Consider the following 72,089-nt stretch of genomic DNA (forward strand, 5'->3'; position numbering starts at 1 on the left):
GACGCAGAAAATAGAGATGACATTGGCCCTTCCTGTAGAGGGCGTCAGTGTTCTTAGCCCAGTTTAGTTTATTGTCAGTGTAAACTCCAAGATATTTGTAGTTTTCCACAGTGTCCACATTGACCCCCTGATAAACACAGGGGTCACCGGTGCCTTGTTCCTCCTACGATGCTGAAATGAACAGTTACTGCTGTTGTCGCTAAAATGGATAAGTGGTCTGCAGCAGAGAATAATTTTAAGGGTAATGAAATGTTAATATCACTTTCACAAGTTAAACAGGGCTTCAGAATTTTCAGATCCATGACAAAACCATATTAATCTTGCTAAAGAAAAAGATCATGGGTTACAAGTTTCTTTTTTTTTGTGTGTAATTTCCTTCATTAAAGTGTGATCTAATGCAGGGCGCATCAAGTGCCATACCCTTGGGCAAATGTAAAAAAAAATGGTTGCATGTCCGAGTAATAGGACATAGCTGCCAGTGTACCATAGCTCATAGAAATTCTCACACCTCACTCATTACTCTTGAAACTTATTTTTTTTGCCCCTATCCCATATCCCACTGACCATTTAAGAGACTAATATGTCAAAAACTAGCAAAATGTGATGAATAATTTTACATTTGATTTGCAGATAGCTCTGTCTTAATGAGAATAAATTGCTCCTTTAAAATTTTCCTTTGAATATTTACGTTAAACATTTTAATTACTGATGTTTTATTCACATTTTGTGTGGTCAGTAGTTTTTTTTTGTTTAATACAAGTTTAATACAACAGATTATATAGAGGCAGCTTGTGTGCACCACCCTGTTACCACTTTGTCACATGATTGAATAACATGCTTGTTGCTTTGTGGTATAATACAATAATTCACTTTTATTTGAAACTTTGATGTGAATTGGTAATTTCAAGTCAAACTCATATTTCAATATTTTGCATCTAAAGTACAAAAAAAGATTAAATTGCAAAATGTCTATTAATGGTTTTCAAAAACAAATGCAAACTGGTAGAAAAACATTAGATTTTGGAAATGTATTTAATGTGTTACTACTCAAATGGTGTACATGGTCTGGTGGTACAAAAATGGTTCACGTCTTAATAGAAAGGATAATATTACTAATGGCTGAGGTAGGAAATATGTTTTTCTGAGGATTAACATGTCTTTAAAGTTGCAGATTAAAAAAGTTTGTATTTATTAAAAACATTGGAAATTGCAATGTGGAAATGGCACCTGTTTCATAAAATGTCAAATGGTGCATTTGGTTTCTGTGGGAGCATTACTGAACATTGATTTGCGTCATTTCATGGAAACTGTATCCTAATCTTTTATTACTATACCCCCTTGTCTGTAGCTATTTCATCTTGAAAAGATTATATTTCATATCCTCATCCACCATAAGAAATTCAGTATACATCATATTCCCAAGAAGACTCTTGTTTCATTTGTATTGCTAGGCTTAAATGAACACTGTATGTAGGAAGTCAGCGCTGGGGATTTTCCAGAGCACTAACAATGCTTACTTGTAAAGAAAATGCTGTTAACAATGGTGCAGAAAACACAACCTGCAGCATTTTTTAAAGAAAAGAAGCACAATAGAGATGTTGGGGGAGGGCCCATTGTATGAAGTGGATGGAGAACCATTGAGAAAAAGGAACCATGAGAAAGCAGCTGAGGTGACCATGTTGTCACTCAATGCGAGTGTTACTTCACAAGATAATGCTATCGATCAACAGAGGTGAGTAGCGTAGCCTGAACTCATACTTGTGTAAAACCATTAAAACAACGACTCAAGTAGCCAAGCTAAATAAAAAGCTTAAACAAAAAATTTAATTTTAAGTAAATAGGGTAAAGAGTTTTACTTTAGAGTCAAAAACATTATGCTCAATGTCTTCTTATGTAAGAAGCGTGAGAAAATTAGTCCCTTCTTATGCTGAGAAGGATGGATGTGATAATGAACATGTGAATAAAAAACATGTATTCTGAAAGAACAGTAATGTCAGTAATTATTAGAAGTGTCTACATTACCTCAAAAAGGTTTATGCTTATGCTTAATGCTTGACATCAAAGAATAGACTAACATCTAAGAAGAACACTAAAGCTTTATTTTAAATTATTAAGGTGCAGCAGGAGCATGGGTTAAAATAAAATGGGTAGATGTTCAGTCATGGCTTGACTTTTGTTGATGACTTGATGTGAAATATGTTTATTGTCTGATGTATATTGTTTTCCATAGGGAAATGGAAATGTAATACATTTTAGAGCAATAACCGAATGATTTGCATCTTATTTTTAGTAACATGAAACAAACAAACAGCAAATCCAATACTGTGAAAAAATGTTTGGACAGTGAAATCAGAATTATTTGTTTTGTAAGCTTTGAAGCTTGCTGTAAATATATAGTGAAGAAAACATCAAACTTGGAGAAACAATGCAAACTAACATAGTATGTAACATGGCATAGTATGGATATTTTCAAGGTATTGGTGCTGTGGTTGCTCAGCGGTTAGAGCTCCAGGCTATTAATGACAGGGTTGTGTGTTCGATACCCGGGCTTGGCAAGCTGCCACTGCCACTTGACCCTCTCTGCTCCCTGGGTGCCGCACATGCTCACTGTCCACTGTGTGTGTTTCCCTGGTGGGTATGTGTGTGTTCACTGTACAGGTGGGATAAATGCGGAACCCAAATTCCATCTGTGCCTGTTACAAATGGTCAATGTGAATGTTTAATGTTTTTAAAGTAAACTTTGACTTACTGCCTCACTTGCTCTGTCTAACTCTCTACCCACAGAAAGGACTACGTGGCCAGCACCATATCCTATGGCAATAATTCCATTGACACCTGCACTAATATTGACTACCTTATGAAGCTGCACTACCTACCTGTCATGTATGGAACAATTTTTGTAGTTGGTATACTGGGTAATGTGACATCGTTACTCGTTTATCTGATAAAGGTGCGCCCCTGGAAAAGTAGCAGCATCATCCTGGTCAACCTGGCCACCACTGACCTCTTGTATATGCTTAGCATGCCATTTTTAATCTACTATTATTCGCAAGGTGACTCCTGGACATTGAGTGACTTCATGTGCCGCTTTGTGCGCTTTGGCTTCCACTTCAATCTCTATGGCAGCATTCTCTTCCTCACCTGTCTGGCTGTATTCCGCTATGTTGGCATAGTGCACCCACTACAAGCTGCCAGGATTCAGCAAAAGCGATGGGGTTTACTTGCATGTGTTCTGACCTGGACTTTGGCAGCTGCACTACTGGCACCCATCTTCAATATGATCTTTACTGTAAAGGAGAACAACATAACCCACTGCCTAGACTTGGCCAGCAACGAGCCATCACAAGTATGGTGGTATAGCTGGATGCTGACAGCACTAGGCTTCTTGCTACCCTTATTAACGGTATGTTTATGCTACATGCGCATAGCAAAAGAGTTAGCAAGGGGTCCACACACTCAAAGTAGGAGTCGTAGTCGGGCGAGGAAGCTCATTGCACTAATTATGATCTGTTTTGTGTTTTGTTTTTTTCCCTTCCATGTACTGCGCATGCTAAGAATATACACAAGACTCACTCCTGATTCTTCCTGCATAATAGAAAGATGGGTGCATGCTGTTTATGTGGCCTCAAGGCCAGTGGCAGCACTCAATATAGTCTTTAACTTGGGTCTGTACACACTTGCTGGTGATCGCTTTAAGCAGGCATTTTTAAGTCTATTTTTTAACAGATTTCAAGGAAGATGTTCAATAATGCAATGAGTGTTCCACATCCCTGCAGCTTTTGTTCCAAGCTTTTAATCCATATCCAAATTGTATGGACAATCAAATCTCATCTTTTCTATTCAAGGATCAAAATGATCTTTTATATTTTGTCCTACTTTTTTTTTTATTTTTTAGAAAATGTGGATAAAGGTGATCCAGATATCACAGGATAAGGATTTTAAGAAGGGGGATACTTATATTCGCCATCTGCACACTTGCAGTAATTACAGTTATAAACAAACAAATCTTTTTTTTTTATTATACTGTAAAAACAGTTTGTCTGGTCTGCCTTAAAATGTTAGGTTCATTGAACTTCTAATACTAAGGTAACAGAACAATGTGTATTTTCCATTCTATTATTTGAAAATCAATTTATTCAAATCTTTAACACAACTTTTTATAAATGTGTTTCAAATATGTTTTGAGGTTAGAATTCAGGGTGCCTCATATTCACAACAGCTATGAACACAACAGAGATGATATAGTTTCGGCATCTGCTTCACTTTAACTGACAATATCCCCATAAGCAGTAAACCTACTTCAAAACTGTTTCTAATTAGTGAATGCTTACAGATATTTGGTAACAATCCCATCCTGCAGAATGCGTTCTAGGATTGTGAAGAAGCCATTGAGATTAAGGTTGAAATGTTATGTTAAATGTTATACTCCTCAGTTGAGCTATGTTGCTAGCCTTATCCTTTTACAAGTTGCATCCATATTTAGTTTTGTTGAAAATAAAATGAAATCAGAAAGCTGATCCTATGGACTTACTGTAATGCTATGGCATTACACGCAAAGCTGTGTGTTTTTTTATGACAGTATTTCGTATGTTACACTTTCAGGAACAACATGACAGTAACTAATGAATAGACTGATTTAAAGAGAATGTTGTGCAACATTATTATTATTATTATTATAATATAATATATATATAATGGTGTTATTCCATGGCTAACTTTGTTGTGTAGGTCTTGAAAATTGCACGGTGTCAGACTTTTCTGCTCAAAAAGGCATATTGATAGACTTGACTGATTAGCACTATGCCATTCTGAAATCTTATTGTTGTGTCTGTACTGAGAGACTGAGTAATCACATGGGAGAGGGAGCTAAGGATAGGAAACAGAAAACGGAAAGTTTAGTTTATTGGCCCAATCACATTGTTTAACACCAACCCGTGTTAGTCCTGCATAATGCATTCGGCAAAACAAAGTCAGCGCAAGAGTTTGTTTCCTAACCACCGGCCCTTGGAACATGCTAGTCTGCGGCCCATTGGTTATTTATTTTACTGACACAGGGCTGGCCCAATCATATTATGAAACACCTCCTCCCTGTGTGTGCCAGTGTGCAGTGCAATGTAGGATGAATGCAACGTTATCCGCTAGGATTTTGAGATGGAGAGAAAATTCAAAGGAACAAGAGTCTTGTTGACGACCAAAAGTTTGTGATCAGTCAAGAATACCTGACCAGTTTACTTGACATGAATTTCATGCGTTGCTGGTCTGTTAGGAGTGTCAGAAAGGACTGTTCATAGACGTATGACAGACTACAATCTCTCCGTTAGGGCACACTACAGTACTCTCTCGGATGAAGAGCTGGACACACTGGTGTCTGATGTTACGTCCAGAATGCCACACTCTGGCTATAGGATGGTGAAGGGCGTCTTGGCGGCTGAAGGGCACAGAGTACAGTATGACCATGTTAGAGCATTGCCTCTTTACGTTGACACACTCAGAGTCCTGTCCAGGATGACGAAGATGGGTTGCGTTGTCCGAAGAAGATATTTAGATCCAGGTCCAAGGTCAATGACGCACATTGATACGTATCATAAACTAATTAGCTATGTGTCATTTTATGTTCCTAAAGCTATTAAACTACGTGAAGGTGTTATCTGGTGGACAAATTTGGCTTCCCTTCTAGGTATGTTCCAATAATCTTTAAAAATGTGCACATAATGACTGTTAATTACATTGTCATTTTGTTCCAATAAATGTTGAGCATATTGTAATAATGTTTTACATTTTTAATAAAATCTGCTTGAAGTATTAAACATACTTAAATGTTTTCATCATTGTTTCAGCCAACCCCATGATCTTACCATTGCTAGTGCTTTGCTTAGTAGCAACAGAAATATGTAGTATTAAGTTTTAATAATTGTGCTATTATAAATTCTGCAACATTCTAGAGTGAGGGGGAAATCAGGGAGTTGAGAATGTCCAAATAGCACGCCTCATGTTCACAGTCTGTGCAACGGGGAGGAGCAGTTTCATTTCTGGAAAAAGTGTCAATAACCAGCGGTGCGTCCAATTACAATAAATATGTATCAGACATTCTTATATTCTCTTTAATCCTGGGAGGATGTTGTGTGTTGGGTTTATGTCCAACATACTTTGATGATTTTCCTGCTCTTGCAACAATTAACCATTTTAATTGATTAACAAATTACATGTGTTTACAAGACCATTTTGTATAGTAAATAGAAGCTGCTGTCTTGTGATAAAGTCTGAGGTGCAGTACTTTTACTTTTTAGTATTGAGGGATTATGGAGAGATATGTGGACTGCAGTGACCAGTGTGTACTACAATGTCCTCCACTATCTTAAGGAAGACAACTATCTTGACACAGACCAAACTCATCTTTTTGTTGCTATTACACCTTTGTACCAAGAATTCGAGATGACCTGGTTTTGTTAGGACAATCATCCCTTAAGAACAGCTGTGGGCAATAGGACACGTTTATCAGCCAGTTATGTAACAGCCCGCAAACAAATTAGTAGGGTATTTGTGGACAGTTTAAAAGCTGTTTATTCAAATTGTATCTAATGATTTTTAAATGAGCAAACTTTTCATCCAGAGCCATGGATATGCCATGGATATGCCATGTTACCCATCACATATCCTTTTTTACTTTAATCTATTTTGAGGTTTTGGTCAACGTGTTTCAACGTGTTGTCAATTCTGTGTCCAATATTTTGTTAAATGAAAATGTGTATATGGTTTCAAAAAGAAGCCAGCACCCTGATATCTCAGTATTCTTGATGGTTCATAATATGTAATAAGATCTCGCAGGTACTCAGAAGCGAGGCCATGTAGGGCTTTGTATGTTGTAGAAGAGAATTTCTAGAATTACTCTTAGTGCACCGCATGTTGTTTACGGTTTATTGTTATCAATAAACTCTCTCGCCTTGGTCCATCCCCTGCGAGTGTTCTCCCGTCATTGTCAGACCGAGTGGATCATGACAGCGTGTACTAGCTTTTCTGCATCCTGTAGAGATAGAGAATTTCTTAGTTTGGCAATGTTCCTAAGATGCATAAAGGCTGTCCTACTAATATTAGCTATATATTGCTCAAATAATAAGATTTTTAGCTGCTAGACCAGAAATAATGGAAGTATTAGCCAAGTGTAGCATTTTGTCTGATAGTCTTTTGGACCTAAAAGGAGAACCTCGGTTTTGTATCCTTTACACATGCCTCAATTTTCTTTAATCTAAATTTATCGTCAGGTTTGGCTGATATATAGAGCTGTGTGTCATCTGCATAACAAAGAAGTATCTTGTCACTCCTTCGCCAACAGCAATATCTCCTAATATGGAAAACACCAAACACTTAACAAAACAAAACAGAAAAAAACTGTCTTAATCGATATACAACAGGAATATTAATTTACATTCCAGTGGCTTTGGTGATTCTTCTGCTCAAACAAACAGATTGAACCTGATGATTACTAGGAAAACAAAAAGGAAAATATGTTTTCTCTTCAGATTCAGCTGTATGTAAATCCAAATGCGTTGAGCATTATTTGGTCTACGCCAATGAATGAAACAGAAATAACTGTCCATGGTTGGTATCAATTCAATTGGTATTCAATTTGTTAAACAGCAATGTCAAACTAGAAATCTCCACAGTGTAAGTGTGCACAATTTATACTGGTATATACAGTCAAGTCAAGTTCCATCTGAAGAGGAGCTATGTATGCTATGAACTCCTTTACCACTCTGACTTGCAGTTTTCAAGAGCTTCCACCATCATCAATTTCTTACCAGGACTAAAACAAATCACTTTACTTCAGATGTAATTTAGGAGTTGGGTTTTGACTGTATCAAACAGGGAACAGAAACATCTGTTGAGAATAGTAAGACTAGGTTTTTAAAAAATGACATCAAACAAATATACCTCTATGTATGTTGCATTTTCATAAATGTATGCCGTCCTACACCCCAACCCAGCTTGCTTGCAGAACTTAAAATATGTGGTTCTGAAGAACTTTTGATGCACTTACCTCTTTGGGATTCATCCTTCGTTTCCTCCACCACAAACGTGGCTCCACTGCACTTCACAGCCACAAACGCGAGTGAGGCAGCGCTGTGATTGGTTAAACGCTGCTTTCGACTGCTCTGAAAAGTTTATTTTTCCTGGGAAACCCGGATGTTTCAGCTCAGCCTTCACTGTTAGCTGCTCTTTTTTTTTATAGCCTACATTTTGTATTATTTGTATCACCTGTATGCAAATCTTGGCAGGGTAGTTGTCTGTATTCATTTACTTTTTTCACCATTAAGTTAACATTTACATTAATTATATTAAACAAACATGAACATTTGTAAATTGCGGAGTGAAATGATTTGTATAAACACTTTGAATTTAAACACAAAGGTGGAAATATTGCTTTTGGAAATAATATCAGATTTATATATATTTATATATTTATTTATATATTTATACAATTAATAATAGTAACCTGAGCCAGGCTTGGCTTAAAAAGCCTGGCTTACTGAGTTAGCTTGCTTTGTGGAATAGCTCCCAAGATTCTTCTTCTGTTTGCCCCACCTGGTAAACATCTAACTGAAAGAAACCAAGGTAGCCCTCTTCTTTGTCCTAACAAAGGATAGCCAGCTCTTGATCGACCTAGCTCTTAAGAACCTTTAGAATTTCAGCTTGACATCTAATCAGTGTTTCCACAAAGATACTTTCTTCAAATCACACTTGCAATGGGTGGTCACAACCTGAATGAAAATAAAGCAAACATTTCCTTTACTTGTAACTGTGAACAACTTTTCCTGGACCAGAAACCAGAAGGGGAAGCATTCCCAGAAGCAAAACCTGGACAGCATGTCAAGAATCTTCATTTCTCAAGTAGAGAAATTCCTGAATTAGCTGAGGACGACAACCACTGGATATTTGGGGGAAAAAAACATCACGTGAGACTGGACTTTAACATCTGGGCTTAGTTTAGATAACGAATCCTTAAAGTTTTATGCATTTTAATGTAATTTTCTTTCTGAAAGAACCTGTAACTGTTGTTGGACCCTGCAAACTCTTTATTCATCATCATTTTGACTACTTTGAAAGGTGAAGGTAATTCTAAAGAAAAATATTTTGTATAATAAAAAGTTGATAGAAATGCAATTTTCTTGTGAGAAAAAATGTTAGGACTTTTATTAAACTTTTATGTTGACAGCCATTTATGTACAATGCCATGTTTATTCAAATGTGTCATTTTCGATCGTTGCATGTTTTGATTTGGGTCACCTGAGAGCTGGGGTATAAAGGGAGCAAACGCTATCATCTCGGTGCCGAGAATTATACTTGCTATGCCAAGCTGTATGGTTGGCTTCATGTTCACGTGAGTCATAGTCGTCTATGGTGTTTCTCTCGAGGACTTTCGATGAGAGTCTGTTCACGTTCAGGAGTAAATTGCTTCTTGGTTCGCAGGTTGGTTGCCTTGAGGATTTGGCGGCCAATCCCGTTGTTCTAAGTCACGTAAGTTTAGTTGCGCCTGACGAGCGCGGTGTTACGTTTGTTTTGTTCTTCCCTATCTCGCCTGGCTCCCTGGCTACCAACCAGCCTCAGGTGGCTTTCATGTTTTGCCCATGTTAGTTTGTCACGTTTGTTTTGTTAATTCATTTTTCCTTGTTATTGCTGCGTTCTTATTTCCCCTTTTTGGTTTAATAAAGTCTTGCATCACACCGTCCCTGCGAGTGTTCACCCGTCATTGTCTGATCTAGCCAGTCATGACACACCGCATAAGCTTATAATTAGAACATGGTTAGAGAATTTGAGAAGCCTGTTTTATTTCAAACTCTCATTTAGTTCTATTGGCTTGACTGTGGAAACGAGGTTCAATGAGCTCTCTAAAGAAGGGGGATTTAAAAAATCTCTCTGGAGCATTAAATTGGGTCTTGTGACACAATTGTATTTGTACGTGAGGCAAATACTATGTACAAATAAAACTTGAATACTACAATAACATACTACCTGGTAGATTGAGAGGGAGAGAAAGTGCAGCAACTTAAATCTTCTATTTGCATGCAATCTCTCTTTCCAAACACTTGAACAACCACATTAGTTTATAGTTATAAAGCTAAGCACATCAGCAGCTTTAACTCATGTGTTCTTAAACAGTCAGCTTCACTCTTTGTTTTAGCCAAGAGACTAACTGCCCTTATTAACATGTAGTGCCGCCATGTTTAAACATTCAAAATCCACGCTTTTTTCCTTCTTTGTTCACGGAACAAAGTAAATCTCCGCCACTTATCGCATTATCGAGTGAGAAAGCGCACGCAAACTCTATCGCCCAAACTTTGCAAAAAGACCAAAAAGGACAAAAAGGGAATGCAAAAAGTTCACGAGATATTCAAAGTCATATTAGAATAGTTTTTAACATGAGCAAGTAGGTTTCATTTGATATATGAAACTAGGAACCATAATTGATAAAGTTTAACATTTATACATGTAGAAATATTCTGTAGCTCACTAATCGCAGCACCTAATGTTTGTTATATTTATTGATAAATACCATAGTTTTTGTTTAGTGGATTTATTAGAGTAGTGTTGTAATAGTTAGTATAGTAGTTAGTGTTCCCTGTACAGTGCACTGTATAATAACAATAATAATAAGAATAACTAATAATACCAGAACAACACATAAAAAAAGAAAGTCCAATCTGATATTATCTTATTAATTTTATTACATCAGTGTTACAAATGTAGTTTTTCCTTTTCCTGTAAAGTTACCATTTTGGAGATATGGTTTTGCTCCAGCAGTATATATAATGCACTTGAAATAAAGGAATACATAATTTTTTGAGGAATGCCACAAAAGAACCACCTTTATTTCCATAAAGAACCTTTTTTTTAAAAGATGTGGTGAGTAAAGTAAACTAACACCTGGTTAGTAATAATGACTCACTCTGGTCGACATTCAACGATGTTCATTTGAATTCAGATTACAGAGTTGATTGTGGGAGATTGGAGAATTCCATTGAAAATGTGAAATTCCAGAGTTTAGGGCAAAACCAAAGCACTGTCTAAAGTACATTGTATTTAAGCATTGTTACATCCTATTGAAAAACTTGTTTGGTCTCTTTTTATGATAGATCTACTGTGGCAAGAGCTACCTGTAGGTTCTGTGATGACATTTTATGATCATTGGAAACTTCTTTACACAGCTTGTGGTTTTAAGTACCTTGGGTTTTAGGAAAAGTGAGATCAATCGCAGGTTAGGTGCAGCAGCTGCAGTAATGTGGTGGTAAAGAGAGCTAATTTTAGCAGTCAATCTGTCCCCTCATGGATGGTCATGATAGAGTGGGTAACACTTATCCGAGGGAGGCTCAGAGTAGAGCCACTGCTCAACTGCATTAAGATGAGCCAGCAGAGTTGGTTCTGACATCTTATAAGGATGTCCCTGGTCACCTGCCGTTGGAGGTGTATCTGGTATGATCAACTGAGAGGAGACCCAAGAGAAGGTACTGGACCCCTAGTGGGATTATCTCCCGGTTAGCCTTTAAGTGCTTGGGGATCCCCCTGCTGGCCATTTAAGAGCGGAGGACCCATTTTAGATCTGCTGTAAACCTTGGATTAGCATAAGCATATAAGTCAGCATTTACACTGTACTTTATAACTCACTGAGCCGATGCATGGACCTCCAAATTGCATCTTATGGCTATATATTATACATTTATCATTTTAAATAAAAAAGGAAGAGAAAAGGCAAAGTCTCTCTCTTTCTCTGTCATGTTTGAAGTGTTTTAATATTTGCTAGAAATTGAGCATGTGTGTCTACAGGAGCATGAAAGGACTTACTATGGACAAGCCCACAAGAGATACATTTTATTTTCCTTACATTATATTAGTCATTATTCATTTTAATAGTCAGAAAAGTCAGATTCTAACTAAGGGGTTTATACAATCTTACATTCATTTAAATACTGTCAAATGGTAAATCATCAACAGAAACAATAATTTTTTTTTTTTTTTTTTTTTTTACAGAAATAGTGTGTCTATGTTCGTTTGGGTTAGTGGTGTTCTTGCTATCAAACAAAGGCTCTTGGAAAAATCAAGAGCCATAGTTGCTTATTAGGAGGGATGTGCTGGTTTCCATAACAAAATAAAATAAATAAAATAAAAAGAAAATGCATTGAAAGGACCCTACCCCAATCATTTAACCCACCAATGAATTTATTCTACTGTTCTGTTTAGCTGGCCAAAATGAGCAAAGCAGTCCTTTTTTGCAGTTCCCAAGATGCCTAGAAAGTTTAGAAAAAACCTACCTCTGATGTAGAAAGTTACTGACATTTACTTAAACAGTTCATTAATCCTTTCACACCGCAATAGGTAGAAACATTACATTAGTGTACACCACAGTTAATACGTTTGAAGTATGTTTAAAATGTGGAGAAAAACTTTGGATATGAATGTGCTGTTGAACACAAAAAGAGGTTTTTCAGTGTAGAAATCAAAGAAACTTATTTTTCACACTGTTCTGTAAAAGTGTTTCATCCCTAGTGAAAGAGGATATGAGATTAATTATGCCAGACTTTATTATACTACAGTGCACTAAAGTGTACTTTAGCCACACTAATGATCAGTGCACTTGAGTTCTAAAACATAAATAGACTATTTGTGTCCTCCGTACTCCTAACAGTATGTTGGCCACTCTCTGGATAAGAGTGTCAGCTAAATGCTGTAAATGTAAGTGTGCTTTTAAACAGACACTAAATATTAAATAAATGTGTATACCAAAACTACCTATTAGGTCCTCTGGCCTCCTTGGGAGTTTTTAGTGGTTCTAGGTTTAGAAGTGGGAGTTTTAGAAGATGCTAATTTTGAGTACTTAATTATCACTTACTACAGCTACAGTAATACTCTCTTGGATGGGAACAGCTTTGAGTATGCGGTGCTTGTCAGTCTACTTCCAGGTCCATGAGCTTGACGCGAGAGCGTGGAGTGTGTGTAGTGTTTCTGCAGCAGCACTGAGCACATACAAGGCCCAGAATGAGGGAGATGAGACCCACAGAGAGGGATGCACATGTCCCATACAGCAAAGGTAACTTCATCGAATCCCAGACTTCAAAAAAAGAACAAATTTAAATGAATACCATGTCTTCAAATTTGAAGATGAACTTTACACTACATAAAGTATAATTGCAAATGTCAGCTACCATACCATGTGGAAAGCTTGGGCTCGATTCATAGCCTGGGTGACTATGCTGCACTACACCAACAAGACTCCTAACAGTACGTTGGCCACTCTCTGGATAAGAGTGTCAGCTAAATGCTGTAAATGTAAGTGTGCTTTTAAAATAACTGGGGTGCATAATAGAAAGCTCTAAATAATTTTCAATAGTTTTGTGGTCAAGTATTTGTTAATAAAAAAATAAAACACTAGTCGCAAGCAGTTGCCTTCTCTACAAACTTTAAACCTATAAATAAAACTATAATGGAGTAAGAAAAACAATTTGTGAAATTGACAGGATCTAGAGAAGCTCATGTACTGAACCTAAGCTAAACTAAACTATAGAACCTATGATGTCAACAATTAAGAGAAACGAGTACTACTCACATGCAAACTTGACATTAATAAAAATCTTCTTGGATATGATGTCTGGCTCCTTGCTCCAGACCCCTGATGTGCTTGATCGTATCCAAGGTGTGGCAGTGCAGTAGTACTCTCCTGCATCACTGTCCTGGATCCCGTGAATATTGAGGGCAAATTTTTGGGGTCTCAGTCGCTCCAGACTGCAGTCACTGGAGTCATTACGAGGGCTCTTTCTCACCATGCCCCAGCGATCCATACTTGCCAACACAATGAGACTGCCTGATCCCCATAATCGATTCTGATACCAATGGATCTCATATGCTATATCATCTAGATGAGGAGAGAGATAAAAATTATTTTTAATGAAAACATGCACCATATAAATAACCAGTAAAGTATGATGTTTATGTTGGTTTCATATGAACACAAAGAACAAGTTTTTACATTTGATTTTGTGCAAACTTGTGTGCTTACTAGCAGAATAATGCAGTTATCACATTTGCTTAATGAATAAGATAATTTGGGCATGTATGGAGAGGAGATATGTAATGAGGTCTCGAGGTTCATTTTGAGTTGTTTTGTTCAAACACGTTTTGTAAATGTTGAATGTTCTATATTTTAATATTTTTTTAGGGACAGTGCTTAATTGCTTAAAGTTGTCAGACAAACATCGAATATTGAATCTGTAATCAATGTATTAATTCAATTTCAGCATACTGTAACAATTGTTTTATTTGACCCCAGGAAAAGAATAATGTCCCTAAATCCTCACATTTAAACAGCTGTATTTTAAAGATACAACCGTATTACAACTGTTGTTGTAATACAGATGTAGTGCTAATGCAGCCCAACATACATCATTGATCATAGCCATAACTAGAACTGGTGATTGCATGTTTCAGTGATAAGCTTGTTGATAAATAATCTGAGCAGTTAAAAAAATCTGTGGATGTTGTTGATAAAAACTTTTTAAACAACTTTAAGATTAAAAAAGAGGTTGCTACCGTGATTGTATAGATTGGTACTTATTTCCTGCCTTTGAGTGTGCAAGAAATCATTTATGCAATCTTCAGATTCCCCATTGACACACCAAAGTGAGTGTGTTGCCTTGTGGCTCACAGATTGTGATCACAGATTATTCATCATCCATTACACCACACTTTAGAAAGGACATATAAGATTTAGCTTACGTGTTTTTGTCAAATACTACCATCAGTACTAAATATGCAATGTGTTGACAACAGAGCAGTAACCCAGTAACCAGTGTTAGGAGAAAGAAGAAGGATGAGTACAACCCCAAGAGTATCATCCCAACCGTGAATCATACTAGCATACAGGGTGAAAACAGGATGGTGCCAACATCCTACTTCCTTCAGTAAGGGCATTCAAGAGGAATTGTGGCTGGGTAGCCAGGGCAACTAAGAAGTTACTCCGAAAGAAGCATTTCAAGGCCCTGGAGTTGCCTAGTCAGTCTCCAGACCTGAACCCAAAAGGAAATCTTTGGAGGGAGCTGAAACTCAATGGAGGAAGCTGAAACTCAATGTTGCCCAGCGACAGCCCCGAAACCTGGGAGATCTGGAGAAGATTTGTACGGAGGAGTGGGCCAAAATCCTTGCTGCAGTGTGTACAAACTTGGTCAAGAACTACAGGAAATGGCTTTCAAGGTAGCGCTGGATAGTTAGGCTGCATAAAAAACATCTCTCCCAGTCAGGTCAGTTAAAATCAGAGGTTTGTTTAATTCTAAAGTCAAATATGGTAGGGGAAAACAAAGAAAGTCAGAGGGAATCGGTACCACGAAGAGATACAGAAGAAGGATCAGGGGGGTGTATGTAAAAAAAACTAAGCTGGAGAGCCTGGGTTGGATGCTATCAAACGCTATCTACAGTGCAGGCAGTATGCTCCTAGATTCAGCAGCATTTAACAAAACTGGCAATCTAGAGAGGGCATCGGCATTAAGGGCGTTGGGGATCTCTCTGAGCCTCCATCCTGAGGGTCACCCATACCTATAAATGATGGCATAAAATAAGGTTTATAGCGATTGCTAATGAGGATCAGCTGTGGCAGCGGGAGAGGAGGGAGACGGATGTTTTGAAAAGGGGGGATGTATGGAGATGGTGGCGAGCTAGAGCTGGGGGTAAAGCTGCATTGTGGCAGTTCGTTGTGGGCCAATGCTAGATCATGGTTACCAGCAGGGTTGGGAAGGTTGAAACTGCTCTGAGTCTAAGCGAAATATAGTTAAAACCATTAGAACCATTCGCTTTGGAAGAACGGTCCAATGCAGGCAAAGATGAGTGCAGTGGTGTTATTCGCACCAGACACTGTGTGTGTATTGATATTAGGATGTGCAGAGTGAGGTTGATGTGAAGTGGTTGTAGGGGTAGAGCATTTCACGTGTTGCAGTGAGATAGGTCCTGAACTACCAGCCAGAGTAAATGATATCGCCCCCTTTACTTGTTTTAAAGAATTATAGTCAATATGGAAGTGACCCTGCTGAACATTTATGCCCCTTCAGGTGTCAGGTCCGCGTCGCCGTGCCCGCCCCGGGGGCGGTCCCAAGCCACGGCCCGCAGGCTCTCCTGGGGACTTTTGCTTTGACGTTCAAGTTCATGTCATGTTTCACAGAATCTTAAGTTGATATTCATGTCCATGTCTCATGTCACGGTTTGGTTATTGTCACGTGTGTTTAATCTATGTTCTTTGTTCTGTTTATACGTTTCACCTGAGGCTGTGGTATTTAAGGGGCTAGCGCTAGCTACCTATTGCAGAGAATTAAAGACGCTAAGCCAACCAAGTTCAAGGTTCGAGATCCCTCGAGGACGTAAGAGAGGCTTCCTCGATCTGCTAGATCACGTTAATAGTACAGTTCATGGGTGTGCCTCTGTATCAGGTCTATTCCATGTTTCACCTTCTGGGTTCTGCAGCTGAGCTCTCAGCTCCCTCTTCTACATCTCGTAATTTCCCTAGCACCTGACGAGCGCAGCCTTAGTTTTCCCGTATTTCCCCAGGCTCTGCCTGTTGGTTTCAGTTATCGTTCCGCATCCCTTTCATGCCCTCACCGCTAGCCTAGCTCCCAGAGTCCCACCAGCCTTAGGTGTGTGTTTTGTTTTGCCCACGTTGAGTTGTCACGGTTGTGTTTGGTTGTTCCTTTGTCCCTGTAATATTGCTGCGTTTTCTTGTGTTTACCCGTTTTATTTGTTAATAAAACACTCTCGCATCGAGCTATCCCCTGCGAGTGTTCACCCTCATTGTCTGACCTAGCCCGTCATGACAGAATTCTCGGCCGAATACCTTCCAATACCATGGAAGCCAGGCTGTTCGCGCCCAAGGACAGCAGCACCACACCCAGCAGAGTGTGTCTGAGACCGTTAGTCGCGTGGTGCAGCAACAGGTGGACCAACGGCAGCAAGTCGCCCAACTAGTGGGCGACATTCAGGGGCTCACAAAGCGGTTCCAAGCTTCAGTGAAGTCCGCTAGCGCTCCCTGCCACGTCACGTTATCCCCTAGTCCGTATCCGGTGGGCAGACCGGATACATATTCTGGCAATCCTGAGCCTAGCGAGGGGTTCTTGTTTCATTGCTTGGTTTATTTAAGTAGCCACGCAGCCGGCACTGACCAGGCGAAAATCGCCTTTCTTGTATCCCGTCTCGCTGGCGAAGCTCGGGATTGGGCCACTGCCTCCTGGGAGGAGCTTAGCGTGAAGCCCTTCTCGGAGTACCTTAAGCAATTTAAGGCGGTGTTTCAGCATCCCCGAGAGTGGGGTCACACAGGGCGACCTGCTGCTGCGGCTGGAGCAGGGCATCAGGTCGGCAGCCCACAATGGTCCCGGCTCCAGTCAAGGCGGCGCCCGTGGTCCCGGCTCAAATCACAACGGCCCCACCCGCCTCTGTTTAAGCAAGTGGTGCCGGTGCCTGCTGCCTAAAGTCCAGCAAGTCCCTGCGACGACTACGGCGCCCTCTGCGTCGGTCCCTGCGACGACTACGGTGCCCTCCGCGTCCGTACCCACGACGACTACGGTGCCCTCCGCGTCGCTTCCAGAGCCTGCGGCCCCTAGGGTTGACTCATGCCATGGACTCCTAGACTCTTGGTTGTTTAAGTTGTTTTGGTCCTGGTTTCTTGTTTTCAAGGTCACGTTCATGTTCCCGTTTTCACCCCAGTCATGTTCTGTTTTTCATGAACATGGAACCGGCGGAGGTGAGTGGACCCCCCATTCACCCGATATGGAGAAAGCTACATCCTTTAAGAAGACAGTATACTTATTATTCAGCTAGGCATAATGTATACTCAAGAACTGATTATTTTATAATGTTCGATTCTGACTTACACAAAATGAAGGATTATTCAATGGATCATGGATAGATCAGATCATGCAGGATTATACATGACAATACAGTTGAATTGTAGTTGCACTTGTGACAGTTGCAACCATTCATGTAAGAATAAACATTCTATAAAAGAAACACTCACATTAAAAGATTAATCATTTTGATATATACATACACACACATTCACACGTACATGTATATAAATTATATGAATATAACTAGAATAGCATTTTTTTGAGGGAACTACAACAGTTCTTAAAATGTGGCAAGTACTTAATAAGGGGTGTGCTAGGTGGTTGCTATGGTATTGTAGGTTGTTGGTATGGTCTTAAAGGTGGTTTCTGTGGAGTTGCCAGGTGGTTGCTGTGGTGTCCCAGGTGGTTGCTTACGGGTTGCTAGGTGGTTGCTTAGGTCTGTCAAGTGGTTGCTATGGGGTTGCTAGGTGGTTGTTATGGGGTTGCTATGGTGTCCCAAGTGCCAACTTAGTTTTAGTGATATGTTACTTGAAGTTCTACCTTAAAATTCAGTGTAAGTGTAAACTCAGTACTACCTTAAAATAAGTTCCATCTTAAAATTCAGTGTAAGTGTAAACTCAGTACTACCTTAAAATAAGTTCCACCAAGTCAGTGCTACTTAAGCGCAATTTTACCTTAAGCTCAGTTCTACCTTAAAGAATTCACAGTGTGTGCTGCTGAGCATTAGGCTGTGAACGTGTGAGACATTGAGCTCTGTGTGTGAGTCTGTGTGTGTGTAAGAATGTGACATTATGCTGTCAATTAGAAAAGGAAAAACAATATACAGTGCTTTTCAAGTGTGTTAAACTGTAATGTAAACCTTTTAGAAATTACCATATTTTTAAAATGTACCTATAATCTATCTACATATTTTTTCCACTATACCATGAAACAGCAGTTATAGTTATATAGTTTTTTTTGGTATCCTGATTACAGAATTCTGCTTGAAAAAATCAGTAGTATTAAAGCAGTAAAGAACAATAACAGGGGTCTTCTGATGTCTTTGAAAACAAGTGACCTGGTGAAAAGATTACCTTTACTGGTTTTCTGATGCCCCATTTATAAAACTTGTGTGTTTACATAAAACAAGCAATGGTGTGTTAGTATTGTTTTTGTCATTCTTAGCATTAAAGCTACCATTGATATAACATGACATGATAAACTGGCATACTGTACATACTTTTACCTATAAGCATGCTGTGTGAAGGCTGGCTATATGTGATGTGTTTGGGAATGATACATTCTATATTAATGCTGGATGGAATGCTTTAATTGTGAGACATTAAAACTGAATTAAGTGCCTTAAATCCATGTTATTCCAATTAATGGACTAAGAACAGTAAGCTATACGGTAGGACAAATACAAGACCTCTAAACCCCTCTTTTGTGAGATGGCAAGGAAGACGATACCATTGTGGCTAATGAGCTGAGCAGAGAAGTACCAGATCAATGAAAGTATTTACAAAACAGCTCAGTCATTGTTAACAAGATATGAGATATGACAAGAGATATGTTTACTTTTAACACATTCAACAGAAATTCGAATGAGAAACCTTTTTCTCACAAGTTAACACTCCTGAATGCCAAGACACAGTAAACTAATATTTCAGAACATTTTTTGTCAACTTAACAACATTTAGTCTGATAAGATGTAAAAACGATGAAGTGACCATTACTCTGCAAAATAAGTCCTTGGCCCTCACTTGAAGACTTTTCTCTTTAGTTCATGTCAATTGTTGTAAATTCTACATAGTAGAGCTAAAGTAAAACACATCCATTACAATCTAAAAATGTGCATTTTAACAACCACAAACAACTGTGAACTGTTTGAGCACAAAATGAGGTTTTTGTTTTCGCAAACTTATATATGCACTGTATATATTGGTTAATTGGGTTGTGTACAGTATAAATATGGTCATTAGTGTGATGACTTGTCTTGACTTGGCAATTTGTGTTTGGCAAGTGAGGACTGTATTCGTGTGTAATAATACACCAGAAGGAAATTCTACGATGGTTATGTTTATGATTAGGATAAGTTTAGCCAACATTTCCAATTCCACTTAGGTGTACAAGGTTAAATTTAGCTTTAGGCTGAGGTGCAGCTCTCCCCCCTTTAGTCGTTATAGCGCCGTTCAAGCCCTGTTTAAACCCCTGTTTAGCCCAGGCTCTGCCTGCAGGATTTCTTTCGGGTCCCCTTTTGTTTTTCTCCCCGGCGCTAGCCGTTGTGTTTACATTTGTACCCCATAGCTGCTGCATCTTTTGCCTCGTTTCGCTTTGCGTTTCTCTGCGAGTGTTCATCCCTCAGTGTCTGGCCTAGCACGCCATGACATAATAGAACATATATGCAGTTATTGTTTTTAATGTAGCCTCTAGCTATCACACATTCTTACAATTCCTAAATTCTTGCTATATTAGACTAATAATAATCTTGCTGATACTTTTGTTAGGTTAAGGTCTTGCTGAAGGTCATGTTACTAACATTACTACTTATTTTGTCAGCAACAGCAGTGTATTTTGCTTCTAAAGGATCCTTCAAACTCAGAAAAAAAGGTTTTATTAAAATACACCAATGAAGCTTGCAATACTCATTACAGTGTTAAAAGCATTTTAAATTGGTAATTGGTAGCATTCACTTCTTTAAACCTTTAAAAGGCTCTTCACACATACATCTCTTTTTGACATGCCTTTACAGCTCAGAGTTACATAAACAAAAGAAAATAAATAACACTTGCAACAAAGTTGCAGTTTTTTTAACTATACTATAGGGACAGAAGTATTGGCACACCTGCTCATTCAGTGCTTTTTCCTAAATAAAGGGTTTTAAACCAGTGCTTTGCTGTTGTGTTTCAAAAGAGTCACCAAGTGTGTTCATGACTCCAAAGCCATAGTAGAACATGAGTTATCATGTTAACTGTGACTCTTCTTATGCAGTACATGTTTTCTGGTATTAATCAACGGTCTCCGTTCTAATGCCCACCTTGACCCTGACACATTTAGCATGTGTCACTATGTTGGTTTTACTTGGCACTTGTGGTATATTTAGCAATTCAATTCAATTAACACTCTGATGTCCAATGATAGAACAATTATTCTCATTTCACCTGCTTTGAAAAAAGTCATATTTTTCAACAGACTAGAGTTCAAAAGTATAAAAGTGTAAAAAAACACAAGTTAGAATGTTATAATCATGCAGCATCAGCCTGCACAGCACGCACACGTGAGCTCCTCCATTTGTCTGCATTACACTTGACCTGCAGCGCATTTGCACCAGCCTATAGCCTATGTAATCCATTCTGATTAGACTACAGTTTGCCTGATAGACTATTATAGGCCTTTATTTTTTAAAGAATATCCAATGTCCTGGTTTATTTTGTATGTAAATTATGTCATTGTTGTTGGCCTATTGCAGTTTAATGATTGCGCAATGCATAGCCTTAATGCTGTTTTTTTTGTGTGTTTTTGCACTTGGGCTATACACTTGATATAACAATTTAATTTAACTTTTTAAAAATTGATTAATAATTACATTTTAAAATAACAATTTAAAAGTTAATTTGTGCAGAAAGTATTTTATATTCTTAATCCATGTTAAATTATATTAGAGTAGAGGAAAGTCATTTAAACATCCTTCTTGTGGTCTATTTTGTCGTTCATCATTTCATCATTTGCAGTTCCATTCTTAATAAACAGTTTTCCTAAATAATAGCCCTATGCGTTTTCCGTGTTGCACTGTTCATTAACATAATTCTGAATAGATTTCAGCCATTGAAACAGTTGTTGTAGTTAAAAAGGTCAGTTTTAACGGTCTACTCACTAAAAAATGTTTGGTTTGGTTTAAATCAGTAATGACAGTTTAGATCGGGATGGACTTTTTGGGTCCGATCTAAGCTCTACAACAGGCCCTTAATGGAAAGGTAGTTCCCAATAAAGAACGGACTGGCCAGCTGGCATACCAGGCATTTTCCCGGTGGGCCGACGTGGTAAAACTAGTAAAACAGCGGACCAATTGACACTGGGCTGACCCAATCACATTGTTAAACACCAACCCCTTTCTCATTGGTCCTGCGTAATATATTCAGGGGGAGAGTTTCTTTCCTAACCACCGGCCCTTGAAACATGTGGTCTGTGGCTCATTGGTTTAATTTCTTTACTGACACAGGGCTGACCCAATCATATCATGAAACACCCAAACTGCACTCTTTTGCACTAAACAAAGTGTTAAAAAGTTTACCACCAATAGAAGTGTTTATTAATGTAGTAAGCAAATTATAGAATTGTGTGGTTTGCGATGCAGACATGGATTTCTCTAGAGAATATGCTGCATCTAAAAAAACCTTGCCCATGGGCATTTAAAGTGTGGAAGTATTTTGGTCAGAAACACAAGTGTGGTGCTCTGTAAGCTTTGCAAAATGTAAATGGCTTATCACATTTCAACTGCTATGTATGAGCACTTCAAGCGCAAGTATCCTGGAGCGCATGGTCAACACAGCAGCATGAATAAATAATGTAGTCCAAAACAACCATTTTAGGTCTAGTATTTAAGTAAAAATATTGATATTCCATTTCAGGTAAAGGGTTGCTATGACAGACATCCCACCCTGCAAAACCTATTTCAAGGAGATAGCACAACTTATTGTATTGGTTAGACAAGACACTTATATTCACCATTTGTGTTGGACACAGTTGGAATCTGGCCTCCTCATTTAACCTGTGCACAGTTACAGTAGGCAGCCATCTTTGCAAAGAGGGATAAGGGCCTTGCTCATGGGCCCAACAGTGCCATCTTACTAATTTCAGGTTGAACCCACAACCCTGTCATCAATAGCCTGGTCCTCTAACTGATGAGCCACCACTGTTGCCAAGTTGTGTTGTGTTAAGTTATGTAAACTGTTTTTGTTTGATTGGTTTACTGCAAACAGACAAATGTTTGTTTTACGTCATTTAGCTATAATAATCTATTGGTTGATTTCTTTTTTATTGCAACTCTAGATAATATACCAGAAATTTGGCCCTGGGGTGCTATGATGGTTCAGGTGATTGTAACAGTCTTGTCTGTGTGTGGGAGAAGGAGAGAGTAAATGGGCCCTTGGTATGAGCACCCACACTGTTCCTGCACAAGGTTGCAAAACATTGTTGCACAATTGGAGCACCCAACACTATCTGAACCCATATTCCCACACATTCACATTTCAAGGCATGAGAGTGGTCCTCGATATGGTTCAGGGACTTTCTGGACACAACAATTTTGAGACAATTTTTTCACATCGCACAAGCTGGGACAGGACATGCTAAAGCGGAAGCTGACTATGGGGGGAACAGTATGCAAAAACAGGTCTGAGCTCCCTCCCTAGCTGATGAAAAGAGGACAGGCCTGTCCAGTCATTAAAGATTGTGTATCACATGGCTGACATGACTCTGGTACTGTATGTACCAAAGAAAGGAAAAAATGTGCTGCACAGGGACGGGAGAAACTGAGGCCAGGAACACCAAAAGGCCAAAATGATCCTGCACCATAATGCCACAAAAGGAGGGGTGGACAACCTCAATAAGCTGGCGACTGCTAACAGCTGCAAAAGTAAGACCTTAGGATAGCCTCTGGTGATTTTTGTGATATGTTGGATATCTCCACATCTCTTCATCATTTGGATGTCATTGAGCCCAGAGTGAAATAAGGGAAAGTTGCAGAAGAGGCATCTCTTTCTTGAGGAATTGGGTAAAACGTTGCTGAGACAAATTGAAAGAAGAAAACCCCAGTCTCTGCAGCTATTATGAGGAGGATTCAGGAGGAAGATAATGGTTTCAAATGAAATTCAAATAAATTATACACTATAGTTTTGGAAAAACATGCTTCAGATGTATATTTGTTGATTATTTTTCAGTTATTTCTGTTTTATGAGGCATGTCCTTATTTTGTTACATTTTAATAATAATAAAAAAACGAGTGTCATTTTTATTTATAAATGTGATTTTACAAAGGTAAATAGGACATCTACCAGTTGCAATAAATCATGGAGCATATATATCAAGCACTTTTGTCATATGCCTTCGTCACCCTCTCTGAAGCAGAAAAAACATTGGTGGAAAGGCCATGTTTGGGCTGCTGGAGTCTATGTGACCCATTGTGTAAGACTCACAGCTTAAATTTGTGCTCTGAACATAATGTTCTCAACCCGGCATGAAGGTCAATAAAGTAGTGATAAGATGTAGTGAAATTAAGCAAAGGAGAAAGCAAGATGTTCTGTTTTGTTAACAGACACTCTTGTGTGTGCATCTGCCTATGTATGTATGTATACATCATTGTGTAATCTCATCAGAATGTGTATTAAAACACTTGTTTTTAATTTTTTTGTTTAGAAGTTTACTAACAAAATCTATTTCTGACATTGCTTCCCATATTAGTGATGCCAAACACAGACATAATTAGGAGACATAATTAGGAGAACTGAGGACTGGCATTTCAGCTTATTTGGCTAGCATAAACAGATCATTAATTTAAATGTTCTTTTGTGTGTTATGAAAGATTAATGAGCATTAGCATTTGCTGAAAATATTGTGTTTTGTGTTTGATCAGCTACAAATGCTGTGTTTACTACTTCTCAATAAAACAGGAATGAATCATTTCGCCAAGGGTGCCCAAAATTGCATAAGACTGTATATATACTTTAAACATTGAGATCTTTTTAACACTTCTAAGCATTTTAACACTTCTAAATCTTCTTTATATATTACAATTAGTTATCCAAAATGCAGATTACATACAATCTTGTGCCCAACAAGGCAAGATACACAGTAAAACCGTTCATTGTTTTCTCCCCCTTATAATTAATAATTTGAATAGAAACAAATGTGAACCCTTACCAATGTTGGGAGATGTTCCTGATACACTCAATATACACTCCATTTTAATGGTTTCCCAGGGGTAAACACTACTGGTGTCTGAACTGATGGATATCTTAAATGATGGCCCTGCAGATAATCCGGACATGAAATAAAGGTTAAAGATAATTCCTTTTGTTTAAATATTGAGCATTCTAACATAGACTATCTGCACTACGTGCTGCATGGTTTATCCTAATATGCCAGCAATTTCCCACAGGGTTTTATAGAAAAATTTCTGAGTGAAAAAATCCACCTAGGTCAAGCCTAAAAGCTGACACACCTAAAGCCAACTGTGAATCAGTTTTTGACCAAATACTACAGTATTACAATATTACAGTAATACAATATTTCAGACAATATTTCTTTAGTTTACAATATTTGCTGAGCTAATGAAGTAGAACAGCTAAAAAGGTATAGGACAGAAATGTTTTTTAACCTCGTCATACATCATATGATATTGTCATACATATATATATATATAACAGCAACACGTTTCAGTAAAGTTGCAGAATGTCAAAATGCCCAGTCAGCAACTGTCAATTACAGAATACGGTTATACTTTAATTCAGGTACCTACATGAATAACTGCTTTTAAATAATTTAGTATTTATAATAACTAATCTAACCCTGCATCCAACATGGTGGTCCCAAGGATGTACATATGTGCTCTTACTTGTGTGTTCAAAGGCAAGCTGAACTTTATTTGAGTCTCGTTTCACCACCTCTGACCAGTCATTCCCATCCTGTCTGGTCCACACACCAACTTCACATGAGTAGAAACCTCGATCAGCCAACTGCACACCTTGAATCCGGAATCGGAACTCATCTCTACCAGTCTTCAGCAGACTTAGACTATCCTGTTGACTGGATTCCTGCCAATCTTCTAACTTGATAATAAGGTCAGGGCTGAGGGAAGCAAGTTTGCGGCTAGGTGCCTCTATGCCTTCCTGGAAAAAAATGAGGACAGAAAGGGCTATGCTTGCCTGGAAGATCTTGGATCTGGCTTGGCAGGTCATTTCAAAGGTGGAGCCACAAGAAGTCGCTGGTCGTGTAGTGCGGGCTACCACACTAATGCTGGGGCCTGTGGGGGGGTGGGCGGGGGGGTTAATTGTAATGACTTACAGGGAATGAGGGGTACAGTTAGGAAAATTAAGGCTATAAATAGATTTTAAATTGCTCTATGGAAACATTTTCTTAAGTTATGTGGCCTAGTGATGTTTATTCTTGGAAAAATGTTTTTACATGGAGTATAAATATTTAAAGATCACCTAAAGTATTTCAGTAACATTTCCACCATTTGAAAATGCCAACCTTTTACACTGTGATATTTTATATTTTATAATGAAATGGTCCAGTTTTACTTTAATTAAAGTATTAAAGTTTGTTGAGGACATTTGATATAAAATGATTTAGAACAAAGCTTAAAGGCATTATCTCTTTAAGAGATGGCAGTAGAGGTCCTGCAAAGCATCACAAACACTTTGCAGATATCATTCCTAAGTAATGTAAATGATGTTTTGTTTTAGAACATACTAAATTAAACACCACTGTACCAAACACCAAAAACTAGACATGTAAATTATAAAAATATGAACTAAATCCACATGGATTAGCATAATAGAGAAATTCAACACACATATGTAGAAGGAAACAAATGTGTTAAAATGTATTAAATGGAGATATTTTAGAACAGTATCATGCACTTAAACATAATTTTCTTTCAGAGGACAACAAACATATAATTAAATATTGCTGTAAATTACCAATCAGATCAAACCTGGAATGATGGCAGTAATTTGTCTGAACAGTTATCTGCTGATAGCAATTTGATTCCAATATTATTGTATATCCCATTTAATTGTCTTGGTATTACCAACTGTAAACAGTAGTAAAAATCAAGACTCACCTTTGGAAGGCAAGACAACCTTTAGTGCATGAGTTTGATGTTCTGATGACTTTATCCAGCTGCCATGACGAGTGAGTGCCCAAGTTGCGACACTGCAGGCATAGTCACCTGCATCTATATTTGTTGTGCGGAGTAGGCGAAGCTTAAAGATGGCTGGCTCCATTCGGGTCACTGTGACAAGACCTGCCTCAATGCGGCTCCTATATTTCTCACTGGGAACAAGAGCCCCGTTTTCATTCAGTGAGGCAATAATACTGGTGGCCATCTGGTCATTAGTAGGATAAGATGCAGAGTAGAACCAGGAGATACTCAGTCGTTCACACAGAAAGAGAGAGATATTGGTCACTTGACACACAAGCTCTGTGGGATCACCCAGGTACTGTGCTACAACCGGAGAATCAAGAGTCACAGTGAATGCCGGCTCTAAAAGAGGACAAACAGAAAGACATATGTAAGTTAACACTGTATATGGATAAATACACAATTTTAACCACCTTGTGCATTTCCCACTTAAACATTTTGTAGGTTGATAGTTCTGACTGTAGCCCATCTGCTGCTGCACAATTTATCACCCGGCTCTCTTTCTGTGATTCTGCTTTCACTCTCACCCTTGTAGAGTCTGCAAAATTCCATTTGGGTGCTTGATTTGTGGTTGATTTCTCCACTGTAGCAGGGTCTGGCGGTGGTAAAACATATGCATGTGTGTTCCCATGTACTTTTAGTGAAAAACAAAAAAAAAAAGTAGCTACAAACAGTAACACAAAAGCATTTATAGTACCCAGAGGAGCTGCTGCAAGCCGCCATCTTATATTTTCTGCATAAATGTAAAGGCTTTTTAGCAGTGTCATTAAACACTGAGTTGGATCACAAAAAAGAGTTGGATACCTACTTGCACTACTCACTCAAATGCATCACTCATTAAAGAACATAAGGGGCTCAAGCAGAGTGTGCAAGTATGTTCTTTAGAGATGTAAACATATTTTCAGTTTATGTATAAATAAAAAAATAAAACACTAAAAAAAAAAATAAAAGAAAAAAATAAAAGAATCAAGCGGAACTTTGACAACCCGACTGGAACTTCTTGAAGGCATGTGCGGGAGACGATGAGACGCAGAGAGAGAGAGAGATAAACAAAGGAAATAAGTAAGTGCTACACTAGTTCTTGCCATGATGAGAAGCTATTGCTCAGAGCCCAGCAAAGTTGCAGTTCACAAAGACACTGTGCAGGACTAATGCACCTACTAAGTCTGGAGAGGCTTATAAATAAAGCTTTACAAATTACTTTTAAATCTTGCATAGGACATAGTTTTGGCTTGATTATATTTGCAGGCAAAATGATATGGACCTAGTAGATCTGTCTAGACTGTTGTTTTAGGTAAATATACTTTATGTCTACATCTGAACTTGCTGTGTTTGTGTAGTGTATTTTTTGTAACATGATTATGTTTAAAGACATGTATGGGATGATATTTCTTTGACTGTAAATTCACAGAATTTTTGTTTAAACGTTTATGTCCTGAAAAAGGTTGAGTGTGAAAACAGTCTGAAACAGTTTTTCATGATTATTCCTCCCAATTAAAAATTACATAAACAATTTAATAATGTGGCCTTTTCTAAACTACATACTGAAAGTTTTTGTTTATTATAGGCTACATACTGTTGTCTAATTGTCTAATTATAGATTATATTGTAATAAATAACAATATGAAATGTAAGTGATTATAAATAAGATAATGAGAGACTTCTGAATGAGTATTAAATTCCCTTAAAAGTAATCAGATTCATCAGAATTACAAATAACACTTTTTTGTGCTGTGTCATTTGTCATGTTAAAAGTATTTTAAGACAGGACAGAAGCAACAAATTACGGTTTCGTTTTATGTCTTAAGAATTGTAACTTAAACTAAGCTTAGCATGTTGCTAACAGCTTACAGTTGAAGGCAGTAGTTCACAAACATTTTCATGACAAGACCCACCTGCAGGGGAGCCATGTGGGAAGGTGGGAGTTAGGACAATTGTAAGGGCCTGTGACTAACAGGTGCCCTAAAAATGTATTATTATTTTTTTCCATATTAAACCATTCTAAACTATTTAACGAATATTTTATATTGATAAATATTTGAAACATATTCTATTATTTTTCTGTGCACTCTACACAGTGACAAATACATGCACCTTTATCTTTAAGTGCACTGCAAGTTGGAAGTGAAGTTCGTAAAAGAAACATTTGGTTACAAGAAACACAAGGAAAGAAAATAAAGACAGGAGAGAGAAAGAAATTGTGGCTGTGAATGGAAGTGGAAGTAACCTGTAAGCTTTATATATTAGATAGCTTTTAAATATTAGATATTTAATATTTTCACAAAATTCTGTGTTAACATTTCAGTCCTCCTTTAGCCAACATTTAATCAATGCAGGCAATGTTTTAGCAGCTATTCATACTAAATGAGCTGTCCCTGTCTTTGCCCTGTACTAAAGCAGCTTCAGGCTCTGCAACTCTGTCAAAAAGGATAAAAGGATAAAGGTGCACGTATTCGTCACTGTACAGTGTGGACTGTACAGCGAAATGTGTCCTCCGCATTTCTATCTATATATATATATTTCTGTCTATACACATCACAGCCCCACTCCCTACAGCCCTCTCATACTAAAGAATGAGAAAATAGCCAACTGGTTATCAAGTTGTCAAGATTGCGCTATGATTTTTTGCTGCTGTTTCACCGATGTGTTACTGAAAATAACCAGTCACTGCAGACAGAGGGCATTATTTTTGACTCAAGTTCAGCTGCTGGGATTCATGGTGTAGCAAAAGTGTTTCACACAGACACGTTTCAAGCACAATCTCGTCAGGTTAGTCAGCATTCGACTTCACAATTCACTCCTCACACATGTGACAGTGCTTGCCGCACAGTGCTAACAAGAGTGCTTGGAAAGTATAGCGAACCGGTTTCCTTCATTAGTTGCATTTGGTGTGATCTAGAGCTCCATAGAAAATTTTGGTGTGATTTTAAGAAGGTGGTTGCAGTACATGAACCCAAGATTATTAGTGAATTGAAGGCCATTGTCAAAGAGTAATGAACTCAGAAGATTCCTCAGGAATGCTGCCTGACAGGGGCACTGTCAAGGGTTTTACTCTAACAATTCTGCCAAAAAACTCAGTTAATGTTTTCTAGAGCCCCTGTCAGTCAGTGGAATTCTTTTGTTGCTGACCTTTCCTTAATTCTTGAGAAAAACAGAGTTCCGTGAGAAGATTTGTTTATCTTCATCACAGAAAACAACTGCTACCACAAAACTGGGTTGCTTCTACTTCAAGAAATGAATGAACTGTCTGTGATTTAAACCTTATACCTTATGAACAGTAAAGTGTGCAAAAAGTGATATATTCTCAGCGCTTCTGAATTGGATTGTGCCACAAGCCTGATGTGGCTTACGGACCTTGTGCATGACACATGGGAACTAGACCATTTGTGATTTCTGCCCCTTTGCTTGCAATTAGTGTGTGGACCTTTGCATGTTTTTGTGTGAGCCCTTTGTATAATATGCTATCTGTAAATAAACTGTAAATATACAGTTGAAATTGTGCACATTGTGTAGTGAGTAGTAAGGGGTTGCCATTTCTGTTTAAATTTACTCTTTTCTCCTGTTTTTCACAAAACAAAATGAAACAAAATACACAAAGATCTACATCATCAATGTAGACTTATGTGAGGCTTATTTGCCCCTGAGGACCTCATCTATCGATGTTTGAAAAGTTGCTGTGGCACTGTGTGTTATGAACGGAATTGTAGGAAAATGGCAATGTTGTTCTGAATGCTGTCAGCTTCTTGAAGACTGTCTAAGTGGCACCTGCCAGTATCCTTTGCACATTACTTGTGTAGATAGCATTTTTTTTCCCAAGATAGGATAGCCTTTCTCAATCATTCTATAAGTTTGACCAATAATGCCATCTCCACTGCCCTCCACACAACCCTCACACATCTTGAGAACCTGTCCTGGAGCAACAACTCAGCATTACTGGCCAGAAATGCTCATCAGCACCTCTACTTCCTCCGCAAGCTGAGAAGAGCCTGAGCCCCAACTCCCTTCATGTGCACCTTTTACAACAGTGCCATCGAGAGCATCCTGACCAGCTGCATCATGAAAGACCCTCCAGTGCATAGTGAGAGCAGCTGAGAAGATCATCAGCACTTCTTTCCTCTCTCTGCATGACCTACACAGCACCGCCTCACTTGAAAAGCCCTCTGCATGGCGGGGGACCCTTCCCACCCGCTACACAGCTTCTTTAGCCTGCTGCCATCAGGGAGGAGACTGTGGAATCTCCAGGCGAGAACCAGCAAACTGAGGGACAGCTCGGCCCACCAGGCAGTAAGGATGCTCAAACCTTAAAATTACTTTGTGTTTGCATGTAGAGTGTCCTCTATTGACCTTGATCATTTTAAAGGAACGTTCTACTCACCTTTTGGAATAATTAGCACTTGTAAAGGGTTTGATGTTTTCTCTGCAGCCAGGTACCAGTTTCCCTTGCTGTGTTGCACCATGGCCCTCACCCTGCATGAGTAGAATCCTATATCAGATGGATCAACTTGATGGATCTCCAGAATGAAAACGCCTTCTCCAACCTGGCTCATGATCAAAGCAGTTGCGTTTTTCGTCACTACTCCACCTTGACCAAGATGTGCAAGAACCTGTGTGGCATTAAATAGCCAAGTCACCTCAAGACTAAGGACAGCATGATCACTGACAGAAACCAAGCAGGTAAGGTTCAGAGTGTCTCCTGTGGTGAGAATGTTGCTGCCCAGAACCTGCAGAGTGAGGTATTCAGCTGAAATTGAACATGGGAAAATGTGTTAGCATTGCTGAAACATCAAAAGTATAAAGAAAACGGAAACGGAGAATTACATTTTACATCAAACTTATGATATCTCACTGACAGTGACTATTTATATATTTTAAACATATATATATATATATATTATAAACCTTAAAATAACAGCTTCAAAATCGTGCTGAAACTCCACTGACTTGTAATGGGGAGAGTAGAGCTGCTATCGTTGTTACTCTGGGTTCAACATGCCAGAAACTGCAGTATGTTATTTTTGCAAATTGGGCAGGATATCACTCGCAGGAACTGCGTAATGCTACGAGTCACATTCGTTTAAAATCCTGTAACAACTCTATCGCATCAGTCCAGATGTTCTATATAATTTTTAGATGATGGTTCTGTATCTCTTAGCTTGTAAAATGTGTGTAAAAGCATGTCCTTTAGAAGGCACCTTTTGTTGAACCCACCCAATTTTTAGGTGAACAAAAATTCACAATTTATATTTGGTTGCAAATACCTTTCTTGCAATCAGTAAATGCAATGACCTGCAAACTAATCAGTGAAGTTTTTTGGTGCTTTCCCAGGAGGTGAAATGCATGTTTAAGTCAAAGCCATTACACTACATCCACTGTGTTTGTTATATAACCTTGTATAATTTGGATCTTTTTCCACAGTAGTAGTAGTTATTATTATTATTATTATTATTATTATTATGCAAATTCTAAACTTGCTTCCATTTTCTGCTACTGATGAATTATTTGCATCTTGTGTTATAGCCTCTATATTTCTGCTCTTAAATTATTCTTGGAATGGTGGAATGTACCTTTATCCCTGCCCCGTGGAAGTTGATGCTGAGATCAATGACTTGTTTTGGGATTTTTATTCACAACACTTTTTTCCCTTGGCCAACCTATTTGATGTTTAGTTGTTAGTATACCACTGTTTTTTTTTCAGGACATTCTAAATTGCTGTACTGAATGTGTCAATGTGTGAGCAATGGCTCTGATTAATGTTTCCCACTTTCTCAGCTTCAAAATGACTTGCTTTTCACTCATGTTTTTCCCAAAAACGCCTTCATGGATGGAACCCAGGGCTTAAACCAACATAATTGATGAATCAATCAATATAACAGGGTACACATAGGCAACAAAAAGTAAGGTCAAAAGTGTGCTCAAAAATGTGCCACATTCTAATTTGTTTAACATATCTAGATGTAAATATCAAAATAATAAAACTGAAATTGAAATATATTTTCTCATTATTATTATTATTATTATTATTATTATTATCTCAAACCCAACTGTCTTCTGAAGCAAAAACAAAAGAGACAATGTCACTCCAGTACTTTCGGTCAAGACTTTTAAGTTTTAATTAAATTCCTTAGCTTTGCTGACAGCAGACATTGTAAACTGGAATATCTCTTTTAACGTAAATTTAAATAGCCAGTCCTGTAAGAAAGGTCATGGACACATGGTAAACAGTGAGCAAAAGTAAGAAAAAGGCAGAAAAGTGACATTGTTCTCAGAAGCTGAAGATATTAGAACGCACACTCTAGTTACATTAACTATAATTCATAACTGAAATAATATACATTGTTGATGATGTATTCATCACTTAAAGGTCATTTGTTTCATACTTGCACTTATTTTATACTTGCATTCTCACTAAATGCATTTTCCTACTTTGGATTTCTTGTATTTTGCACATTTATGTTATTCAGCATGTTATTCTCTTTAGTACTTCTGATTTCTGGGTTCCAAATAAAAAGATGGAAACAGACGTATATGACAATGTATAATATATATTAATGTAAAATAAGCTGTATTTTATGTTTGTTTTTTTCTTTTTCTGCTTTGTTTGTTTTGCAACTACTAGAACTCTAGGCTTTTTCAAGTTATTATTATTGTTAAAATTCTGTTATTACTAATTATTCAGTATTCAAATGGTATTTCCAATGCATAACTATTTAGGAACACACACAGACACACACACACACACTTTCTGCAATTCATCCTCACCTGTTGGAACAACAACTACTGGACCCATGACCTCTGCCTTTTCCTGTATCCTGTTCCAGATACCCTGTTCTCTGGTCCACTGTCTGCCAGTGCACACATACATCCCCTGATCTGCAGGTATTGCGCCAGAGAGCACTAGGCTGTATAAGCCCCCGGTGTCCAAATGCAGATGCATGCCGCCTTCCGCATAGCGCTGAGTGAAATTCCCACCAACAGTAACTCCCATATCAGGGCCAAATGTAAAAAGATCCTCTTCTTTTGACATCTCATTTTTAATAGACCAGGTCACAGATACATAAATTCCTTCAATAAAGTCATGGGAGACTTTGCACAGCAAACTGATGGGTCTTCCCTCGAGGACCAAGGAGACAGGAGCTTCAGGGGTCAAGACCAGTGTATCCTGAATCACTGCAAACAAACAATAAAGAGGAAAAGAGCTCAGGACATTTTTGGCCCAGGTGTGGAACAGTACTGATAAATTTATAACAATAGACAAAAATACATGTATGAACATGCCGACACACACTTTTAGTGGAAGAAATATTTTTGTACACAAAGTAGATACTACTGAAAGTGCTAGTGCAATAAAAATCAGGATCACATAATAAATGCACACATTAAATAAACATTTATTTTTAAACTATCCACTTTATTTAACTAAGGAAGCATAAGCATGTAATATAATAATATAAAGAGTTTTAGTATGGTATTCTTCATACTTGGACAGTACCTAATGTAAAGGTTGAATAGCGTATGGTATAACATTTTTAGGCTAAAAATATGTCATCGGCACAATGATGTTCAATAGATGTTTTTTAAAGAAGCATTTTGTTAATGAGATGTACAGTGCCATGCATCAGTTAATCTTATACTTTTTTACTATACCACAGAAACAGAAATTTTGATCAGAGGATCAAAATTTCTGTTTCTGTGGTATAGTAAAAAAGTATAAGATTAACTTATTTCCAAAAATATAAAGTTTAAGAGAAAACATTAATTTCAACAATTTAAGCATAAGTAGTATATTATTGTTTTGTATAACTTGTGGAAACAAACAAACAATCAAATGTTTGGGCACAAAGAGCTTTGAACTTCCAGATAACTTTTACCAAGGTCTCTAATTAGACCTTAATTAGACCCTTGTTACAGCTATGGCATATTCACAGTCCAACCTTGCCTCCTAAGTAGCTACCGAATTAAATAAAACAACTGAAGCAGGAAAAGGCATTAAGAAGATAAGCAAAGTATTTTAGGTCAAATATTACTCTTTACTTGAAGTCAAGTTAAGATCTGGAAGACCAAGACAACTTAAAAAAAACTGATCATAGGCTTGTCAGAAAGGCAAATCAAAATCCCTGTTTGACTGACCTTTAGGAAGATTTAGCAGACTCTGGAGTGATGGTCTGCTGTACACAAATAAGAAGAAAACCTTTCCTTATCACATAATTTAGCATCAAATGTTTTTAAAGGAACATCGGAACAAGCCTCTGTGTCCTGATGAAGTTATATACTTTATACTTTTTTGCTTTTTCAATAATGATGTGACAACCTGTAAATGTGAAAATTGTTTGAAGCTTTTCAGACTCGCCTTTCCTAAGGGAAGGATTATCTAAGGCACCACTCAAAGAACAACTGATTGTATTTATTGTGGCAATTTATGGCAAGTCTGTTTTAAAATGTATTTTAATATTTATTTTATATTTATATTTACAAATTGCATTATCATTATGGCCATAAGGTTTGTGAATAATTTAAAGGAACGTGTAAGGGGGTGCTTACGTTTTATTTTCTATCAGTTATGCAAAAAACTATGAATTAAATAATAAAAAGAACATATTTGCATTATTTACAAATAGTGTCTAATGTATTTTCCCTTAATTCGGCTACAAAAACTTAGCTTGATTTTACATGAATATATAGTATGAACTACGTTTGATTTGAGTGATATCTAAAAACTACTGTTAATAGAAAAAAGAAAATATTTAATATGATTTAAATAATACCATTTAAAGTTAAGTAGTAATATGTAAGTTGACCAGTGTCAGGAGTGGCTAGGTCAGACAGAGAGGGTGAACACTCGCAGGGGATGGACCAAATGCTTTATTAAGCAATGAAACAGGGGTAAATAAAACGAACACGTGAAACTGAACTCAAAAGGTGCACACCTGAGGCTGGTGAGATACTAGGGCTAGGCTAGCGTGCCAGGAATGAGCCAGACCAATATCACTAACCAAAACCTACAGGCCGTGCCTGGGAAACACATGGAAACACAAAAGACCGCGCTAGTCAGGCGCTTCTGAACTTACTTGACTCAAGAGCTGAGAGAACAGCTGCCGAACCTAAACAACAGAACCGATACAGTTACGGGGCTCGCTACCATGAGTACTTTACGTAAATACAGCTCGTTGCTTGAGCTCAAGACCGTGACTACGCTTCGTGAGTGAAGCTGAGGGAGTTAGGCTCACTCTTGTGAATCAGCCCCAAAAGGTTCCTACGGTTCAGTCCGTTCCTCTGGTTACGTGAGTCGGGTTCACAGGATTCACTAAGCTCATACGGTTCGCTTATATTCTCTGAGGCCGTCGAAGAGCCCAACAGATTTGAAATGCTCAACCTGAGAATCACTCCTGAACATGAACCAAAACACTAGCCGACCTGAACACGCCAGAACCTCGTGAGGAATCACGGAGCTTCACGTATAATCCAAAAGAGTCAATTCATGGCAAAGCATGGTGGTAGTAGAGCTCCTTAAGTACTCCCAGTCCCAGGTGAAACACATGAACAATAAGTGAACTGTGAGCGAACAGCAATGAACACAAATAAACAGGAACTGCACGGGAAGTCCTTATTTGGGCCTGTGGGTGGCAGCTCGAGATCACCCCGGGGGGAGGGCGTGACAACAAGGGCCTGACCGTAACTAAATATTTTAAGACTTTGGGACACCATGTTACTAAGTGTTTTTGAACATTTGATATGTGTTGATATTGAGAACTGTGTTCTCAAGTGTAAAGCTGCATCTTTAAAAACAGTTCATAAACAATTCAAAAGCTCGAACTCAACACAAGTTAACAGTCATTCGATCCATGTGCCTAAACACTCGTAAAGTTTAACATCCTAACTAAAACAGCCTTTGACCGTCTTTTTTAAAACTTTGTCTTAAAATCATTCCCTATTCTCTGTACAGTGCACTCTATTTAACAATTTGACACTACTCAATGACTACTAATGTTAAAGTAGTGCACTATGCAGGCCTTAGAGAGTTTGAGACTGGGATGGTGAGTTCCTCTTTTCAGAAAGTGCAGTCGTTGTACAGGCTGGTGAAAAATAAAACAAGAGCAGATTTTAACTGTGCAGATTAAACAACAGTGTTCTGCATACAGTTTGTGTTAATTCAGTTTGAGCTGCTGTTAGAGATGCAACTCTACTGTCTGTAAAGTGTGTTGCTCACAGATGGAAGTAGGCAAGTATCAAACTACTGAAACTAAATTTACTAAAATTACATCTCCTTAATAAGCTGGGATTGTGTTTTTTACTTTTTTGTTGTTAAGGAGTTTGGCAGTGTACGCTTCACTAATGTTAGCGAAAATGGAAAGATTTCTGCAAGTAATCTTTAAAGATGGCAGGTGTGCAGATGTATGCTTGAATGTTTCTGACGCTAACTTTAGATGCTTAGTGTGACCTGCTTTAGCGAACATTTAGGGGGGCTCTGTAATGAAAAGAAATATTCATATTTATTAGTGGAATGGTACATATATTAGCGCCATACCGCCATGTTACACCATGTTATAGTTCAATAAAAAGGACATTTCCAAACATTTACATTCACATTTAAGACATTTAGCAGACACTTTAATCTAGAGCAACTTACAAAAGCTCTTTACTATTTACCAATGGATAACCTCAGCTAGTTTGAATAGGCTAAACATTCAAAGATACCTCATAATATAAGTTTAGACACTACTAAACACAAGTCAGTAAGGTGACCACTCTACTATTCACCCAAGAACTCTCGGAAGAGGAGGGTCTTCAGTCTGTGTTTGAAGACAGCGAGCCACTCTGCCGTTCGGACACCCGGGGGAAGTTCGTTCCACCACATTGGTGCCAGGACAGAAAAAAGCCTGGATGCTTGTCTTCCGTGGATTTTGAGAGATAGCGGGTCGAGCCGAGCCATACTTGAAGCTCGAAGGGCTCTTGGTACGGATCGGCTTTTGACCATTGCCATCAAATACGGAGGGGATGGTCAATTCTTGGCTTTGTAGGCCAGCATCAAGGTTTTGAATCTGATGTGGGCAGCTACAGCACCTCAAACACACTACACTACTGCACCCCAAACAACGCAGGTAAACCAGCATAACCACAGAACGCCCATGAATTTAAAATGGCAGATAGATTAATGTTACATTGCAGTGTATTTTTAATTGTCAGCTCAACCTCACAGTGTTTATCTAAGTGACTCTGAGCAAAATATACTGATAAATGTTTATTTTCCTTTGTTATATCTGATTCAGCGAAGTCTTTGTTGATCAGACTCATGGACTGTGTTTAGGGCCCTAAAGGATAAATAGAAAGCAGAGCTCTCTTGTTCCCTGCTCTTCAAAGGTAGTATAGCATGCTAATTGTTAGCAGGTTTTTTTTAACATACATTACTACTACTAGGTAAAATGTTTTTGAGAGAGAAAAATAATAAATAATAAGTGAAGTAAAATCAACACTTTTTAAAATACATTTTGTAATATTTTTTTTCAGTGCAGTTAACAACTTTAACCTCAAGTAATTTAACTTAGTTTACCCTGTGAAAACTCTTTTCCTACCTAAAGAAAGATAGGATAATAAAATAACAAATACTGTTCTTTTGTAATAGCTACCTCTTGAATGCAGTCCTAACTGAAGTTGTGATGTTTCTGTATTAGTCACCTTTCTTTTTACACTATTTAATGTCTAAGCATGAACATTACTAATGTGCACATGATGGTATACTCACATACTGTGGCAGGCATTGTTGTTTTCATAAAAATTGCCACAATGTAAGCTGTTTGCTGCCTGTATGCTTTAGCAATAAATTCTGTCATTTTAACACATCAAATGTTTTAGTCAAAGAAGACAGAAATTAATAATTAAAAATTTGTTTTAATTACATTTTGATTTTATGTACCATATATGTTCATATAATGCTTATGAACATAAAACTTAGACAAAACTTAGACAAAAAATGCCAGGCAAGGGCTAGAGAAGTATAGAGTCCCCTACCATTGATCTATGGATCAGAGAAACTGTGTTCCATCCAAAACATTTAGGGAATAGTTAAGAAACTGGGGATGTGGGAGGTGGGGTGGTGATAATCCAACATCCTGATCCTGACTAATGTTCTCGTTGCTAAATGCAATCAAATCCTCACAACAATGCCCCAAAATTATCCCTGGACAGTAGAGGACCTAGATAGTTACTCTAAAAAAAGCAGAACTCTTTTTAATACCCTTGATTCTGAAGGAAAAAATGAATGAACAGGTCCTGCTTTGTAACAAGATCAGATTGTAAAACATGCAGCTCACAGATGGCAGTGCTGAGAGACAGCCTTCTCCACAGACTATATAACAAATAGGGTGCCATCCACATTCATAGTGGCTATGAGCATGACTGACATGCAATTTCTATTTACTTTACGAGAGCTTGAGAAAGGCCAAAAATCCATGAGCACGTCAAAACCCTGAGCGTTGGCAAACCTGATGTGTATGTTTGGAGTTTCAGCTCCAAACAGATAGCTTTAGCTTACTTCTGTTGGTCTTGACCTAACCTAGACCTACAACACACACAGTAACATTAAGTGGCATACAGCATTTGTAAACCAACAGCACATGTGCGCACACACACACATACCTACCTTTTATTTGCACTTTTGCATCATAGTTTCCACGGATAACAGAGTCAGTGCTGGGAGTACTGCACGTGTATGTTGCACTGTCCATCACTTTGGCTTCTTTAATCCTCAGCTCCACAGTGGTATCACCCAGCCTTTGCACACTGATATCCTTATTAAGTACCCTGTCCTTTAAAGACTCATCTGGGAATGAAGTGTCAAAGGTTGAAATGACATTGATGGTATCAGACCCTCGTGCTGCTTTCCATTCAAAATCTTGCTCCAGAGGGCCCTCATAATCCGACACTTCACAACGAAGAGACAATGCCAGACCTTCCACTCGCACTAGAGGTCCCGATGGTACAGACACTTTTCTGCCCCAGCTCAAACCTAAACATATAATACACAAAAGAAAATTTTACAATTACCATATTATAATTGGATAAGATGTACTTAATTTCTAAAGTACACACTTATACAAAAATGGAATATAATGGAACACACTTAAAGTGCCCTCAATAATGTTTGGAACAAAGAAATATTTGCTTTTTGGAACAGGTGCCTATGATTACCCAGGTATGTTCCATTGCTTTATTAGTGCAAGCAATAGATACCAACAGCGTGACTTGCTTCTAAGCTTTCAACCATCTTTTGAGTCTACAGTCTTCTTAGCAGTGGACATCTCAGCTAATTCATCTTATGGTCAGACTGCGCAATGCTTAGAGAAATAACCCTGACAGCTACATCTCAGACTCTACAGGCATCAGACTTTTGGAACAAAGTCCATTTTGTATATACAGTGCCTGCAAGTAGTATTCAACCGCCTGCAGATTTTGCAAATTTAACAAGTTGCAAATAAGTTAGAGCCTTCAAACTTTGAACATGAGCAGCATTTATTAACAGATGCATAAATATTACAAACAAAAAATATAAGTTGCTCAGTTACATTATAATACATTTTAAACAAAAACGACCTGATCAGGCCGGCACAGGTCTCTGGAGTAATCTTGGCCCACTCCTCCATGCAGATCTTCTCCAATCTAGGTTCTTCGGGGTTCTCATGTGGACCTTAATCTTGAGCTCCTTCCACAAGTTTTCAATTGGGTTAAGGTCAGGAGACTGACTAGGCCACTATAACACCTTGATGTTTTCCCTCTTAAACCAGGCCTTGGTTTTCTTGGCTGTGTGCTTGGGGTCATTGTCTTGTTGGAAGATGAAATGACGACCCATCTTAAGATCCTTGATGGAGGAGCGGAGGTTCTTGGCCAAAATCTCCAGGTAGGCTGTGCTATCCATCTTCCCATGGATGCGGACCAGATAGCCAGCTGCCACCACCATGCTTGACTGTAGGGATGGTATTCTTTGGGTCGTATGCAGTGCCATCCTGTCGCCAAACGTCACGGGTGTGGTTGGCACCAAAGACCTCGATCTTGGTCTCATCATACCATAGAACCTTGAACCAGTCTGCCTCGGAGTTCTCCAAGTGATCATGAGCAAACTGTAGATGAGCCTTGACATGGCGCTTTGAAAGCAAAGGTACCTTATGGGCTCGTCTGGAACGGAGACCATTGTGGTGGAGTATGTTACTTATGGTATTGACTGAAACCAATGTCCCCACCGCCATGAGATCTTAGTATCAAAGTATAGCAACAGAACAATACCTTAACACTACACCTGTACGTATGGAGACCATGACAACTAACATCCCTGGACAAAATTGGAGAAGAACGTACAGGGGATGTAAATGAGGAACAAAACAGCGGACCTGCTTTATGCTATTGTTAAGGAAGCATACAGCAGCTTTCCCCTCCCTGTGTGCCAAAGGTGAAGTCAGCCTGTGACCACACAGTGAGGAGATGGTCTGATGAGACTTACAAGGCACTGCAGGACGGCTTCAAAGCTACAGACTGGTCAGCACAGCAATAGGACCTCGACAGGCTCACAGAGTGCATCAAAGACTATTTTAACTTCTATTTGGACTCAACCAGGACTGTTAAATGTTACCCAAACAAGCTGTGGGAAAGAAGACATTTAAAAGACATTAAATCTCTCCTTAACAAGAAGAGGGGCTTTAGAACTGGAGAGTGGGAACAATCCAAAGGGAACTAAAGACAGCTATAAGGGAGGCTAAGAACAAAAATAGAAGGAAGCTGGAGAGGAAACTCCAGCAGAACATGAGGGAGGTCTGAAATGGAATGAGGACCATCTCTGGCTTCAGGTCCAGCAACAACAGAATTAGAGGGCAGTGTGGACAGGGCCAACAAGCTGCAGGTTCTGTCCTCAGCAGCCCACTCCACTCACTGAGGGGCAGTGGTGGCTCAGCGGTTAGAGCGTCGGGATATCGATAACAGGATTGTGGGTTCAATTCACAGGCTCGGTAAGCTGCCACTGTTGGGCCCTTGAGTAAGGCCCTTTACCCTCTCTGCCCCCCGGGCGCTGGAGTTGGCTGCCCACCGCTCTGGGTGTGTGTGTGTGTGTGTACTTACTGCCCCTAACGTACGTGTGTGTGTGTGTGTGTGTGTGTGTGTGTGTACTACCAGATGGGTTAAATGCGGAGGACACAAATACATGCACCTTTACTTTTTTACCCTCCATCCGATAGTCTGTTATATACTGAATACTACAGGTACTGAGTCATAACACTGTGGGATTTGCGGGCGGAACCACTGAAGCACGGTACCCGAAGGACTGCGATGGCACAAACAGGCAATGCTGTTCCCCTGTATCCCTGGCCTCATAACAAAAATATTTGTGGATCTCACATCTGTGATTACTTTGTTATTTATTTTCTTACCATTTTAGTTCATTATTATGTGTTGTTTTTAAAAAGATTTTTTTCTAATTTGGGTTTTCAAATGGCTAGTTTACATTTCTTTATTACAATTACTTTGAAGAAAAACAGTGTTATGGGCACTTTTGATTTGGTGCTTGTATGTTATACCTAAATAAGCCTGATATTAAAGTTCTATTTTGATTTTTAAATGAGATTGAGGGAATAAACTTAAATTACTAGTTTTACTTGTTGCTTTTACTTGAGTACTACTCTACCCACCTGCTGCTGACCAGGTGAGGAGACAACTGATAAGACTCCACACAAACAGGACTGCGGGTCCAGATGGGGTCCATCCCAGTGTGTTTAAAGCCTGTGCCACCCAGCTTTGTGGAGTACTGCACCATGCCTTTAACATGAGCCCTGGATTTCAGAGGGTCCCTGTGATGTGGAAGAAGTCCTGCATTGTTCCTGTTCCGAAGACGCCATGACCCAGTGACTGGAGGCCAGTGGCCCTGACATCACATGGGGACCATGGAGAGGCTAGTCTTGGATCAGCTCCGGCTCATGAGCCAGCCCTCTAATTCGCCTACTAGCCCCGTCTGGAAGTTGAGGACACCATAATTTACCTGTTTAAACAAGTCTACGCTCACCTAGCCAAGCCAGCACCATATAGGTCATATTCTCTAATGCATTTAATACCATTTGGCCTGCTCTTCTAGGTGATAAACTGTCAGGGATGCAAGTAGATGGCCTCTGTGTGTCCTGGATTGTTGACTACCTGACTGGCAGACTACAGTATGTATGCCTGCAGCACTGTGTGTCAAACAGAGTGGTCACCAACATTGGAGCCCTGAAGGGAACTTTTCTTTTTCCCCCCCTTCCTCTTTACCCTGTGTCCATCAGGGGGTCAGTGTGGACACTGGAGAAATATCTGGGAGTTTACATCAAAAATAAACTAGACTGGGCTAAGAACACGGACACCCTCTACAGGAAGGGCCAAAGTCGCCTCTATTTTCTGAGGCGCCTGAGATCCTTCAATAGTTGCCAGACTATACTCTGGATCTTCTATCTGTGGTGGCAATTGCTTTCCACCATGTTGTTGCATGCTGGGGCAGAAGGCTGAGGGTGGCTGACGCCAACAGACTTAAACGGATCCGCAAGGCCGGTGTGGGTGTGGAGTTGAACTCGTTGCTGGCAGTGTTGGAGAGGATGCTGTCTAAGCTGCATGCCTCCGGTTTTCTCTCCACCTTCTCTGCCCTTCCTCACCTCTCAGATTTCTGGCGTCTCTTTGGGGTCTGCTAGGACGGCACATTCTAATTTCAGTTCGTCTCACCTTCTGCCCCAAGTAATCTGAAGATAAGCAAAACTCTTACTGAGGCCCTCTGTTGATTTCTGGCCAATGTAAGAAAGCTGCCTCAATTCTCCACCTTCTTGGTGTTTTTCTGGCCATCGACACCCTCTTCTATGACTGTCATTGGTGACGCTCTTGGCTCATGCTGCTCCTTCTACAGGCTTTGACGCTTACTATGGTGGCCGCTGATTTGCCTCTCCTGACACTACGTCAGAAATTCTATTGCACTGCTTAAAGACACTCCACTCCGGTGACTACTCAACTACCATTTACCTTAAATTTAAATCTCAACCCAGTTCATATGACCCTCTCATACAGCTATCAATCAAGGCTTCCCAGAACACCCAACCAACAGACCCACTTTTGTCACATGATCAGGACCCACCATATCCAATGGTCAGTGGTTCCACATTCACCTCACATCCTCTCTTCTAGCAGGTACCCTCTAAATCATTTCTCAGGTCATTCTTTACGAATCGGCACAGCCTCTATAACTTCCCGCCAAGGACATTCAACATTTCAGACGTTAGACCTCACAAACTTGGAGTTGTTATCTGTTCTATTAAATAAATGTGTATATCAGAGGTGTGTATCAAAGGTATATAGTCAAGGCTGCTTTACCGAATTTAACAGTCTGGTAAATTATGATGTTTAATCTTGTCATGATCCACTCAGTCTGACAAGAACACTCGCAGGGAATGGACCAAAGCGAGAAGTTTATTGATAACAATAAACCATAAACAAAACAGAAATGCAGCAGCGATTTACATGGGGCAAAGAGGAACAGAAACAACAACCGTGACAACCAAGAGGGGCAAAACAAAAGAACACACCTGGGGCTGGCGAGGCACTAGGGCTGTGCTAGCTGCCGGGGCTGAGCCTGAACCACTATACAGAAACAAACCACCAGGCAGAGCCTGGGAAAAACTCTCAACTGAGACAAAAGAGGTGCGCTAGTCAGGCGCGCTGAACTTACACGACTCGTGGGAGTGGGGAGTCAGCCACCAAACCTAGACGACCGAACCGGTCCGACGGAGGGGAAGCTACCTGCCAAAACAAGCGTACGAGTTGCTCACTACCGGAGCTCCTGAACCTGAGCACGCTAAAACCGTGAAGCCTGGCGAGATCGCCGCAGACCTGCAGTAGCCCCCAAAACAGACCCTGAGAATAATACTGCCTAGCTAGTTAGCTTGCTATGCTCAACTAGCTACGCCCAGAAGAGTCCTCTAGATACAGACGGACTCACAGACTACACCGGTGACCACTGAGTACCTAAGGTTAGCTGAGTATCTCGGCAACCGGCAGCTGACACTAGCCCTACTTAAATACACCAGCCCACAGGTGTAACACATTAACCAAACAAAGACTAGTCACATGACAAACATAACCAGAAACCAAGGTGGCAACGATGGGTGTCAACACAAGAGTCCTTTTCAACATAAAAGTCCAGAGCATAACTAAACATGACATGACTTTGAAGGGGGGGATCTTGATCACCTGTGAGCCGCGGCCCAAGACTGCCCCTGGGGCGGGCGCAGCGGCGCGGGCGTGACAAATCTTCTGTTTTCCCTGCTGTTATACAAATGCAGACCTTATACCAAATGACCTTTCAAGCGATTTCCAATAAAATAATAATAATAAAAAAAACTTGCTTGTGTTGTAGCAAGCTCCAACAGCCTAGTTGACTGTTTGGTGTAAGGTGGCCACAATAGCTATCTTCTGTTCTGACCTTCTGATTGTTAGATCACGTTAACTGTGTTTAATAATATTATTATATATTATTAAAACTTAAATTACATAACTATAAGTTTTTAGTCTTGGCTTGTGTAGGAAACAAAAGGTGAGCTATCTCCAGCATCAAACAGGAAGCAGCAAAGCACATTCTCCAGGTTTTTTTAGGGGGTGTTTTTTCCAGCTCCAGATGTGCCAACACATTGTAGTCTAGCAAATAGTGACCCTGCAAAATCCTCTTTCCTTGCCAAATTATCAGCTTTTTAAAAAGTCTTCTAGTATACGTTTAGCATTAGTGTAGACAAACACATCAGCCCAGTGTAGACAAACACTAGGCTGTTTGACTAATATGAATATTGATTAATTTTGCTGATCAGTTCCACCAGTTTAATGGAGTTGTGGTTAGTAAGGTAATGAATCAGGGTTCAATAGTTTTCAGTGGTCTGAGAAGCAGATTTCAAAATCCAATTGGACAGCATTGACAGAGGAGAATATTTTTCCCATTTTCTGGATTCATTGTATCTTTACCACCAGTCTCTTAAAACCAGTAAACAACTAAAAACACCTGTTCTGGGCTTAAAAGGTTAAACAATATTGATTCTGCAATTCTAGTATTAAACATTATTATTTTAAATTTTAAGTGGCATAGCAAAGGGTCTGAATACTTATGTCTCTGCGAAATGTTAGGAAAATACAACCTCAGAGGAACACAAATGCACAACAGAGTAAACCTTACTTCAACTTTTACCATTTTGTTTTAACTAGAGTGTTTGTATGTGACTTGTATGGAAGTATGGAACTAGCCACCTCTGGCTACAAGCCCATTTTGAGAGATGTTCCTGTGTCCACTGTGTGCAAAGTCAAGACGTTTACAGCCCATGGCACATAGGTGGATAACAAAAAATAATGGAAGATTGAGCTGCAGAGACAAGGTCATCACTTCATCACCTAAATGAAATGGAATGGAAGTTGCTGTTGCAAAAGCATCATTCTACAGGTGGAAACTGGAAGCATCTGCATCTGACCCACGCAAGCTTTTTACCATTTTCTCCTCCCTCCTCACTTTTTAAAGTCGCTCTGGATAAGAGCGTCTGCTAAATGCTGTAAATGTAAATGTAAATAAAAAAGAGACGCTACAGTTAGAGACCCAGGATGACCCCACTGATGACACAAAGACATACAAATCCATCTTCAGCATGGAAAGGTCTTCAACTTCTCACTGGTTACAAGGTGAGAAAAAGAGCCCTCTCCTCCTGAATGACCGACAGCTCACCAACGACCTGAATGAGTTCTACTGCAGATTTGAAAACACAAAAGACAATCTGCAGCCTGTCTCCCCCAGACAACCACCCTCCTCACCCACGCTGGGTCTTTCACCTCTGTCCCCTGCTCGTCTTTCCATCAGATTGGAGGATGTTTTCAGGTTCTTCAGCAGACAGAAGGTGAGGAAAGCCCCAGGGCCTGACTTCACTGGCATCTTCAACAAATCACTGCTGTGTTCCAGCCTGCTTCAAGACCTCCACCATCATTCCAGTTCCCAAGAAACCAACCATCACTGGACTTAATGACTACCTTTCGCCCTGACCTCCGTAGTCATGCAAGTTATTGAACGCCTGGTCTTAGCTCACCTAAAGTCCATTACGGACCCCCTGCTGGACCCTGTGCAGTTTACATACAGTGCAGCCAGGTCTGTCAAAGTCACATGGTCAATGTGACCCTTCAATTCATTCTGCAGCATCTTGACAGTCCTGGAACCTATGCTAGGGTTCTGTTTGTGGACTTTAGCTTGGCTTTTAACACTGTTGCGCCGTAGCTTCTCCAAGCCAAACTGTCCCAGCTGTCAGTGCCAGACTCCATGTGTCAGTGGATTGTTGATTTCCTGACAAATAGGAGACAGCAGGTGCAGCTGGGAAAACACACTTCAGACCTCCGGACACTCAGTACTGAAGTACCACAAGGTTGTGTTCTCTCACCTCTTCTCTTCAGCCTCTACACCAATGACTGTGTCTACAGGGAATCAGATGTTAAGATCCTAAATTTGAGAATGACTCCACTCTGGTGGGCCTCATAGCCAATGGGGACGAATCTGCATACAGGAAAGAGGTCAAGCAGCTGGTCTCCTCGTGCAGCAACAACCACCTGATGCTGAACCGAGAAAAGACTGTAGCGATGGTGGTGGATTTTTGACGCAACCCACCCTCCCTAGCCCCCCTCTGCATCAATGGCTCAGCAGTTTTCACTGTGGAGTCACGCAAGTTCCTGGACACCACCATATCCAGGGACCTGAAATTGGAGAGGAACAAAGTCTCCATCTTGAAGAAAGCACAGCAAAGAAAGATTTTCTTGAGACAGCTCAAGAAATTCAACTTGCCGCAGACCCTGATGATCCAGTTCTACCCAGCAATCATCAAGTCTACCCTCACATCATCCATAACCATCTGGTTTGGTTCATCCACCTCCCAAGAGCGAGCCAAACCCCAGCGCGTAATCAGGACAGCAATCTGCCAACACTTCAGGAGATCTACACCAGCAGGGCGAGGAAACGTGCTGGCAAAATTACAGCTGACCCCTCTCATCCTGAACATCACCTCATCCAGACACTCCCCTATGGTAGAAGACCCATCAAAACCAACACAACACGCTAACAGCTTTTTTTTTTTTTTTCCCAGAGCTGAAGCGCTCTGCAATCACAGTGGACGCCTCACACCCTAATCTATAAACCTAATCTATAACCGAACTGAGCTTCTAAATCTCACTGAATCAAACTGAATTTCACTGCAACACAGTACTGATACACAACATGATTAACATTTGCACTATGACTATTGCACAGCTGTACAGGTGTTAATTTTCTGTAAATGTTTATATAATTATATCTGTACATTTGTTGTACAGTTGTTTTTTTTAGTTTTTTCACTTATTTACTTTAATTTATTTGTACTTTTTTATTATTATTTTACTATTACTTTTAGTACTTTTGTAACTTATTATTCTTTATTCTATTTATTTAGTGTATTTTTCTATCTCAGTGTAATGCTTGTTAACAGTTTGTTTGTTGATTGCCAGAACTTATCTGAAAAAGCCACAATCATTTTGGGAGAACATCCTGTAGACAGATTAGGTCAAATTAAAGGTTTTTGTAAGAGCACGTCATTTTTTTTTTTTTTTACAGAAAATGAAGTGAGATTTTCAAAGAAAATAACACGGTCCCAGGGATCAGAGGTCATGGGTCTTCCAGTAGGACAGCGCAGCAGGGCAGCATACTTTGAGCACCCACAAATGGTCCAAATATATATCAGCATTCATTCTATACATATATCAGCATTCATTCCACATATACCAGCGTTCATTCTATATATATATCAGCATTCATTTCATATATATCAATGTTCATTCTATATCAATGTTCATTCCAAATCAACGTTCTTTCTATATATAAATCTGTCTTCATTCCATGTTTCATTTTAAAAATTAAACATGTTAAGTCATGTCTAGTCAGGTTAGTCCCATAAAAAAGCATGAAAAAAAAAACCACAGGCACACTCTCAGACACAGACACAAAGTAAATAAGACCCTCTTCGGGCCACAAAAGGGCCTCTCTTTAAAGAAAAGGATTCCCCAAACTTGTACAAACACAGACAGCAAAATCTGAAGGGAAAGATAATGAAAAGACACGAAAAGAGAGATCAGTTTAAGTGTTGCACATTTCCCACAGCCTCTAGCAACCATCTGTTTCTCACACTAGCAAAGGAAGGATCTTACATGAGAACTAGAACTGGTTAGACAGCTTTAACACTTGAAAACGAATCCAAAATACACCATTTACCAACACCACCTTCTAAACTAAAAACAATGAAAAATTAAAAAAATCTAAATCATAGATATCTATTGAAAACATTGATTGACAAATCTATATAGCTAATCTTTTATGCCAGATGTAGTGCTGCGTGTTCTTTCCAAATAGTTTAATCTTAGTTCATCTGTGCACAAAACATTTTGCCAGTACCGTTATGGATTGTCAATATGCTCTTTCACAAACTTTAGCATACAGCAATGTTCTTTTTAATAAGCAGCGGCTTCCTTCGTGGTGTCCTGCCAGAGACACTCTGCTTGTTCAAGGTTTTACAGACTGTACAACAGTTGTTAGCCTGTACCAATGATGTCTTCAAATCTTTGGCTGTCACTCTGGGTTGTTTCTTTAACTCAACGATAAGTCTCTGTTGTGCTCTTGGGGTCATTTCGACTGGGCGCCCACTTCTTGGCAGAGTAGCCAAGTAACACTTCTAACGCTTTATTTAAATCAACAATTTATGATTGTCGATTCTCTGAAAACTATTTTTGACAAACACAGGCATATCCTTCTTGTGCTGAGCAAACTCAAAAAGTTTTAAGTTATCAGTTAAAGTAGCTCTACACCTCCAATGTGTGTTATTATTTCACTCTACTGACAGACAGTCCTAAGCACACATATGCAGTACTTACTTAGGGGTGATTTGGTTTTTGTTTTAGACAATCACACTACAATCACAATGACAATTATTGTGCTTTCATTAAGAATCATTTGACTATTCAATTTCTTTTTATGTTAAATTACATTATGCATTGTTGTGCAATTGTTTTTTGACATGTCATCATTTTACACTTTGCACCAAAGTGAGCAGAATCTAATTTTAAGTTGCAGTTCCTCAGATATACTGAGAAATGGTTCATAAAACAAAAAAGAAAAACAAGTGACAATTTGCACATAAATTAAATGTTACATAGACTTAGTTGCCTAATTTCAGTTTACTACACAGTTTAGTCATTTGCAACCATGTGACAGATTTTAATTTAAATCCAAGTGCAATTTTCCTCAGTGAAGCTGTATGTATTAAGAATCCCCAGTAGGTAAACCTACATTTGTACATTCAAGTTATGGTACATTTTACATGTAACTTAACCCAAAATGTATACTCATAATCACCTCTGAGAGACGACTCGTGCTGATATAGAGGACAGATTCGAGCTTAACATTTTTTCTTTCCTATTCCTATCTGCTGGTTTGAGGTGCCTTAATGAAGACAGAAATCAGTCTGATGCTGCCACTGAACATAAATATCATAAACTCATTCTGTCTTACTATACCACTATACTATACTGTACTGCATCAGCCCTGCAGTGTCTCCTGTACTCACCGCCAGTGAAACATAAGGTGATAAGCCCAAGCAGCGTTTCCATGTCGTGGTGGCAAGTAATTCTTTATAAACCTTCTTCCTGGACACAGACTGTTAATCGACGTCTTATATGAGCTTTCTATAGGAAATAGCCTATTTTCGCAGTTCTACAACAAACCTGTTAACCACGCTGGGGTAGGATTCACACTGGATGGGCAAACGTTGGTGAACAGTAAGCCAGTAATCTCGCTGGGGAGCGTGCTGACGTGCGCCTATGACGAAGTGTGACGAAACTTGATTTCTGAATGGTGAACCGAGTATTTAAGCCGTAATTAACCACAGAATCACTTGAACTGATTTTCTATACGGGAAGCTCCTCGGTTCATTTAACAATAAACTATTTTGAACGCGACATTGACACAGCGTTGCAAGTACTTTTCCCTTCAATAAGGCTCATTTGGAAAGACGGAAACACTGCTCTCTGTTTCAAAGGTCAAGTTGAAAATGTGCATAGGTGTGGCTAGTGTGACACTAGGTTTTGTGTGTGAGTACCTTTTCCCTCTACTTACTTTCGCTTAACCGGTCGGGCAGGTACTACAATTGAGCACATTCTCTCTCTCTCTCTCTCTCTCTCTCTCTCTCTGTCTGTCGTAAATAACGTTTAAACGTTTTAAACTGACTGAGTTACAATATAATGTATGTTTACCCACCTTTCCATTGCAGTGTATGCTGATACACTAAACATAGTTCATAAGTGACATTGTCTTGTAAGTATGTTACATGACATCAATTACATATTTTCAGTTTACTAGGATTGGTAAGAACCGTGTTCACATAACACAGTTTGGTCATTTGCAACCACTTGGCACATTTGAATCTATATTCAAAGTTCCATGTTTCTCATTGATGCTGTATGTAATAGGAGATTTACTGCAGTCCTACTTGCCCAGTAATTAAATCTGCTATATTTGTACTTTTAATCATGTAAAGGTAAAGGTGCACATTAATGTTACAGTGAGCACCCACACACCCAAAGTGGTGGGCAGCCAACTCCAGCGCCCCAGGGAGCAGAGAGGGTGAAGGGCCTTGCTCAAGGGCTCAACAGTGGCAGCTTGCTGAGCCTGGGTATCGAACCCACAACCCATCAATAGCCCGGAGCGCTAACCGCTGAGCCATCAATGTTGTAGTACATTTTACTTTTACTTTTACTAACTGAGCAGATGTAACCTACTGCCACGCAGAAGAGCTGAGTCTTACTTTCTAAAGTGCTTTTATGTTCTCAGATTTAGCATTCTACACCTAGAGTGCACCAAATAGAGCAGAATGGCATCTAAGTTTTAGTGCCTATACTGATACAGTGAAAAATGGTTCATAATTAAATTGGGCACACATGGTGATAAGTTGCACATAAATTGTCATTCATCATTTTCTTTAGTATTGCATTTTAAAACACACACACACATACACACAAATGGTCTGTAAGAGTTTATTCAGCATGTTTGACTGGGAGAAAGAACATACAACATTTTCAGACACAAGTATGGAGTGTGGCACTGATACCACTTAATATTTATGGACTCACTGTGGTAAGAACAGTAGGTCTAATTCATCAGATTAACCCACAACATAATTAGGAACTGACAAAGGATTATCATGTTCTGATTTTGAAATCAGTTATGTGCTCTGAAAGCGGAAAATGGCTGGCCTGAGTGCAAAAATGACACGTTTGGACATTAAAGAACTTTGTGCAAAGACAATCTCACTGTTCAGAACAGCCTACTGTTTAGAACAGCCTACTATTCATGGCCCTTTGGAGTGGACATTGTTCCAAAGTCAGTTTGTTCTGAGATGCTGGCCCGGATTAATTCCACACACACAGGGGCTAATGCATGCTATTGGTAAGATGAAAAGACTATTTAGCCAGGCATGCAAAGTGCAATTAAAGGCTACATCAGCAACTGCAGCACTTGATACAAATATGCCATTAGATAGCAGATGGAGACTATGGTTTCTCACTAACTCCCCAGAAGATTCTGGCAGATCATAAGCATGGATTTATATCAGTACAGTGGCAATAGCTTTCTGCTACTGGTCGACCATTTCTCAGTAGCGCTACAGCATAATTAGCAAATGGTCAAAATGAAATATTAAGAAATAAAGTCATGTTGTCACAAAGACGTGACACAAATGTCACGTTCACTACCCGTCACATAGCAATGCAGACACTGAGCCTAGTCATTTGACTGCCTAAATAAAGTTAGGGATTTCTGCAGCTCTGCGCAAAACTTGTTTTGTTACAGGACAGATGATGAGTCTTGGCCCCTATTTTTTTTATTTATTTTTTTTTTACAGCCAGGTTTTCCTCCTTGCACACATTCCATGAAAATAAGTGACACAAGGGGGCAGTAAATCTCCAAGAATTCTGTTTTGCAATGAAATAAAAAAAATTATCTGTTTGGAAATGTATAGAGATTTAAACTGAAATGTGTTATGTTGTCATATAAGAGAATTTACTATCTTACAGATGTTAGCCGTATGTGTTCAGTGTTACATATTTTGAGTTAAATAATGACAGAAAAACAATTGAGACAAAAGTTTCACTTTTATAAATGCATAAAAGATTAAATCCAGAGGGTACAAATACTTTACCATGGCAATGCACTAGATTTGCATACTTTCTTTCACAGTTAATGATCGTATATATTTCTTTGAAAAAGTATTGGTGTGAAAGTAACTGTTAGGTAAAACGCATTCTAGTGATGCCAGCCACAGCAATAGAGTTTTATTATGACATGGGTAGCCTATAGCTGCTGCAGTGTGTCTACTCAGAATGCACAACATACAGCAGCTTGTTTACGAACATGCCCACACCATTGGATGCTAAGGCAGTGCAGTGGTTTGTAAAATTTGTGACATATGCAATACCATGACGTGTCCAAGCCTGCTTCATGCAGAATGATAAGCCAGTCACATATACAACCAGTGCCCTTTCCACATCAGAACAGGAGCAGAACAGGCCAAAGTCTCTGCAAAGATTGACCACAAATGGCTGATTTCCATTTTCAGAAAGCCTCTCCTACATGCACCAAAGCACCTTTAAAGAATGCTTTTAACTTTTTTAGCTTTTAAAATTACAACCTTTAGGTGGAATGCATGCCAGGCCTGGAATTGTACCCGAGTGACATGCTCAGCAGGCCCAGAGCACATGATATGCAACCAGCATTGGCCCTCCAGTCTGTGCCATTGAGCAAGAGCAACATGATTTGGGGTAACATCCTCCAGTCTGGGTACCTCAACGGGACTTACCAGTTCCTGAGCAGTATCAGAGCACACATAGAACAAGACAGGCAGAAGCAAAAGCTAAAAATTGCTGTTCTGAATGGCTGGCCTGAGTGCAAAAATGACACATTAAAGAACTTTGGATGTGCAAAGACAGTCTCACTGTTCAGAACAACCTACTGTTCATGGCCCTTTGGAGTGGACATTGTTCCAAAGTTAGTTTCTTCTGAGATGTTGGCCTGGATTAACTCTACACACACAGGGGCTAATGCATGCTATTGGTAAGCTGTCGTGGTGTTCTTGGAAAGACTTCCAAGACTCGTTTACCTTTAGTAGACTCGTGACCACCGTCTTTCAGTTGCAATGATGAAACATTTTATTCCAATCAGAAGGACAGTGTGGAGAGAGCCGGAAAATTGATGACAAATTAAGGAGACAGATAATACAAATGGTAACAAAAAAGCCCAGAAAAACCTCTAAAGAGATTAAAGGTGAACTTTAAGCTCAAGCAACATCAGTGTCAGATTGCACCATCCAAGCCAAAACGGACTTAATGGGAAAACACCAAGGACACCATTGTTGAAAACAAATCATAAAAAAATCTCAAGACTATCAAGGGATTTTAGAGAGAAATATGCTGCCCAGTGTCAGAAAAGCTTGGTCTCAGTCGCAAGTCATGGGTCTTGCAACAGGATAATGAACACCTGATGATCCATGGGACTGTAGCCAACCTTAGTGGACATGGCCACAGGTGGAAAATTGATGACAAATGACAAAAAGCCTGTGTGAAGCTAATCTATTAGATAGAAGTCCCTGCAAAGTCTCACTGTTAAAAAAAAAGACATGTACTGAAGCGGATGCAATTTGCCAAAGAACACCTCCACTGGCCTAAAAAGAAATGGAGAAACATATTGTGGACTGATGAAAATAAAATTGTTCTTTTTGGGTCCAAGGGCCGCAGACAGTTTGTCAGACGACCCCCAAACTCTGAATTCAAGCCACAGTACACTGAAGACAGTGAAGCATGGTGGTGCAAGCATCATGATATGGGCATGTTTCTCTTACTATGGTGCTGGGCCTATTTACCGCATACCAGGGATCATGGACTAGTTTGCATATATCCATATGAAATGGATGTTTCAACAAGACAACGACCCTAAACACACCAGTAAACGAGCAAAATCTTGGTTCCAGTCCAACAAAATTGAGGTTATGGAGTGGCCAGCCCAATCCCTGTACCTTAATCCGATAGAAAACTTGTGGGGTGACATCAAGGATGCCGTTTCTGAAGCAAAACCAAGAAATGCAAATAAATTGTGGGATGTAGTCAAAGCATCCTGGGCAGGAATACCAGTTGACAGGTGCCAGACACAGATGTGAAGCAGTTCTAAAAAACTGTGGTTATTCAACTAAATATTAGGTTAGTGATTCACAGGAATGCTAAATCCTAAAAAAAAGAGTACATATTTTGAGTTTGTAAAGACAAATGCAGACACTGCTATTTTTTTGAACAGCACAATTTTTATTTTTTGTTATTTTCTGTAAATTAGTTAAAAATTATATACATTTCTTCATGTTTTGATTTGGAAAACAGTATGCAATGTTCCCAATACATGGAAATAAACACTACTATAAAGATTTTCTGCTTTACTAATGTTTTTAAACACACTGCTATTATTTTTAACACAACTGTTTGACAGCAATTCCATTCCAGTGTCAGTTGAATTCCAATATAAGTACGCCTCATTCTACTTAATGTGTGTGTTTCTGATTAGGTGATTACCTGAACCAAATCATATTTAACAAAAATAAGTATAAAAAACACTATTCTCTTGCAATATACCAAGCTGTATGGTAAAAAAAAAGCTCACAAGTAATTGAAAATAAAAAATTACTATTGACCATGCCAAATGAGTTGAAAAGAAGTTTTGAGTTAGGAAAAGAAGGGCTCAATTCTGGCTTTACTGGCAGAGGGATACAGTGAGCATTGTGTTTCTTCCATTCTAAAAATTACTAAGATGGCAGTTTATTACTACAAGGTCAAGCAGCAGACATTGGGGACAATAAAACTGACCAGGATGACCACCAGCTCATTTCAATGTCAGTCAGCAACTGTAGGATGACATCAAGTGACCTACAAAAAGAATGGCAAATGGCAGTTGGGTGAAGTGCATGGCAAGAACAGTTCAAAACAGGCTCCTAGAGGCATGGATCAAGTTAGTAAAGCTGGCAAAAAGCCCTCCATCAATGAGATGTTAAGAAGAGCCAGGCTGAAGTTTGCCAAAGACCATAAGGATGGACCATAGAGGACTGGAGTAAGGTCATCTTCTCTGAAAAGTCCAATTTTCAGCTTTGCCCAACACCTGGTCGTCTAATGGGATCGGTGATGATCTGGGATGCTTCAAGGCTAGAATCGGGCAGATTCATCTTTGCAAAGGATGCATGAATCACATACAACAACATATAACCACATACAAAGTTATCATGGAAGAACACTTGCTTCCTTCTGCTCTGGCAATGTTCCCAAACTCTGGGGACTGTTTTTTTCCAGCAGGATGCACAGCTAGGTCAATCAAGGTGTGAATAAAGGACCACCGGATCAAGATCATGGCCATCCCAATCTCCAGACCTGAACCCCACTCTGGAATGTAATCAAGAAGTAGATTCAAGATTCAAGAGTTTATTGTCATGTGCACAGCCGAAACAAGCAGTTACACTGTGCAATGAAATTCTTACTTTGTTCATCCATTTATAGACAATCATAGAAATATCAATATAAAAAGAGAGAAACAAAATAAGCATTTTATATATATATATATATATATATATATATATATATATATATATATATATAAACTAAATAACACTAAAGTAAAGCTAGTCAAAGAAAAACACTAAATAAAGAAAGTTAAAGAATACAGTACAGAGTACAGTTGCATGTGCATGTGTAAAGTGCATTGTGCAAGTATAAAAGTAAACAGTATTTGTACAACAGTAGCAGCGATATATGCAGTGGCTTTATATAAATGGGTGCACATCAGAGTTTAGCCAGTTCAGAGTGGAAGGGGAGGTGTTTGCAAACCTGAAGACTTGAGGATTTAAATTGTTCGTCAGACTGGGTGTCCTGGACTTCGCGCTCCTGTGGCGTCAGCCCAATGGTAGGAGCGTGAAGAGGCTGTGCTGAGGGTGTGTACTGTCCCTGATAATGCTGTGGGACCTCCTGTTAACCCTAGTCCTGTAGATGTCCTGCAGTGATCAGTGAAGGCTGATCGGGAAATGGACTGTGCAGTCTTGATCATACGCTGGAGAGCCCTCCTGTCCTGAGTGGTGCAGTTTCCTTACTAGACCGTGATTATACTCCTCTAGAAATTGCTGAGAATGCAGAGGGTGGGGAGGTTTTCTGCCAGTTTGTGACAAGTGGGAAATGTGAATTAAAAAATGTATAAGCTGTTCATGGTCTGGCCCATGTGTCTTTCTTTTTCTACATTTGCTAATTGTGTGGGGATAATCCACTAACATGCCTAAATACACTTTTTAATTTGATGCAGATGTGCTGCTAATATTCAATCTGATTCTGTTTATTTTTCATTAAAAATGCAGAAATCATTTATTATGCTGCAACTCTACTGCACTGCTGGCATCTGCTGCTAATTCCCAGGAACTACTAAGAGCACCCATGATCTGCCGCTGCTGTCATAAAAGTATTATTATTGTTTATTATTATTGACAAAAAGGTGTGACTTCTCTTTGTATGGTGTATTATGTAATTCTCAACCGGGCATACTCATGATAACACTAGCTAACTTCACAGTCTCAAAAGTAAGATAATGGAATGCACTGTTTGTATCCAAGTTCAGGCACAGACAGGCACAGTTTCCTTGCCGCACTCTTTTCTTCTGGATATGATTCATGACAGATTTTGGAGTTGTTTACATATTTTGATCTTGGAGCTCGGTAAGAAACATTCCTATTAAAATGGATGTAACTTCTGTATTGACTGTGACTGTATTTGATTTTCTGTAAATGCCAAATGTCCATTGTCTACACTGAAGCACTTGTCTCTACTTTCAAAATTAGACATATCGCACCTTGCACTGACCGGACACCTCATTAATACCACCTCCTTGTTTCTAAACTCTAAAAATTGTCCATTTTATCAGCTCCACTTACCATATAGGAACATTTTGTAGTTCTGTAATTACAGACTGTAGTCCATCTGTATCTCTGCCTACTTTGTTATCCTTCTTTCACCCAGTTCAATGGTTAGTGACACTGACGTGGTGATGGCGTGTTAGTGTATGTTGCGGTAGGAGTTAGGAGTTGGTCCACCTTGTGTTCCAAAAAATCCTTTCCTGATTTGTTGGAACACACAGTTAATAAAAAATGGCTATTAATATTGTTGTAGTATTATATAATTTAGTATTGACAGTATTTATTTGTAAGCAAAGCAAACCTTCACTAAATAAATATTGGTAATTAGTCATATTGGTTAATAATAAATATGAAGTACATGAAGAATTTCAATTCAGTGCTAATCACTTTTTATAAGCAGTTAACTGTGTAATGTCTTGAGAAAGTTTAGGTATACTTTATTTTTTAGAGTGTTGTAGCTGTACCTTTAAGTAATCTTTACTCAAAATATGAGTAAAATATACCCAAACGAATAATTACCTTACAGTTATTGAGTAGATTCTATAGGTTGTGTTTTGTTTTTTGTTTTTTTTACATTGTAAGTGGCCTACAGATGCACCATTTAATAGCTAGGTCATGCAGAGCTGAACATGTCGCTTGTCACTAACCGAACATGCATTTTTGAGTGGCGTGTGGAGGAAACCCACTAATACTGGAATGTATTTTTTAAAGACATATATTCAAATAAAGACAAAAGACAAAAAAAAGCTTAACACACTAAGCAATTTTGTGTCCTAATAAAACGAATCCTCTGTCTACTACAGTATATAAATCGCTGCTGCTGGAACTAAACGTTACCTTCAAGATGGTGACAGGAAAAAAAATCTTCATTTTCAATGTTCAAAAAGATTGCAAAAATTATATATATATATATGTGTATATAACCCCTTCCCTGGGGTTATATTTATATATAACCTAACCTAGCAATGATTTAATTGTATTAGAACAGCTAATATATATATATATATATATATATATATATATATATATATATATATATGGGTGTTTGCTGTGTGTTAGCTGTTCTAATACAATTAAATCATTGCTAGGTTAGGTTATATATAAATACCTCACTTGTTTGGCTACTTCCTGTAGGGTCAACTACCGGAAATGCCCCTGAAGTAGCAAAGCCGAATCAAATGTACCTAAATGCCATGTTGAAATAACTACTTTAGTATTTATTACCTAGTTCTATTAGCTGGTACAATTTTGCTATGCTATTCCCTGGGGTTTTATTACCTGAAAACTGTTCTTTATTATAAAAGGAAGTAGGCTCTACATGGATATGGTTGCCATGAAACTTCCATTTACATGCATGAGAGCACATACAAACTACATCAATTGTAATAATTACAGTACAGGAATCTGTTTATTTAGATATAAGCTTGTTTTCAAGGTAAAAGATAAACAAATGTACAAAAGAGTAGTCCTCACAGTTAATAGATACAATCGTTATAAGAAAAAGGGTAAAAACAAAATAAAAATCCACCCTTTAATAAATTAAAATTCTAGACATTTTAAGCATTTAACATTATTAAAAAAAGACGTGATGGCAATCATTGTATGAAATAAAATTTTGTCACGACCAAAAATGTCAGAATACTTTTTTGCCAGTAATGTGTGTGTATAGCAATAAATCTGTTAAGTGATATTGTAACACCAAAATACAATTATTGTATTACTGTATTGCATTGCCTAATTTTTTAGAAAGATAAGAGAAAAAAAGATTATTACTACATTTTAATTATTCCACTCTGAAGAAAAAACTTGTTATCGAGAGGTGCAGCTTTACATATCTCCTACACACAGGAAATGAGCAAACAGCGCTATGAAAAAAAAAGAGCTGACAATGTGTCATTCAGTGGTTTTTTTTCTATGTGCTTTTAAACCACATCCCTGAGACTCGGGCGAGGGAAGCAAGCAAGGGCCATGCATTCAGTTTTGTTTCTGCAGAATGTTCCAGTTAGGTTTACATCACATACTAGTGCTAACAAGTCAAATATAAAATGACTTTCAGTTTTGCCACATTTTGTCGGTTAAAGCATCATGTTAAGACATATCTTAACTGGAGATGACATCACTGGTTACACTGGTTCATTCACTTGACACATTGACATTTTCAATCAATAATAATCAATTACACAACACAATCCTAATACACTTTCATGAAAAAAAAAATTGGGCAATCAAATCATGCTGTAATAAGGAACTGTCAGCTGAATCAAATTTATAAAATCTCTGAATCCTCACACGTTGTACTAATATTTATCAAACATGGGCTCATCTAAGCAACTGTCTAAACTGTCTCTCCAACATAGCAAAGTTTTTCCAGACTGCAGTTTCTATAAGCTCTGTCCAAGAGAAAGACAAATCAAATCCTCCATGAGCCTGCATGTCTGCCAAGAGCCTTATAGTACAGCATTATAGTTTGGGGTAGACAAAGAATGGTGTACCTTTTAATTCAGATAAGATAAGATAAGACTTTGGTATTAAGTACAAAAATAATTTGCATTAATTTTCATGAAACAGTAAACCTAAACCCATTAAACTCTAAATGCTTTTTGATTTTGCACTGAATATGAAAAAAGTTTGAGTTTAGGCTTAGTTTAAGTTGAGTCATTGTGCGATACAGCACTGCCAGCACTAAACTAAGGAAAAATGATTTTATTCATTAATACAGCCTTTTTATGTAACCGAAGTAAATGGTAATCCTGACTCATTCTCTCACTGTTGCAAATATAAAGGGGCTTTACTTTTTTTGGTGTGTGGAGCATTTTTCCTGGGTTGGGGTAATGGCGGAGGTTCATCGTCGTCTATTGGAGGTGGTGGAGGCCGAGGGGTCTTTTTGGATCTAGGCTGGGTCTTAGGGGGAGGTTCATCCACTTCATAGTTAGAAACTTCAGGGTCTTCTTGGGGGACTGGAGGAGCTGGCTGACCCCTTGCAGTATGCTTCGATCTTTGCTGACCAGTATGTGGAGAGGTGTGCAAGTTGTTCAGCCTAAATTCCTCTTCATCTACAGTTAAGAAAAAAGACAAGCACTTCACTATTTGCCTTTCTTTCCTCATTGATTTCATTACTCAAAATTTATAAGAAACTGCAAACCTTGGCAACGCTACAATAGTCAAAGAATAGTCTGTGTTGATATTAGACAGGGAAAACATGAAAACATTTATAGACTAACAACATTTGGGTGCTGATCTCCTAGTCATCCACCAGCTTAAGAGGTCAATAGTACTTAGAATTAAATTACATGAATGTTCTGTTTTGTCTACATATTAAGGTAAATCACAAATTATAGTAGTTAGCAACATGCCAAATTAGGAACATTTTCTATGGAGAAAATTAATAGCATTCTTAACAATTGCTGCAATCAAGCATTATGGTAAACAAGACTGGTCTGTTCTAGGTGTACTAGGCATGTTGCTAACTACAAATGACCTCAACAAAAATAGAACTCTCATAGAAGCTTTTTCTATATGCAAAATAAATATGTCTAAATATGTCCCTTATTATGCTCTGTAGTTTAGAGAAACTGTACATTGTTCCTCCAACTGTTACTGGCATTTACTTGATTTTCTGATTCTCTTGCTATCCTCCCTAATATATCTTGCTAATCCTCCCTAAATTTCATTTGTTGTTCTGAATTCTGAAATTGTAAAGTGCACTGATGTGCACTGATTTGATATTGTATGACTGACAATGTCATGCAATTCAATTTAAAATTCTAATTATTTTAGATAGCATCGTTGACAAGATTTCACATAAATCTGTTTCGGAGCCCCTTTTGAGCAAGCCAAATGGTGAAAATGGCAAAGAAAAATGCTCACAGATCAAAAGGAAGAAACCTTGATAAGAACCAAAACTCTAAAAGTGAATCAATCCTTCTATGGTTGCAAGACATGAGCTCTGCAGACGTGAGTGCAGGACACATGCTCAGTATTATTTTGAGAGTGGATGAACTAGTGTAAAGTCCACTCAGGCTAAGCTACATCCAAAAAAGCAAAACAAAATTCCTTTTGGGGTCAATATGTTTTGTGCAAATCAGCAAGCTTGGTCATTATGGCAGCAGTAGCCTACAATTTGAAAAACAAATGTTTTAAAATAACGTTTACCAGTGTTAAAGGTTAGTAGCAGCTTTGGATTTATATCATTTAAATAAGTAGAAGTTGGTTTGCTTGTCAATTTGAATGATTGATATGTTGAAATTCAGTTCTCACAAGCAAGAACAGAGAGTTTCAACAGTTACATTGCTATACACTACTAAAAGTTTTCAAATTTTTATATTTTTGGTTACAAAGTCACATCTGGCCCACACAATGTGCCCAGAAGGTGCTAAGGAAAACTGGGACCTAAAACAAGAAGGTTTGTTAGGTTCATTTAATTTACTTTCTTGTCAGAGCATTACTGCAAAACAAAAGAACCCGCTTTTTCAGTTCAGAGTAGATGTCTTGCAGTGTATATGTACCCTCAAAACATGTTACATGGTTAAATTACTTAAATTAACATTTGCAAGGTAAACTAGATGTTACAAAGAAAACACAAATACAGCGGATTTACAGCCTTATTCTCAAAAGAAAATGAGTTCAAACAGCTGTGTTCTCATTTTTGGAAAAAAAAAACAGGTCACAGTTAACGAAGACCTAGAGAACAGGAAATTCTGTGACATGGTATTAAAAAAACATTTCACACAGTGACATTCTGATGAGTCATCTGATTTTTTTTTTTTGTGAGGGGGATAAAACAGGAACACAAAACCTTTCTCAACAAAAAGAGTGCAGAGTGCTTCTTGGGAGTCAGTGTCTTTATCTTTTTTCATTTGCTTATCACTTACATGAAATCTGTCACCACTTCCTTTATGCAGATATTTTGTTATTCCACAGCCCTACTGCTAGTTGAAAACAGGTCACCAAGTGATTACCAGTCAACTAAATTGGTTTAATGTGAATCAAACTGAACAGGAATCTTCCTTGTATTAACGGAAAGCTAGAATATGGTGTGACTGATAAGCCTGTCAGTTAACTTGACTGTGTATTAGGCAACAAACTGATAGGGAAAAAAGACATTTGTTTAGTGACCCTTACAAAGAAATGTATTGAGCATTAACATTAATTTTGCGTATATTATACTGATAGCTCCTTGTGACATAGTATAAAGAGAAAAAGGGGATTAAAAAAGAAGATAATTATAACATGTTATTGTTGATTAAAATAAATTCATTACTGTGATCAACAATAATAATCTAACAGGAATATGACATACTTCAAACTATTGACAATTATTGATAATTACAACATTTATAAATAAATTGGATTAATATGTCTACAGTTTCAGCTTATACACATTTCCCCCTACTTGTTCTGATCTTAATGGTTGTGGTCATCACTGGGCAAAAAAAAAATCATATTGAGGGGTCAAGAAAAGCTGGTTAGTAAACTTCTCATTAATTTACATTTTCACTTGCCTGTGATAATCTATTTCATGACCATTTATTAAATATCTAACTGTATGGATATGAATTATTATCTATTAAATTATTTCAGTAAATGTTTCACTATAATCCTTGATCAACTGTTTAATTTTATTTACTAATGAAAACATTTGTGTATCACTTATTATACTTTAGTCAATGTATAATTAAAATTATAATGTAGTAGATGAGAAATGTGTAGATATGTAAAGCATGTAAAATGTGAAATGTATTAAAAACCTTACTGTCTCGCTTAATTTCTAGGAAAGAAAACAGTACAGAATTTGTAGACAACAAATGTGATTTAATAAATAATTTGTAGATGACAAATTCTGGTTAGATGGAAGGACTGTAATCCCAACATTTGCACAATGGATGGGGATTTGATGTAAACTGAAGATTAGATTTATTTTTAGGGGGTCAGTGGAAAGATTTACATCAATATGGCAATCTTTTCTTAGTCATGCTGAATCTTTAAGCTTGGTTAGTTCTGTGGTTAAGCAGATTTGGTGTTTTGTGGGCATGTACTCTGTTCCATACAGATAACCATGTGTGTATTTACTGTGTGATGTTTTGGGAACTAATTCCTGTATTCCCCATTTATATAGTTTAATTTAAGCATATATATGTTGAATTAGGACTGCTTAATTGTTTTCCTATTTTATGTTAACTTGCCTATTCGATTTTTTTGTAGTATTTTGTTAGTTACATCAACAAATTGATGAATAACATTTGTTTATTATAAAAAATTGCAAATTTTTTGCTTCTTGTATTTTAAAAAATACTATTTCCTAAGGTTTTTCATCAAATTTTATTAGGTTATGCAAAATTAGGAAACTGTTATATTGCAGGAAATGCTGGCCATGTAACAAAATCTGCTTGAGCTTACCTTGTAGGTGTTTCTCTCGTCGTTTGCAGCTTAGACAAGCACAAGTCACTAGCACAATCGTCAACAGCAGCACAAGAGCCCCTCCTCCTGCTAGGATCCCCACCATTATCCAACGATCAAAGCCAAAAAGCAAATGCCCCCCTGTATCACCTGTGCAATTGCATTGTATTTATGGATAGATCTGTCAATTAGTCAGTCAGCCAATAAGTAAATGCATTCTTGCACACCAAAAGCACTCAAGAATAAATAATGCAATATGTGAGAAAGACAAATAAATAACAAACAATATTATTTGATAAAACAGTCTTATTTGATAAAAGTATTGTTAATAAAACACACATTGTGGATAAATCCATTACAAGCCAGAAACACAGAATGAAAAAAAACTCTTGCTTTGGTCTTCCAACATGCCATCTTACGTTCTTCAATGTTGAACAACATTTGGACTACATTGAGATTGTTCTACGCAAAGAACATGAATTAGATTAATAAAAAAAAGTACTTACATATTGCTTTGATTGCCTCACTTTTGTCACTTTGAGTGGGTTGCAGAACAGCACATTCATACATCTGATTGTTCTTGACATTACGGAGGACAACTCCATTTTCTTTAGCATCAATTTTTTTCCCATTTTCATACCAGCTGATGGTAAGATTGTTTTTTCCATTAACTTCACATTGGACGGAAGGCTTCTCCTCTTTACATATGATACTCACATTTGGCTTAAGAACCTTTTCTGGTAAATGTAACAATTAAAACATCAATTGATGAAGCCACTGATAAGATGTGCAATTTTAAGTATGCCTATAACATGAACTATATATATATATTAGCTTACCATAAACACATAGTTGGATTGATTGTGATCCTTTAAATGTGCCATCTGAACTGTGAACTTCAGCTTTAAAGTTGCCCTTATTTTTCATGGTCACATGTTTGATTATAAGAGACCCATCTTTGCTCATATTATATGGTTTTTGACAGAAAATTGTTTTTCCATTTTTCCATTTAACTATCAGCGTACTCTCTTTAGAGTCAAGATGTGTCCATCGCAATTCATCAGTCACAGCAATCGAATTATGGAATGGAATGGTTAAAATGTCTCCTGGTGCCACTGTGTAATTACATGTATTGGAGTCTGTGGAGAAGAAAAAAATTACAAATATTTTACAGAAATGTATATATTTTTCATTCTTGTGAGAAATCACATTATGTGGTAATAAACCATAAGATGAATTCCAACCAAAACTTTGACAATGCAAAACATTACAGCAATAAAGTATAATTAAACATTAAGTGTAAAAACAAAATGTATTACTGAACTGGTCAATGATGCACTACACAGATTTCACAATTATTTTCACATTTAACTTAATACTTGACTTAATATTTAGCCTTTATTAGCATTCATTGTATTTAGATTGTTTCCCCTTTGACAAACTGAAAAAAGAGCCCAAATATGAATACAAAAGAAATACATGAACACTTTTCTCTCACAATCAATATTAAATATGACCATTTACAGATGATCAGATTTAAGATCACACTGTGAGTAATTAAACATACTAATAAAAATCACAACTTACCCTCAAGGGCAGAAATAATCAGGCCGCAGAAGAATAAGAGTGTGGCACTGCTGTTGAAGTTCATGGTTCTTCTCAGCACTTCACTGACAAATGAAGGAAACGGTATCAGTTTCCTGTTTTTGAACTGAAGCGTGTCTGTTAATGCAATGAGTTGTTTTGTATTTTACCCTAAAAGTAGCTCTCTGCTGCCTCCACTTAATGTGGAAGGTTTACAGCTAAACCTGAGATGAGAAAACTGAGAGAGCAGGTGGTCTAGAATTGCTCGTTGATATTAATTACCTTATTCCACCCTATCATGATTTTCTTTAAATATAACATATGATCAAACAAATGAACAAACAAACAAATAGTACGTAGGTATGCATCACAGTTATTGGCACTCCTACATATTCTTAATTTTGCCAAAATTCAAGAGTGAAGAGTGACTTCTACTTTTGGGCCACTCATTTAAATTTTAGGCAATTTTACCTGATCATAAACAATTAAGCAGTGGCTGCATTTCAATTGTGGGTTTAGAATTTAATTGAGACTTCACAGTCTGGACATTACAAGTAAAACCATTTGCCCAAGCACACACCACCACCAGAAAAGAAAATCAGCAATTAGGGATCTGTCAATTATCCCAGCCCTTTGGTGTGTTGGCCATATATGTGTACTATATATATACACAATTGTGGTCAGAAGTTTATATATACAGTTCCGGTAAAAAGTTTTAGAACACCCCCAAATGTTCAGTAGTCTACTGGCACTGCTGATTTTTCTTTCTAAGCAATGACTTTCTTACTGCCACTCTACCTGTCAAACATGCAGCTCCAAGTCTTCACCTCACAGTTAAAACTGAGACTTGGTCCAGTGTTAAGCTGTCATGTGAGCTGTCTATCACACAACACTGGTGACACTTAGAAACTTGCTGTAGTGGATTTGGGTCTGTCAGACTTCTTTCTGTACCAGACCTTCAGTCTTTTGAAAATGTGGGAAACTGCACTCACCACTACAGTCATGAAAATTTCAATGACCTTTCAATTAGTTATTTAAACTGTTTTTCTGGGGGGCAAAATGAGTGTACGATATGCAATTTAGCACTTTCTGGGGTTCGCTGAAATTAACAGTCATTAATTATCATCATTATACAAACAGGGTCAAAATATGCATACGGTGACTAACATTGGTAATTCTGTGATGCTAAAAATAAAAAAAATGTACTCAAAACCATAAAAATATCCAAAGAGGTTTTTAGGATTCTGTTCCGTGGAGCAATAAAACAAAACTGGATCAATCAGCGGTATATCCTGAGGAGAAAGAATTAAGCATTTGCTGAAAAGAACATCCTACATACAGCAAAGCATTGTAGTGACTCTGTGATGCTTAGGGGCTGCTTTGCTTCATCTGCCACTGGAAACCTGCAGTATGTGGAGGGCAAGGTGGAGTTAATCAGGTAGCATGTGGGAAATTGTTGAATTCCTTCCAACAGGACAATGATCTCATGCACACCTCAAGTCCACCAAAGCTTGGTTTCAGAAGAACCCCTTAAATATTTGTTAGTGGCCCCATAGAAACCCATAGAAAATCTTTCGTGGGATTTGAAAAAGGCGATTACAGCACACAAACCCAAGCTTATTAGTGAACTGAAGGTCATTGCCCATAATGAATCTCCATATTGTCACTCCTGAGCAGTCCAGCAACACCTTCTTTCACTGCTAACTAGGAATAGAAGCAACTGAGGACATGCAAACAGGGCAAACTGCAGAACCAGAAGCCTTGAATCTCACATACTAAAACTGAGTGCATCTTTAACCTGAGCCACAGTCTGAAAAGAGTCCTGGCCAAGTGACAAACTTGTGGTTTCTGTCCCCAAGAAAAGGCAACTAACAGCATCAAATGACTCTCGACCTATCACTCTGACAACCCATCTAATGCACACACTGTAGAGGGAGGTACTGGCTCGCCTGAGACTATTAGTTAGATTAGCTCATGACTCTCTGCAGTTTGCATACCAGAATGGTATCGGAGTCCAGCAGGTAGAAGTCATCTACCATCTGGAAAAGGTATTAGACACAACAGGCAGCACTGGCTCATGTTCTTTGATTTCCCATGTGCTTTCAACACCACATAGCCAGCACTGCTTGGGGAGAAGCTACAGCGGATGTAGACAGACAAATCCATCACCTCTTTGAAAATGGACTATTTGTCTGGTTGACCCTAGTTACACATAGCACCAATGTCCCTCATGTGACTGGGATTGCACCCTGTTCAAGCTGCACATTTCAGATTTCAGGTATAACACTGAGTAATATCATCCACAGAAATTCTGACATGGCCATGTGGGTGTATCAAAAGCAGCAAAAAGGATGTATACAGAGAGCTGGTGGAGGACTTTTGTTGAAGTTTGTAAATGGAATCAACTGCAGCTCAATGTCAGTAAAAGCACTGAGAAGTTGGTTGATTATAGGAAGTCCAAACCACCTTGGTCTCCAGTCACCCTCATTAGAGTGGATGAGGAGCTGGTTGTTACATACATGTACTTAGGTGTTCACTTGGACGACAAACTGAACTGAACAAGTTGCAATGTTAAGTTTCATATATGAAAAATGCAATTCAGTATTGATATGCTCCTGTACTGGTTTTATATTTAGTTGCAAGTTGTTATAATAGCACACATCTCCTGTACTGCAGTACAACAGAAGCTTTTATTGTTTAGTAACATGAGGAGTATTTTGTGGGAGCCAAAGCCATCTTCACCTTTTGAGGAGGTTCTTTGGTGTGTGCTCCTATAGACATACGACCAGTCTGTTGTGGCAAGTGCTATCTTCTATGCTGTTGTGTTCTGAGGCAACAGTATCAACCAAAAAATCTGAATAAACTGATTTAGAAGACCAGCTCTGTTGAAGAAGTTGATACCCTGCACCCAACACTAAAAGAGGGAAGCACACCATGCAAGACTGTAATGAGGCTCTACAGGGTACTAGAATAGGGCGGAGTTCATTCAAAGCCAGGGGTGGTCATAATATTCTGATATTACTGTGTGCATATATATCTGCAATATGCGAGTGCATCTAGAAAAAATAATCTTGTGAAAAGACATGAAGAAGGGTACAAAAAAACTTGCTGCAGCTTAACAGATCCCAAAGAGCACAGTGGCCATCATCATTCAAAAATCGAACTACCAAGACTCTTCCTAGACCTGGCCAAAATTAGCGATTGGGGAAGACTGACCTTGGCCAGGGAGGTGAGCAAGAATCCGAGGGTCACTCTGACCGCGCTCCAGCATAAAGCTTTAGTAAAAGGCACATGACATTCTGCTTTTTCAAGTGAACAAAAATTAATTTTGTTCAATTTTGGTTTCACAAAAGAGGCTAAACGCAACAAAAGCGTTTGGACAAACTGCTCCATGTCAGGCTCATTGTACCCCAGAAAAGCACCCAGAAGGGAGGTTTGTTCAATCATCCAGCCCCTCCCTCCTAGGGAAGGCAAGGCATTTTTCTTCCTCCAGCTCTGGCTGCTAGGGTCCTCAGTGCCACATCTCTTCTCTGTGCCTTGATAAAGCTACTGTAGAAGCTTGGAGCTCAGTTGGACTCCAAGCCTGCCAGGTTGTGGGAAAAGATCCCTGTGGTTTCAGAGCTCAGGATGTGCAATGGGTCCCTCAAGCTACAGTGCCTTGCAAAAGTAAGCCTGCCACATTTCAGGCTTCAAACATAAAGATATGAAATTGTCATTTTTTGTGAAGAATCAACAACAAGTGGGACACAATCGTGAAGTGGAACGAAATTTATTGGATATTTAAAACTTTTTTTTAGAAATTAAAAACTGAAAAGTAAGGACTGTAATTTTTGCCCATTCTTCCTTGCAAAACAGCTCGAGCTCAGTGAGGTTGGATGGAGAGCGTTTGTGAACAGCAGTTTTCAGCTCTTTCCACAGATTCTCGATTGGATTCAGGTCTGGACTTTGACTTGGCCATTCTAATACCTGGATACGTTTATTTGTGAACCATTCTATTGTAGATTTTGCTTTATGTTTTGGATCATTGTCTTGTTGGAAGATAAATCTCCGTCCAAGTCTCAGGTCTTTTGCAGACTCCAACACGTTTTCTTCCAGATTGGTCCTGTATTTGGCTGTGTCTGTCTTGGAAACCAGCTTCGCACCCAACTAATTCAGCACCAAAGCCACAACCCTTTTCAAAGGAGGCTGTTTGAGCATCCAGGGCTAGCAAACCCCTGGACTAGGACTGCAGTAGCAATCTATTTATAGAAAAGATTCATCACAATTAACTAAGGTATATTTACCAAACTAAAGGTTGCAATGTGTGTGTCTGTGCACTACATGTGATTGAGATTTGTATAAAGTATGGAGGTGCCACAGTATAAATGTATTGTTTTTTTAAAAAATCACTACATGCATGTCAAATGTCAAAAGTGCTAAAAAGTACTATATTTATCCGTTAGAGTTAAAGTTGTTAAGGTTAGTCATTGATGTTCACATAAACTCTGTTCTTCAGTAGGCTTTAAGTCGTTATAAGTAATACCAACAAGCTTATTATTTCTGGGAATGGTCCACGTTTCTAAACAATATCTGCACTTTTTAGACGGTCCCTTGCCGTCCTCTGTGCTTGGTACAGCAATTCGAGTTATTTTGATTAAATTTACTCGGCAAAACCGAATTAAGACAGGATAGAACGAGTATAGTTTGCTCTCTGTTTCTCCACCGTTTAGGAAATGTAACTTCAGAGATTTGTGAGCACAAAACGCAGATGCCCGCTGAATATCGAATAGAAACTTTACCATGTTCAAAAAGCGCCAACAACTATTTATGTCCCGAGGAAGAAAGACAATTCTGGTGCGCTGACAACAAGAAAACCAAAGAAAAACAACAGGTCATCAAATAAACTTTGTGCGACCTGTGAAGAAAGACCCCAAAACAATCACTGGCATCACCAGAGAGCGAAAAGACAGAGGACACGCCACAAGAAGTAAATATACAATTAAATATGCAACTACGATGTAAATTCAATACCGTTTTTGTCAAATTCATCAATTATACACTCTTAGTCCGATAGCTGTTTTTTATGTGTTCGCTGGAAAAAAAAAATCCTGTGCTCGTACACAGCCTTTAGTTATGAACATGGAAAACAAAATGGTTCGGACGAAAAGGCACGACACTAATCAGCAACAGAGGGCATTTGGTCTCCTGCCCAGGACGGGGGAGAGAAAAACCAAGGAGACTGCTGAAATCCATGCACTGACAAGAACCAGTAGGTCAGTATTGTTTTGACTCGTTCGCTAATGTTTATGACCGCTTACCCGAATGGTTAGCTTCGCAGCTGTCACAGCCCAGATAGCGAAAAAATGTAACTAAATCAATTGCGGTGCCGTTGGTATTTTTGAGAATACCTGTAAAGAGGATTCTGCTTAAACCAAAGACTATGTTAAATCTCTCCATTTTGCTCAATTTCAATACATATAGCCTGCGTCATGCAAGTTTCTTCGCATAGTTGTAGTGGATGGAAACGCATTTCCTTATGTTGTATTATTAAATTTACTTACTGACGTGTAAGTGATGGCTTTTAGCATAGCATCAAATACAACATTTCACTTCAAAACAGTTGTAAACGTTGACAGCCCTGCATCAGAGCAGGTGTAATGTAAACTAGGGACGGTAACGTAACTTACAGGATATACGTCTATCGACTGAAGCGTGCATTTTGAATCGATCTGGGGGTTTTACATATCTGGCATTGTATTGGAACTGAAATGAGGCATTGACCTGTGTTACTACTCGGTCTAGTAGATACCGAACATATGGGAACAGATGCCATGTTGGTACCCAATCCTACCTGTGGCATTACTTCCTGAATTTCAAATCTTCAGAAAGGAGCTGATTTCAGGGAGCTGAAACAAGGCAGCCCTTACTCGAAAGAAACGAAAGTTAAGAGTCCGATCCCATGCAAGGCTTAGACATCTGTGGCTACTTTTGAAAGCTGTCCAAGTTGTTTGAAACGGCCCATAGCTCACCATGTCTTGAGCTTCTCCCATAATGAATCTCTGTGCAATTTCTAAACATACACGCAGTGTACACCACTGTGCAAAGGAGAGGTATATGTGGCCTCAGAAAGTACCTCAGCATTGTGCATAGGCAGTCTCACAGGTCACCTTTGCCATTACCTTTGTTTTTTCATTGTGCCATGTACATGTCCTCCTTAGATGTTTTTTTTAGCATTACCTTATATTTGTCTTCTTCTGTTAGATGATTGTACTTGCTTTTGGTTTATTTACTTAGTTTGCATTCCCTTTG

General features: G+C 38.6%; 3 protein-coding genes across 5 annotated transcripts; 1 reads left to right on the plus strand and 2 right to left on the minus strand.

Annotated features, from left to right (window-relative positions):
* The first annotated feature begins 1,595 nt into the window (after nt 1-1,595).
* LOC140536269 (2-oxoglutarate receptor 1-like) lies at nt 1,596-5,576 on the plus strand. The gene is made up of 4 exons (XM_072657987.1): nt 1,596-1,732; nt 2,785-3,710; nt 5,267-5,442; nt 5,493-5,576. The coding sequence occupies exons 1-4, from the start codon at nt 1,596-1,598 to the stop codon at nt 5,574-5,576; spliced, it is 1,323 nt and encodes a 440-aa protein (XP_072514088.1).
* Nucleotides 5,577-11,756: 6,180 nt separating this feature from the next.
* Nucleotides 11,757-50,577, minus strand: ptgfrnb (prostaglandin F2 receptor inhibitor b). 2 transcript variants are annotated; one of them, XM_072657051.1, is made up of 9 exons: nt 50,412-50,577; nt 39,407-39,772; nt 33,532-33,939; nt 31,148-31,513; nt 26,692-27,114; nt 25,459-25,866; nt 24,765-24,872; nt 13,595-13,900; nt 11,757-13,099 (listed from the first exon to the last, which is right to left on the minus strand). In XM_072657051.1, exons 1-9 carry the CDS (start codon nt 50,452-50,454, stop codon nt 12,936-12,938), a joined length of 2,592 nt encoding a protein of 863 aa, XP_072513152.1. In that variant the 5' UTR covers nt 50,455-50,577; the 3' UTR covers nt 11,757-12,935. The 2 variants fall into 2 exon arrangements, with proteins under 2 accessions (XP_072513152.1, XP_072513151.1); XM_072657050.1 differs by lacking the exon at nt 50,412-50,577 and adding an exon at nt 42,435-42,591.
* A 9,008-nt stretch (nt 50,578-59,585) lies between these two features.
* LOC140535845 (T-cell surface antigen CD2-like) lies at nt 59,586-71,821 on the minus strand. 2 transcript variants are annotated; one of them, XM_072657374.1, is made up of 6 exons: nt 71,810-71,821; nt 65,805-65,887; nt 65,057-65,356; nt 64,724-64,954; nt 64,218-64,367; nt 59,586-60,874 (listed from the first exon to the last, which is right to left on the minus strand). In XM_072657374.1, exons 2-6 carry the CDS (start codon nt 65,866-65,868, stop codon nt 60,585-60,587), a joined length of 1,035 nt encoding a protein of 344 aa, XP_072513475.1. In that variant the 5' UTR covers nt 65,869-65,887; nt 71,810-71,821; the 3' UTR covers nt 59,586-60,584. The 2 variants fall into 2 exon arrangements, with proteins under 2 accessions (XP_072513475.1, XP_072513474.1); XM_072657373.1 differs by lacking the exon at nt 71,810-71,821 and adding an exon at nt 71,632-71,731.
* Between the last annotated feature and the right edge of the window lie 268 nt (nt 71,822-72,089).

Source organism: Salminus brasiliensis, chromosome 15 (assembly GCF_030463535.1).
Source record: "Salminus brasiliensis chromosome 15, fSalBra1.hap2, whole genome shotgun sequence".
In the NCBI taxonomy this organism is placed as follows: domain Eukaryota; kingdom Metazoa; phylum Chordata; class Actinopteri; order Characiformes; family Bryconidae; genus Salminus; species Salminus brasiliensis.

Bases quoted from the DNA above. Each gene is read 5' to 3' on its own strand.
- LOC140536269 (XM_072657987.1), top strand. From the start codon at position 1,596: ATGTTGGGGGAGGGCCCATTGTATGAAGTGGATGGAGAACCATTGAGA. The intron at 3,711-5,266 runs GTCTATTTTTTA...CTGGTCTGTTAG, and splicing joins CTTTAAGCAGGCATTTTTAA to GAGTGTCAGAAAGGACTGTT. The intron at 5,443-5,492 runs GTACAGTATGAC...TGACACACTCAG, and splicing joins TGGCGGCTGAAGGGCACAGA to AGTCCTGTCCAGGATGACGA.
- ptgfrnb (XM_072657050.1), bottom strand. From the start codon at position 42,570: ATGTTAAAGGCATGGTGCAGTACTCCACAAAGCTGGGTGGCACAGGCT. The intron at 27,115-31,147 runs GTGAGTAGAACG...GTCCTCTTTTAG, and splicing joins AGTGCTAATTATTCCAAAAG to AGCCGGCATTCACTGTGACT. The intron at 24,873-25,458 runs GTAAGAGCACAT...GATTATCTGCAG, and splicing joins GCTTGCCTTTGAACACACAA to GGCCATCATTTAAGATATCC.
- LOC140535845 (XM_072657374.1), bottom strand. From the start codon at position 65,868: ATGAACTTCAACAGCAGTGCCACACTCTTATTCTTCTGCGGCCTGATT. The intron at 65,357-65,804 runs GTAAGTTGTGAT...TCTTCTCCACAG, and splicing joins GATTATTTCTGCCCTTGAGG to ACTCCAATACATGTAATTAC. The intron at 64,955-65,056 runs GTAAGCTAATAT...TACATTTACCAG, and splicing joins AATCCAACTATGTGTTTATG to AAAAGGTTCTTAAGCCAAAT.